The sequence below is a fragment of the Apium graveolens genome, chromosome 10 (assembly GCF_009905375.1).
Source record: "Apium graveolens cultivar Ventura chromosome 10, ASM990537v1, whole genome shotgun sequence".
Classification (NCBI taxonomy): domain Eukaryota; kingdom Viridiplantae; phylum Streptophyta; class Magnoliopsida; order Apiales; family Apiaceae; genus Apium; species Apium graveolens.
In genome coordinates, this window is record NC_133656.1 from 57,713,572 (window position 1) to 57,785,660 (window position 72,089).

Sequence of the window (72,089 nt, forward strand, 5' to 3'; positions counted from 1 at the left end):
CTGATTAGGCAAAGATACCAATAAGTAACCTTTTCTACTAGTAGATGGATGAATCCCCCACCGGTCATCACCCTGGCCACATAAGGACCTTGTGCTGGACCGCCACCCGGCCTCTTACGCGTTGATGGACTGCCACCCAGCCACTTACACTTTGATAGACCGTACCCCGGTCTGTCGCTTATGCCGACTCAATTAGATGGGCTTACTTCCCGAACATTGGGCAAGTAATCAATTCATTTACCAAAACTGCAACCTCGTTGCGAATATAAAATACACCACAGAGCCGGATTCCCCAGGTTTTGAGCGAGTATTTAAATCCCCTAAAAAAAGGAAGATCTTAAATATAAAAATGAGTTTTGGGATCCGCTCTGACTTTAAAAATCATTTTGAAGACTCGAAAACACTTTATAGAGTGTTTGGAGTAAAGCTGATTTAATGAAGTAAATCAGTCCCCGGAATATTTAGAAAATGACTGAATATTATTATTTAAATAATATTCCCATAAAGAATAATCTTTATAAAAATAATTGAAGTAGAAGTATTAAAACTTATACTTGAAACGAGTATTAAATAACCAAAGATATACTTATACGAAAGTACTATCTTTATTTGAATAATCGAAAATAAGTTTGATTATTGACACCTTATTCTTTAATAAAATAAAGAATATATTGCAGTAATAAGCGGAGTCATAATACCTCGAATGAATATTAAAAATAATATTCATAAAATAAAGGAGTCATACATCCTCAAATGAATATCCAAGTAATATCCAATAATAATATAAAAGAGTCATAAGCCCTCGAATGAATATTCAAAATAATATTCAATAATAAAATAAAGGAGTCATAAGTCCTCAGATGAATATTCGAAATAATATTCAATAATAAAATAAAGGAGTCATAAGTCCTCGGATGAATATTCGAAATAATATTCAATAAATAATATAAAAGAGTCATAAGCCTTCGAATGAATATTCAAATAATATTCAGATAAATAAATAAAAGGAGTCATACGCCTTTGAATAATATTCGAAATAATATTCAATAATAAAATAAAGTTAAAGTTATCGAATAAACCTTATTCGATTAATAGTTTGGAAAACTATAACCATATATATATATAAATATATATATATATATCCATATCCATATATACAAAATCTACTCGGGATCCTCGACTCCCGGTTTTAGAAAATATTTTCACCTTTGGGTCCCTATACTAAGGGTATATGCAAGTTACCGCTATCCTCTAGCATATGTATTATCAACTGAACCAACAGATATATATATGGAAAGAATGCGAGCAGTCATGCATATATATATATATACCATAGCAGCATGCTTCAATATATTGCATCATTTGCTAATTAACCAACATGCATCTATCGCAAGATAATGCAAATACATATATTCATCACAACAACAGTTATAACGGGTAGAAAACTTGCCTGAGCGACTTGGGGTGATAAAAGGCTCGGGACGAGTCTGGTAACCTATAAACAACAAGTAAGTTGGAATTAAACCAAAATCACTTGTAAATCTATACTTTAACTAACTTAGACTCTAACGCTTGTTTTGCGCTCACTGATTCGCTTAAGTCACTCGGGTACCCTCGGCTCCACCATTTTTAATAATTTAACCTTTACGAGTTTTAAAGCGATTCCTTCGCGAGTGTCTTACCAACTGCCTAACACACTTACCATAAATGTTTCATACATTAATTAACCCTTTTTGTTCTGTAACCTATGTTTCAAAGTAAGGCGAGGGGAAAAGTTTCGTTCGCGAAACGCCGTTACTTGAAACGGTCGTTTCTCCTAAACCGTGCATCGGAATCGAACGAACTACATATCAAAACGAAGCTCGTAACATGAGCTATCTAAACATGGCAGTGGTCATAATCTAGCAGAGGGTTCTCGGGTCCTAATGCTATGCACAAAAACAGTCCAAAGAAAATCGGACGTTACGACGGCTATGTTTACGCGATTTCCAATATTTTAAACCATTCAAAACCATTCCAAATCAACCTCAAATCCAACATACAACCAACATCCATCCTCATCACATCATAACAACCCCAACTAATTCAATTTAATCATTCATACTTATGCCTAAGCTTAACTTTAATCATACTTAAGTTCTTTTAATCAAAACAACAACATTTACCAATCCAACAACATCCCAAAACTCACTAATCTCTACATACACAACCATCAAGCCTCTCATGAACTAAAATACTCATATTATGCTCTTAACATTCAATAACAAAGCTTGGTTAAGAGATTATACCTTCCTTGAAGCTTTTTAACACAACACAAGAGCTTTGAATGCCTAAAGAACCTTGATTCTTGCTTGTATAACCTTAATCTTTCATAAGAATTCAAGAAAACTAAAGTTATTTCTTGAAGGTTACTATTCACCATCTTCTTCCTTGATTTATAGAAAAAGATTGGCTTGGAATTAGAAGCTTAAACTTATAGGAAGTATGTAACTATCCATGGGGAAGCTTAGATAATTACCTTGCTAAATAGTAAGTGGTGGAGCTTGGATCTTCAAATTTTAAGAAAGAAGCCGAGAGTTAGCTTGGGAAGAAAGAGATTTTTGTGTTTTGTTTGATGAAAATGAAATGATTTGATTGGTTGGTTGATTTTTGTGTTATTTTTGGTTAATGACTTAATTAACCTTGATTTTGTGTGGTTATAATTCAACCACACTTCCTTCCCTTCTATGTCATGCTTGTGTCATCCTCATGATGTCATCCTCCCCTCCTTGTCCTCTTCTCATTGGTTGGGTGACATCATCCTCTCTAATCCCTTTGATTAACTTCCTAATTGTTTGCCTAATGACCGCTGATCTGTTATACGGTTCGCTTAACTTTCGTTTTCGTTTATCGTTTGAGGGATCATACCCGGGATCTTATTACTTAGGTTCCCTTATCCTTTCTCAATACATTATATTCCTTTTTATGATCCTCTCTTATAATCCTTTAATTTAAATCCTTTTTATCCTGTTACCTTTTTTCTCAATTCTTTCCGTATCTAGTGGATTTCCGGGAAAAATCAAAGTGTTCGGATTTGGATTCTGACGATCTTTACATACACTTATATCCCATATAAAGTACTAATAAAATCTCAGAATATCCATATCAGAACCCCTACATAGTGTGTCATGAAAAGTTTTCTCATTCAGCAAAAACACTATTCATAAGGGTTTCAAAAATTACCCAAAAATTGGGGTTATTACATAATCTCTATTGAAGCGAAAGTGAATATAGGGGTTTAGAACTTGCCATGCTAACATAGGTTTATGTCTGGTTATGCATGATTCATAGGTAATTTTAACCATCGCACTTGCCCTATATAATCACGATAGATAACTTGCGCATTAAACCGTTATATTGTCAAATTCTATAGACATATAGGGTCTCAATATAATTGGTGTCTATTCAGCTTCTATCTCTTTTGTGGATGTCTGGTATTAGGGTATTCGTACAACAAAAGTTGGCGTTTACTAGTTTCATGTTATCTGATTAGTTGTCATCACCATTGCATGCTAAGGTTAAGAACAATGACTTTGAATGAAGTAGAAATGAAGTTAGAATCATATGTTTGTCTCATATAAGTAATTCAACCCTTCAATTATCTTAGTTAAAGTTAGTTAGTATAATATCTTAGTTATAAACAACCCAACTTATTATTTGTCTTAGCATTGAACGATAGCCATATCATTGTTGCATAAGTGCATAAGTTGAACTTAACTTAAACAAGTCTTTGTGGGAACGAACTAAAAAGAATTCTATATTACTTGCGAACGCGTATACTTGCGTGTAAATTTAGCGCGTATTTTCGTCCTAACAACAATCTGGCTACGAAAAGCATATATCTGACAAAGATTAAAGAGCGTTTTGGCATACCTAACCTACTTACCAACTTTATGAAAGTGAATTCTGCTTGGTAGAGATATCTTCTTGTGTTGATGTGCTTCATTCTTTACTCTTGAATCAACTTGGCTTGCATTCAATCAACAAAGGTCAAACCAACTTGAGACAAATAGAGTCAAGAAGCTGGTGCCTAGATCAGAAGACAGTTCATTCAAATAAATCAATTGGGCACTCAGAATCAAGGAGAATAAAAATGGCATGACTTCAATGAATAAAGTCCAATCTAGCTGAAGACTATCTGCAGAAAGTAAAGATTAAGAGTAATGTTTTCACTGATAACCGAAATAGAAGCAATCAAGATCTTTCATGTCTGATAAGCTCATGTCAATTTCAAAATCTATCAAACTAGAACATGCAGTACTTTTCTAACTAATGATCTTAATGAAGAAGCTTTTATACCTCAATCTAAGGATCTTGATGATTCAAGAATTACGGAATGTGTGGACTAGCTTCTGAAAGCACTATGTGGATTAATGCATATATCTAGAGCATGGTATTACTATCTTTATCAGTATTTACCTAAGGGATATTTCTTCGGAGGTACAAAAGCCAAATTTCTCCTCTTTTAAAAATACACGTTTCTCTAGAATACGGGTATGTTTATGTGTCAATAATATAACCCTTGACTCTACTATAGATATATATTAAAAAAGACATATCAAAATCAATGGATAATTAAATATCAAATGAGCTTGATGAGTGAACTCATTTATTTTCTTGATGCTCAGGAAAATAAAGTGAGTGATGAAATCCTTATAAGTCAAACACTGGTTATGCATGTTCTTCTTTAAATATTTGACTTAATTGATTATATCTGTAAAACCAATCATGTCTTGATCTATATGAAATAAATACATTTGAAAACATTTCAAGATGCAAGAGTTAAGCTGGTTCTCTTTATATTTAAACTTACAGTAGATCAAAGATTATATTTACCATAAGTTTTGTGCTTACTTCTTAGTTTGTCTCCAGTTTATTCTTACTCAGAAGCTTTAACGTAACTATTCAGATATCCCAAAGGATCATGAATTTTCAAAAATGATAACCTAGAGACTCTAAGTTTACGCTAATTGATTTTCTAGATACAGAGTGTGCATTTTTGCAATAATGACAAGAAGGAATACATAAGGAGCCGTCACTGTCTAGAAGATACACCAAATTCTTGATCGTGCAATAAAGCTAAACTACGTGTCAATCTCTGCTGCTGAGAATGAAGAACTGAAACTGGACTCAAGTCTTATTTTTTTTACATCATTTCAAGTCTTATTTTTCTTTCATTTGTTGTTGTTTTTATGTTACACAAAACTATCTTATTTTATCTTTTCTTTGTCAATATTACAACCTAATGCACAGACTCAAGTTCTCTCTTATACACACCAAGAAAAAATTAATCACGGGTTATCAGAAATTAAAACAAAGTGTACTTTACAACTCTATCTGAGTTCATCAATACCCACAAAATTACGGGTGAATTATCAAATTGACCACTATATAATTAGCAAAATTTCAAATTTACTACCGACCATTTTGTGGTCTCAAATTGGCCATTTTCAAGTAGATGGTCTCAAATTGGCCACTTTTTACGTCGGTTTCACGTCGGTCATAAGCTAATGACATATCAAATTTATCACCGAAAATTAGCATTTTTGTGTAAAAAATGGCCAATTTGAGATTCTGAATTAATCAGTGGTAAATTTGATATTTCGCTGGTCATATAGTAGTAAATTTGATACTTAAGCCACTAAATTACTATATTTGTCTATCTCTGATGATTCATGTTTTTGCATCTATAAATCACATGATCAAGATTCATATTTTTGCATCTATGAATCACGTATTATTACTCGTCAAGGTTTTTACCATTTTAGGTTCGGAAAAGAAGAATAAGAATTGAAAAAATTTAAGGGTGAGAGAAATAGTTGAAATTGGAATCGATTTGTTTGATGCAAATCTGACCGGATTGTCTATGTTCCACCGGAACTCGAATGAAATCTGGAAATTTTCCAGAAATCGGCGAGATTCCGGTGATGGTCATAGTTTTTCCAATAATTAAGTGATTTTCATATATTATTTGTGGTGATTTAGATATATATATGGTGATTTTCACATGATATTGGTGGTTGTAGTTGATGTACAGAGTTACTTCCCGGATCTGGTAAGCAATAATAATGTCCGAATATGGTGATTTTTCGTTTTCTGGGCTGATTTTTAGTTTGATGGTGGCGATTTTATATTTTCAGGTGGTGATTTTATGGTGGTGGCCGGAAATGGTGTTCACCGGAAGTGACCGTTGGAAATGAGGGGGGTGGTGCTATAACAATTGCAATGATAAACAGTTAGATAAATGATATAATTACCGTTTCTCATCTAGTTCTCATTTTAACGGATTCTCGCCAGAACGTGATAAAAGATATATATGATTACAAAATCTAGATAATTCATGCATCATAACTGAGTCATAATTGATATCGGAAAATTTTAAATTTTGTTATTTGTATTATATACCATAAAAAAACTCAACTTTCACAAACCCCCTTTAAATCCATCTCTTCAACCCATTATTGCAATTTACATTGAGCCCCTTAAATTTATTTTATTCTTATGTCCCCCGAAATCTAACTACCCCGAAAAATTAAAATCCCCGTTTCTCTCTCTCTCTCAATCTACTAATTACAACAAGAGACTGAGAGAGAGATGAGTACAATCTCATGAGTACAATCTCTCTCATTCGCACGCACACACAAAACTTAAAGTTTTGATCTTTTTGTGTTCTTCAACCCCAATAATCTATTTTTCTTGAATCTCTATAAAAACACACACATATCTATCTATGTATTTTCTTGATGGGTCTCTCTGACTGTTCCAATGCAAGCACCCCATGATCTTTAAATCAAACCCCACTTTTCGATCTCTTATTGGAAACTATGTCCAAGGCTCAATCCTCTTCTCCGATCCACTCCGATTCGAAAGACACCAAGAACACCATTCCTAACAATTTAATTAGGAGAGAAAGACCCTCCAGGGCTTGCACGATTCGCTCCGCTGCTAGGCTCCACCACGCAGCTGCAGCGGAGGCCAAATTTACAGCAGATTATAGCAAGAGGAAGAAGAAGAAGAGGAAGGAGAGGCCTCGGCCTCGAGATGAGGAGGAAGAAGAGGAGGAGCCCTCTTCGCCGCCTCAGGATGACCAATGTAGCAAGATTGTGACTCTGTTAATTGGGGAGCCACCCCCCTCTCAGTTGCCGCGGTGGAGTATTAGGTCCATGTGGGAGTTGGCTTCAATTCTCGATTTTTTAAATGTGAGCTGGAATTGAGTGTAAAGTTTTCAACTTTTTGCTCAATTTTGATGTTTTGGTGATTTTTTTGTTAAGTGATGATAATGTATGTGTTTGTGGAAATGTGTAGGTTTTTAGGCCTCTGTTGAATATCAAAGCGGAGTTCTCGGTCGAGGAGTTTGAAACGGCCTTGATTACACCGAATAATACTTTGGCTGATATACACATTCCTTTATTGAGGGTTAGTTTTTATCTACTGCAGTAGCCTTTTGAGCTATATTGACTTGCTTGTGCATCACAGTATGGAGCTGCATTGTTTCCTATTTTTCTGTTAGTTAAGTATATGTATAAAGGTTTTAGCTTTATTCTACAACAAAACGCTTTTTCTTTTATGTTATTTGCTTAGAGGTATGGATTCAGTCCTTAAAGTACATGGGCATTTTTTTTTTCTTTAGTACCCCAACTGGATCTTGTTGCAGTAATTAGGGTCATAATGTATCTGGTGGTGTGATTTATCATTTCAAAGTTTTAAAGGGGCAATGTAGTATAAAAAGTTTCAGAAGAGTACGAAATTCTTCCACATTTTAGGATTGGGTTCCTTGTGATGCTGTTTAACTAATGAATTGAATGGTGCAGAAATTCTTTTCTATCTTCTATTAGAATTCTATTAACTATTAAGTAATGCAGCATGTACCATGCCATTTCAGTCTGGAAAAGAGAAGGTTATGGTAGTTTTGCTATGAGCAACATGCCAGTCTGAGTGCTGTGAAAATTGGACATTTAAGTCTGTTTTTTAAAAGTTTGCTATTTTCCACCCTTCCCCTCAAACAATTGACTCTATTTTTGTGATATAGTTTAAAAATATAGCATGATAATAGTATCTGATTAGATAGAATTGAAAAGGCCGGCACTCGTGTTATAAGGTTTATATGCATAACTGTAAATGATGCAAAGGAAATGAGTAAAATTCTTCGTCAATAACTGTGAATTGAATGGTGCAGAAATTCTTTTCTAACTTCTATTAGAATTCTATTAACTATTAAGTAATGTAGCATGTATCATGCCATTTCAGTCTGGAAAAGAGAAGGTTATCGTAGTTTTGGTATGAGCAACATGCCAGTCTGAGTGCTGTAAAAATTGGACATCTAAGTCTGTTTTTTAAAAGTTTGCTGTTTTCCACCCTTCCCCTCAAACAATTGACTCTATTTTTGTGATATAGTTTAAAAATATAGCATGATAATAGTATCTGATCAGATAGAATTGAAAGGGCAGCACTCGTGTTATAAGGTGTATATGCATAACTGTAAATGATGCAAAGGAAATGAGTAAAATTCTTCGTCAATAAGCAATTCTTTCACTGCTAGGTTTCTGGCATAGTAATTGGTCACTTTTGACCACTCTGCGTGAAGTATGGGAACTTCGTTATTCATGCTAATTCAGCTGTTTGCAACCTAATTATGATTGTTAGTTATTATACTTTAGTGTAAGAATAAACGTACGACCGCAACATTAATACTTGTACAATTTATTTATATTTGTAATGCAAAATTTTCTTATATACAGACATATAAATATGAACGTCAGAAGACTACAATATTCTGTCAGGAACTAGGTTTGTAGTGAATTGAGGTGAAGTGTGAAAGATAAAATTACAGAAAATTTCGGAGAAGCAGAGTTTAGAGAAAAAGACAGTTACTGAGAGGGGAAGAAGCTATAGAGAGAGACCTGGTGTAAAAGATATTTCATTTTCAAATATTCATGATGTGCATTACGTAGAAGCTACTAGTATTTTGTTAGGACTTAGGAACTGTAAGTTGCTAAAACAGAATCCAGAAATTGACAACTAAATTGAATGTGATTTTGTGTTTTTATGTGATTAATATGCTAGATAGAAGATTGAATAGTAGAAGAAGCAGAGAATTAGAGATAGAAATCAGAGGTTGAGATAGATTGCAGAGGAAGAAACAGTTTAGAGAGAGAGAGTTTTAGAGAGAGAAAGAGAGAAAGAGAATTGGTGGGAAAGGATTTCCATTTTCTGTTATCATATTATAAACTGAATTCAAATTACAACTGATTGAGTATTTATAATACAGCCCTACTTGGCCTGTTAAATGTCTCAAATACCCTTACCATATTAATACTACTTATACAGACTCTTTTAGTAAGCCTATTCTCTTATTTCCTAACATATTTTTAGAGGTGTAGTTGACTGTCATCCTGATATTGAACTATTACCTTGACTGACCAGTAATAAATCATGTAACTGAAATTATTATATAGTCCTCAGCTTGTAAATGTACCATTGTGACATCCTTACACTTCCTCTTCTGTAAACGGAAACCTCTGTCCTTGTTGGCTAAATAACTTAGGAAACTTAAAGTTACAACAAGTCTTGACCCTCCAAGCAGAGTCATTAATACTGCATTTTGAGATTTATTAGCTTAACAAACATATGAAACAGTAAAAGTTTTGGGAGAACCCTGAATTTTGAAGAACAAACTTATATGCTGCAATACTTTTTTGTGTCAGAATTCTGTAAAAAAGAAAAATTATTGCCATGCACGTGGGATCCCACAGAGGCAGGATATGGGGACGGTCCGATGTACATATGCTTTGCCCTTATTATTTGTATAAAGATGTTTTCAAGGTTTGTGACCTGCAGATATCACGTAGAGTTGAACATCTTGCTCATGACCTTCTTTAAGCTGTGCACGGCCTGTAAGGCTTGAGCTTTAGACATCTTAAAATTCCCACAGAAATTTCTCTCAGCTAAACCCTTATCAGATATTGTTATTGTTTTAGCCCTTAAAAACCAAACATGATGAGCTCTTATACTTTTCCTTCATTTAGTGATTCTTCCGAACTGGAAAAATTAGCTGGTTCCCTTATTATTACGTTTAAGCGTCCAATCCCTACAGAAGACCGGATTGCAATGAAGTATTGACATGGTATTATGCCACTATTCAGCAGTTGCCAACCAAAGAGGTGCGGTGGTTCATTACCCGATGTCTCAAACTCTTTAAGTACTATTCAGTTTGAGGAATTCAAGTAGAAGTGACTCTCAAATTACTACCTACTAACTTGCAAAGAGTTTTATAGTAATTTAGTAAGGAGAGTGATCGACCCTATGGTTGTTGATGGTATCAGGTAAGCTATGCAAGTTGTTGATGTGGTGAAAGGTCTGAGCTATTTTCTTATTTTCTTCGCAAATATAGGGTGACTGAGGGCAATAAAATGAGTTATCTCCTGAACCAATCAAGAATGACACATTACCACGAAATCCCTTAAATTAGGTAAGTCGGTTATGAAATTCATTGTCAATTCTATCTGAGTCTCACTAGGAATAGGTTAGGTCAGAAACAAACCTGGATAATGCACCCTTTCTCCTTGCACTTGTTTTACTGGTTTGCATTTCGAGCATTCTCTTATCCAAATAGTCGTTAATCCCTCTGTAAGTACTGAGTAGCTCTTTAACCAGAATGGCCTCCCACTCCATTGGTATCTACTCCTTCAGATACTTGATTCCTTGGATCATACTTGCTTCCTGTTACCTATTCTCCCTTGTAGTGGAGCAATCCTTTATGCAAGGCATGTTCTTTAGACCCCATTATTTCTAGAGTTGCTTACACAATTGTTTCAGTCACTTAGCACCAATTCGCTCCATCCCTTCAGGAATCGTAGAAGTTAATAGCCAATTGTGATGCCATATTGTACAGTGTACACATTCCTCCTTAGCATGCTTCCAAAACTTAAGTGTCCAGTGGTCCGTAATTCCATAATAAATTTGGCTTATCCCTTTCCTTTCAGAAAAACCACACTGAGAATTGTCTATTTAGTCATATACAACTACCATACAGAGTTTGAAATCTGTGACCTATTATCCTAGAATATTGAGAACATAGAGCTCCTGCTTGCATGTATATATAATTAGGTATGGAATGCTGCCCAAGTGATGTGGAGTTTAGCATCATTATAATGCCTTGGTTGTTGAACTGATGATATTGTTAAGAGTACTATCAGTTTCAGATAGAATCATGAGTGCTCGAGTAGCCACCTTTGTTCAAAATTGAAAATTGGAGTAAGGAATGAGAAGATAAAATTTTCACATTCAAAGTTGCTAGTACTTGGCTTCTGGTGAATTCTTTTTAATCAGCTTTTAGTGGTGTGTCGAATTTAGGTGCACAGATTCTATGGAAGCGTTTCTTTCCTCTGAAACCTCAGAGATAGCAAAATGTAAGTCATAATCCCTCAAACTCAAACCATTCCATTGCATCAATTATCATGGTTGACACGCGAAAGGTGGAGTATCAGATGCCCTAAATCAGGGTTCACTTCTCTGGATAATCTTAAGCTTACTATGATCCCTTTAAAATATATTCAGAATCACCACCAATCTGTCTTTGTAACAGACAATGTTGGTCCGTTTTTCATCTTCAATTTAACATGACAAGGTTTGTGTATACCCTCCCTGAATGGACATATTAGCTGTCATTCTTTTTATCCTGATTCTGACGTCCATCAGGTCCCTTAAAACTTAAATTGCCTCGTGCGAAATGCCTGATAACAGCTCTACTCAATATGTCGTGATGCATTCGTTTTAGCTTACTTGATGAGAACCTAAGAAGTAGGGACACTTGAGTGCATGCCGAGTCCCCGTGTTGGATACTTGGACACACGTATCCCCGTATTGGACACGCGGATTTTTCCATGATACTAATCTGAAATTTTATCTTCAGAAATTGTAGTGAAAAACTATTTTAGCAAACTACATTAACAAAATTAAGATCCTTGTCTATTAGTTACTACAAAAGTATTGATTTTATTTTTGCATAAACTAAAAGATTTTACTTGTATTTTTGTGTTTTAGATTACTAAATGATGCATTTGATTCAATTTTCATGCAATTTCTGGTTTTGTTAGTAGGTTTTATTATGTTTTAACATGAAATATACATGAATTTTTTGTTTATTTTTCCCGTGTCCGCCCGCACCCGTATCCCCCGCACCAGTATCCTCATATTATTATATTTGTCGAATTCCTGTATTGCAAATTGATGTACTAAGAATCTGTCAGGATGATAGATTGTAAACCAGTAGTATAGCAGTATAAAAGATTAGTAGTATTAGTAAGGGTAGAAAGGACATTCTATCATGTGCTGTTAATGTGCAAGCTATGACTAGTATATAAACTGAGGGGTAACTCTTCATTTGGGATATGAATGATAATATGGAAAAGGCATTTGCCACCATCTCCTTCTCTCTCTACTTTCTCTCTCTATAACTGAACTTCTCTCTCTATAACTGAACTTCTCTCTCTCTCTAAACCTATCTTCTTTCTCAAGTCTCTCTACTATCTCTCTGATCTCTCTCTGATCTCCTTCTTCTCTGTCTAAACTCTACATTTCTGCTCTCATTTCACATTATCTAGCTGTTGTACTACTCTATTAATCAGAAAACACCAAAAATAGTAAGAAACTAGGTCAGGAACTTACTAATTCCTGACAAATTGGTATCAGAGCTCATTTTTTCGATCATCCACTGCTTCACCAGTGTTGTGCTGATAAAAACGAGTCGAGCGGTTGAAGAATCATTGCAATCTCAGCTGTACTTAAGAAATGAGTACTAAAACAGGTCAAGTACTCTGTTTCCTTGCTGTTTGATCTAGATTTATGATTTCTGAAGTTGTTAAAGTGATTGTAGAGTGAATTCTAGTTGAAAATAGCTTGTCTTCAATAGATTTAGTTGTTTACTGGTTTTCACAAGTAGAAAATCACAAACGAATTAGTGTAGCTTATATATCTGGTGGATTTAGTCACTATACTGTGGATCAAGTGAACTGAAGGAAGTTGCAGTGATCCATTGACAAGTTGATTCAAAGAGTATAAATTGAGTGCCTATCAGGTGTTTGAGTTTTTGTCTCAGTGAGAAAAGTAAAACATAAGAAAGTATGAAGATAATAGAAAACGAGGAACCACATATGGATGAAATGATGCAGGAATTGGAGCAACAGTTCATATGTTACAAGGAGAAATCTGATAGAAGGTTTAAGGAAATAGAGAAGGTTATTAGCATAGCTGCTCAGAAAATAGAGATGTTGATCAAGAGAAAAGCTGTTAGGAAAGCAAAAAGAATGGGAACTAATGCGGAGAAAACTGAGAATGGAATTGGTGACACATTATCTCATATTAAACTCACATTTCCGAAGTTTGAGGAGAAATCAGGAGTTTCAGAATGGATACAAGACTGTGAGCAGTATTTCTCTATCTTTGGAGTGGGAGAAACCAAGAGAGTAGCAGTGGCTGGAATGCACTTGCAAGGCTCAGCTAGGAAATGGTTTCAGACTTATACAGTTGGAAAATCAAGCATGGAATGGACTGAATTTTGCAAGCACCTTACAACTAGGTTTGGATTCAGGGAACAAGAATTGATTTATGAGAAGTTTAAGCTCCTACAGCAGACATCTACAGTGGAATCATACGTTGATCACTTTGAGAGATATCAAGAGCAATTGAAAGGAAAGATGCCGGAATTGACTGAAAGGTATTTTGTGGAGTGCTTTGTTGGGGGTTTACAAGAAAAAATCAAGGAAACATTGAAACTTTTGGCACCTACTACTGTGGAACAAGCTTACAGGCAAGCTAAGCAATATGAAACTTCTGAAGGAGCGTCCAAGAAGATCAACAAGGAAGTCATGCTGGCTGAAGGTTCTGGAGAGAACCCAAAACCTGCCAAATTGGCCAACATTCAAGAAGTTACTAGTCCTAACCCTTCAACAACATAAGTGATCAAGATGACAGGTCAACAATTGTTGGATAGAATCAATGAAGGTTATTGTCCTTATTGTAAGGATAAAGAGGGGCTGAATCACCAATGTATTCAACCTTGTTACTTCATGATCCGGGAGGGAAGGAAAGATGAGATGAAGTAGCCAGAGACTACCAATAGGAAGTTAAAGGCACCCCTGGGAAGGTCTGCGGAGACTGGGTATAAGGAAGATAAAGATTAGATGGAAGTGTCTATATATGCTATAGAAGGGTTCCATAACAATAAGACAATAACACTAACAGGAAAGAAGGGTAAACAACCATTCTCAATATTGATTGATGGAGGCAGTACACATAGCTTTCTGGATGAACATAGTGCCAGCAAATTAAAGTGTGAATTGGTTAAAAAACCAGCTATGAAGGTACAGGTAGCTAATGGGAACCAGTTATTGAGTTAGTATGAGTGTGGTCATTTTACTTGGAAGGTGGGAAAACATGAGTTCTCATTTGCAGTCAGAACCTTGCCAATGGGAGGCTATGATTTAGTTTTAGGAGTGGATTGGCTGGGTTCTCTATGGCTTGTTACTTTTGATTATAAAAAACTTACTCTGCAGTTTCAGAATAAAGGGAAAGTGATAAAGTTACAGGGGAATTCTCAGCCAGTTAAGCCAAGAATTCAACAAATGACAGCCAAGGCATTTGTTAGAAGCTTCCAAAGGCAAGGCCATGGATTTTTATACCTGGTAAATGAGATAGGGCAGCCACCAGGAAATGTAAGCTCTATAGAAGAATCACAAGTTGACAATGGATGCAATAAGGAGTTACAGGAACTGTTAGCAGAATATGAGGATCTATTCAAGTCTCCAAGTGGGCTACCTCCTCACAGGCAGATAGAACATAGCATTGAGCTGAAAGAAGGCTCTCAACCTTTTTCTATTAGGCCCTACAGAAACTCTTATGATCAAAAAAATGAAATTGAGAAGTTGGTTTCTGAAATGCTGGAATCTGGGGTAATTAGGCCTAGTTGTTCTCCTTTTGCCTCTCCTATTTTGTTGGTTAAGAAAAAAGATGGAACTTGGAGATTCTGCATTGATTATAGGAAGCTGAATTCACTAACAATCAAGAATAAATTCCCAATTCCTCTGATTGATGAACTCCTGGATGAATTAAGTGGATCTAAATTCTTTACAAAATTAGATCTAAGAGCAGGCTATCACCAAGTAAGAATGAAGGAGGGAGATATAGAAAGGACTCATTTGGGACACTATGAATTCACAATCATGCCTTTTGGGCTGACAAATGCTCCTGCAACTTTTCAACATTTGATGAATTAGGTTTTTGCACCATATTTGAGGAAATTTACACTAGTGTTCTTTGATGATATCCTGAGGAGTGCAAAGGAACATTCAACAGCTAAGGCATGTGTTTACATTGACGAGGGAACATCAATTGTTTGCTAAGCAGTCTAAATGTGAGTTTATGAAAACTCAAGTGACCTATCTTGGTCATGTCATTAACCAAGAGGGAGTATCTGTGGACAAAGGTAAGATTGAGGATATGCTTTCTTGGCCTGTTCCTCAGAACATCAAAGCTCTGAGAGGATTCTTGGGTTTAAGTGGATATTACAGGAAGTTTGTTAGAAATTATGGGCTAATTGCTAAGCCTCTGACCAATTTATTACAAAAGGACAACTTTGTGTGGTCTGCAGAAGCAACATGTGCTTTCAATGCTCTCAAAGAAGCCATGACTAGCACTCCTGTACTCAGATTACCAGATTATTCCAAGGAATTCACTGTAGAAACAGATGCTTCTAACTCTGGAATAGGTGCTGTATTAACTCAGGAGGGTCATCCTGTGGCTTACTTTAGTAAAGCTTGGTCCTAGAGGTCAAGCTATGTCCACCTATGAAAAGGAGCTAATGGCAGTTGTCACAGCTGTAAAAAAATGGGTTTCTTATCTCATGGATAAGCACTTTCTGATCAAAACTGATCATTGGGCTCTGAAGTATCTCACAGAACAGAAGGTTAGCAATCTGTTGCAACAAAAATGGATAAGTAAACTGTTGGGGTATCATTATACCATCATTTACAGGAAAGGGGTGGAGAATCAAGTGGCTGATGCTCTCAGCAGGGCACATCAAGAATCAGGTGTTGCAGTCTGGGATTACTATTCTTGAGGACAAGAATGCTGCTAAGGGGGAAAGAATGTCAGGATGATAGATTGTAAACCAGTAGTATAGCAGTATAAAAGATTAGTAGTATTAGTAAGGGTAGAAAGGACATTCTATCATGTAGTTTTAATTTGCAAGCTGTGACTAGTATATAAACTGAGGTGTAACTCTTCATTTGGGATATAAATGATAATATGGAAAAGGCATTTGCCACCATCTCCTTCTCTCTCTACTTTCTCTCTCTATAACTGAATTTCTCTCTCTCTAAACCTATCTTCTTTCTCAAGTCTCTCTACTATCTCTCTGATCTCTCTCTGATCTCCTTCTTCTCTATCTAAACTCTACATTTCTGCTCTCATTTCACATTATCTAGCTGCTGTACTACTCTATTAATCAGAAAACACCAAAAATAGTAAGAAACTAGGTCAGGAACTTACTAATTCCTGACAGAATCTGAACTTTATGTTCTTACGGATTCTAGCAAGTGCAAATAGCTGAGCAGTCTCTAATATAGACTCCTCAAACATAAATTGATTTAAAATTGTTTTAACTTTATCCCTACAGTAGACCAACTGCCTTATAGATGGAATTGCACAAATCACTAGCTGCTAGCAAAATACTAGTACTTCTAGCTTAGATCAGAATTAAAAGTACTAGAATCCTGAAACTTTTGTTGATTTAGATGAGAAACTGAATTGAAAAAGTTACAACCAGGAATGAGTGCCGATAAACAGATCTGGCTAGAATTGATGTAAAATAAACTGAGATAGAGGAAGATTCTTCATATTTTAATTTTACCCATCTCATTAGTATACGCTGCCTTTTCCTTGACACGTTTAGTGTGCTTGTATTTATCATATTCTGTGTGTTTCCAACAATTTTATCAGTTCATATTGAAACATTTTAAGTTTTATGATTACCAAAAGGTTTTTTCTCAACTTTTAAAGCGGAATTGAGAAGCAACAACAATCTCAGAATAATCCAGTATAAAGATCATCTAGACTTGTGTGAGACTCCATAACCTTATATATTTCGGTGCATTTGTTTTTTAAGTATACGGCAACAAGTTGAGTGATGGATCCAACCCGGGACCTGGTCTTGGAAGAAGGTAAGTGGCTAGCCACTAGGCTATTATTAAATCATGGAATCCATAACTTGGAAGATAAAATCTGAAAACGAATACAATAAGAACTCTAATTAGAAGGCAAATGCTAATAATAGACTCTAGTTACCTGAAAAATTAATTTTAAGAAACTAATTTAAATAAAATTACAATCAAGAAGGAAAACATATATCCACAAGGGTCTAAAGGTACCTTTGCGAGAGAAGTTTCTAGGAGTTTCTCAATGAGTTCCAAGATCAATGAGATTATCGGCAAGCACTAGAAAATGGGTTGTTCATGTTCTTTTTCATTCCCATGATGACTCACGTTCTTTGATATAGAAAATGAAGCTTTAAGTTCCATCTTCTTTCGACCCACTGAAAATAAATATATATCTAAGTATATAAATATAAAAACCAACCTCTATTAAATTTTAACAGTGAGATAAATATACGAGTGATGTATTTGTTCATGTATAGAAAAAAATGTAGTATATGAGATGGATATGTGTCTATACTTATAATTTTTAACGATTGCTAACGTAGTAGATGAGTATATGACTAGTTAATGAATTGATATTTTGAAGTGGTTTTTAATATGAGAGATTTGTTTATTGTGTTCTTCGTTATTAGGGGATTGAAACTGGATTTGAACCAAGCAAACCTAGTACTATTAATTTCCAAGTAAATCAAACTTGATTCTGATAAAGTACTAGCTGATTTATCTGATTGTAGCTGTAGAGATGAGTTTTGGAGTTTGAGGAATTGTGGCTGGAGTTGTAGACACTGAGTTGTAAATGTTATTCTACAGCTTAGGATTGTCTTATTTGCTATGCTGTTTAATTAATAAATTGAGAGGTAAAATTAAGATCTGTACTATCTTATCTTAGATTCTTTTAAATGGAGAATGCATGTAGCATGTTGTTAAAGATTGGCAAAGAGAAGCCTATGGTAGTTTTTGTGTGAGCAACACGCAAGTTCAAGTACTGAAAATTTAAAGTGGGTTTTTCCTTGCAAAAAGTACTACCTTATAAAATCTGTATTGACTTGAATGTGTATCATGTAATTATAGATGAGTACATGTCGTAGCGCTTCTAAAAAAGAAGAAATCATGTTTCCTTATCATTCTATAATTAACAATTTGCTAGGTTTGTGGAGTAGTACTTTATTACTTTTAATTGATCTGCATGACATGTCAAATCTGTTTGTCTTTCTTTGGTAGGAAATTCTATCGTTCAATAGATTTGTGAGCTTTATTTGCAGAAATAGCTGATCCGTTTATAAGTTACACTTTGGTGTCATGCATGAATGTATATTTGTCACGCAAAAATCTTTTACAGACTGTCTATTAGCTTCTGTAATTCATCTATTTTATATCTTCTGTTGTTTATTCGTATGCTCATGTTATAGGCAATTCCTCCGATTACTCGAATGGCACTTGGGCAAAATACTTGGATTACTGTTCTCTGTAGAAAGTTAAGGGACTGGTGGCATTGGGTAAACCTCAGATTCTTAACGTTGTTAGCTACTTTTGTTTGGCATATATTTATGTACTGCTCTTATGTTGGTTTTATATTGGATTTTCTCCTGCGCTGCAGGTTGCAGAAGGGGAGCTACCAATAGTTGCTTCTCATGGGTAATTATCTTGTATTTATAAAAAAATGTCCATTCTTTGTAAATATGATGTGTAACAAGTTTTACTCATATTGGTTTGATAGAGCTGAGATTGAAGCTTATAATACACTTGATCCTGGTGTCCGTGTGTTCATTCTAAAAGCCTTGTGCGATATTCGTGTCGAGGTAATAATAGTTTTAAGCTTTGCTTTTATTTTACATAGATTTCTTATGAAATTTTATCTGGCTTATGTATAAATCCTGATTTTTATCAAGGCATATTCACTGTTATGATTTGTATGTACTATGTAGCATTGAATCTGTTTATGGGCCATTACTAAGGTATAAAATATGCTGCACTTTTTAATGCTTTACTCAAATGCAATTTTAGACTGCTTGTGTATGAGCTTAATTAGGTTTAGCTGATATGTTCCGTTATTTGTTGCCTCACAATACGGACAGCTAAATATTTTTCTATATTTTCCAGCAAGAAGACATTCGCAACTATATAGATAATTCAATTAAGCAAGGAGTTCAAATGTCAACATTCCGTAAAGAACGTATTGGTGGTGATTCTCGTGGAATCTTCTACTGGTAATTCTTCATGCCCGTTGCAGTTTCTATAAGTTCATCTTTTTGTCCATCTCTGGGTTATACTTCTGTTGCATATTGAATGTGTACTAGAATATCATAATTATAATAAATGTGATCCGATTAAAGAGAATAGGGTGATATAGATTGTATTATTCCTAGTTTAATCTATCCAGATCTATCTCTATTGGTATAGGTATGAAGATGATTCTGTCATTGGTCAGCGTTTGTACAGAGAAATCAGGAAAGTTGAGGTGAAGAAAGGAAAGGGAAAAAGTGTACAACCTATTCCTAGTTCATGTTATGAATGGGAGACGGTTGCAACAAATTTGGATGAATTCCAAGAAGTTTCTGTAAGTTTTATATGCTTCATTCCCTGCTCTTTGCATGCTTTAAATTCTTGTTTGCCTTTTAGCCTTTCTTGGTGCGTGCACAAATATCACCACGCAGTTGTCTATATATCTTTATACTCATTCAGATCTTGAGGTTTTGAAATCTGGGTACAGTTTGTGGCTGACGAAGGGACTGTACCATGATATTACCTTTAACTGCATGCTTCTTTTTCATGTTTTTGGATTTAGTTTACTTTCTCCAATCATAATTTGACTAAACATTTGAGACAATGCTCAAATAAAGCATTAAAAAACCCAAGCTAGACACTTGGGGCAGATATGAGAAGTTGAGTCACTACTCATACAACATAAAAAATTTAGAGAGAGGGATTTTAATGTAGGAGGAGATCCGGGGTTTAGGATTTGTGAAAACAAATGGGGGATAATTATCTCAAAAGAGAGTTTTTCTATAATAGAATACATTCTCAGATCAATTCGTAAGTCTAATCTGATTAATAATAGTATGACAAGAGTTTATGTAAAGTTTATGACAAGAGTTTATGAAAGAAGTAATCCTTGTCTATATCTCCTTTTCAAAAAATAATTAAATATCATAACTAAACAATGGTAAGAACTTCTTCTATGACTCTGTAATTATAATTCCAGAATATTCTTAATAATAACCTTGCCTAATATAATAAAACAAGTAATTAAATAAATTAATTTAATCCCTGAATATTATTATATAATCTATAAAAATTGAATCTGTTTAAACCTTTGCCTGCATTAGATTTGTTTGGAGTTTGGACTGACACATCATAGTGGTCCGGTAATTGAAAGCGACTACAATATTCAGGGGAAGAATAGCATATAGCTAGAAGAGAATACATAACAATTAACAACTCAACATTTGGTTAGAAGCGATTGATAATAACAAATATTTTAAGGTTTAGATTATTATTCAAGACAGGAGCTAACCTATGTTTAAGTAAACAGAGCCCTCCCAAATTTTTCCCGCCCCGTCATGATTCAGTATTCGAGCAAGTTTTATGCTTGGTGCACGTGGAAAATGTATAATGCGTCTCGTACTTGGGACCACTCAGCATAACTATCATCTTAAAGATTTTGGGTCTTTGGCGTTTCACCTGTTACTTGTAAAACTCTTTAGTTCAAATTTGGTACTTGCTTTATCATGTTCTGATTTGCACAGACCATAGGGCATGCTTTTGACAATATGACTGCGAGTTTCACAATTTGGCTGAAAGATAAATGTGGGTTCTTTTTGGTCTCTGGTTCTTCTGTTCTCCTAACAATCAACCTTATTTCAGGAGAAGCTTTTAGCAAGCAAAAATAGAACTGAAGCTTCAGTTGGAAAAAAGTTATATAATGACATGCTTCCGGAGATTGAGAAGGTCCACAAGGTGATTTTCACTAAATATATATTATTATGTTTGTAGTTCCCGAGTTCAAGTAACATCTAAACTATATTATAAAAACCAAAACATTTAAAGTTTGGTTGGTACGATACCCATACCCTATTTTTTAGTACTCAAATTTTGTTACCTGGGCTTATTTATGTCTATGCACTTGGATCTACCTATTATACATATCTGTAAATACACTAATGTAAAAACATCTAATTAAAACGGGAACAATTATGTTACAAAACGTTAAAATTAAAATACTAGCTCATAACTAGTGCTTCGGGTTACTTTTTTTTATTTGTTTATCAGTATTTTTATATCTTTTTCATATTTAATAGTCATAGACATTTTAATTTTAAGGGCTCGATAAAATAAATTTTAAAATACGGTCCTAGGTCCTAGAGACGTGTGCTTATATTAGATAGTTACATGTGATTTAATTAAAATAGGTTTGTAAAAGAGTTAGGCCCATTGTAATAAGGTCTCAAAGATGCGTTTATATTATATTTTAATTCCATATTGCAGAAATTAGAAGAAAATATTCTGCTTTTCTATCTTTTAATCAGAGTTACAAGGTCCCATACATATAGTGGAAAATAGGGAAGTGCCTATTCTAGCATATCTAATTAGATCTCATAATTGTAGAGATCCCTATAACTAAATGATATCTACTGCTAATACACAATAAGTGACTAATGTACAGAATTTGATTTACAACTGATTCCCATTAATCTCTCCAATACTCCCCCTCAAGCTGGAGAATAGATATCTTCCATTTCCATCTTGGAAACAATATTATGAAAACCAGGATTGTTCAGGCCTTTCGTCAGAACATCAAGTTGTCTGAACATATGACATACACACTAATCCCTCCTCGAGTTTCTCTTTGATGAAATGTCTATCTATCTCAATATGTTTTGTCCTATCATGATGTATAAGATTATGAGCAATGTTGATCGCTGACTTATTATCAGAGTAGAGCTTCATAGGTTCTTCCCATTTGACTCTTAAGTCATCCAGTATGATCTTTACCCATAGTATCTCACACAAACCATGAGCAATTGCTGTGAATTCTGATTCAACAGATGATCTAGGGACAACACTTTGTTTTTTACTTTTCCATGTTATAAGATTGCCTCCGAGGAATGTACAGTACCCTGTTGTTGATCTTCTATCCACTAAAGATCCTCCATAGTCGGCATTGGTGTAAACTTCCAGTGCAAGATTCTGGTTTCTTTTTGAACAAGATCCCTTTTCTTGGATTCCCTTTCAAATAATGCAATACTCTGTAGGCAACCCGTAGATGTGGTTCTCTTGGATCATGCATGAATTGGTTGATTAGACTTACCGAGTATGCAATATTAGGTCTGGTGTGTGCATGGTAGATGAGTCTTCCGACTAGCCTCTGGTACATTTTCTGCCTTTGGTACATTTTCTTGTCCACATGTGGTTCTTCCTTGGCTTCTCCAAGCTTCTGATTAGAGTCAATTGGTGTAGATACTGGTTTACATCCAATCTTCCCTGTTTCCTTTAACAAATCAGTTGCATACTTTTGTTGTGATATAAAGATCCCTTTATTAGAATGTGCCACGTTAATACCTAAGAAGTATTTCAACCTGCCCAATTCCTTTATATCATACTCACTAATAAGCTTTTGTTTAAGCTCTTGACTTTCTTTATCATCATTCCCAGTTACTATGATATCATCCACATATACTTGCACAACAGTTACTCCCCCTTGTATTCGAGTGTTTTATAAAAAGAGTATGATCTCCTTGACTTTGTCGATATCCAGAGGCTTTTATGACTTTAATAAATTTTCTGAACCATGCTCTTGGTGATTGTTTCAACCTATATAATGCCTTTCTCAACCTGCAAACTTTATTTTTTACATGTTTTCCAGATCCTGGAGGGTTGTCCATGTAAATCTCTTCATTTAAGTCTCCATGTAAAAAAGCATTTTTTACATCATACTGTAAAAGTTTCCAACCATAATGAGCAGCCAATGCCAACAGTATTCGAAGAGTATTCATTTTTGCCACAGGAGTAAAAGTCTTGAGATAGTCAACTTCATATGTCTGAGTGTACCCCTTAGCGACCAGCCTAAGCCTTACTTTATACCTTTCGAGGGAACCATATGCATTATATTTAGGTGTAAAGACCCATTTACAACCTACTACATTCTTTCCTTTTGGTCTATCCACAACCTCCCATGTTTTGTTCTTTTCTAAAGCTGTCATTTCCTCGTTCATAGCATTCCTCCACCCTACTTTTGATAATGCCTCAGATAGAGTTTTGGGAACTGAAATGGTGTCAAGACTGCTAATAAATTGTTTATGATTTGATGAAAACTGTTGAATTCCTAAAGAGCTGTAATATTGGGTGAATTCGTGATTAACATATTCAGTTATATTGTCACTATGGAGGAATTTTATGGTGATGCTAAAAAGATTTTGTATTTTTGCAACCAATTTCTTAAAATGAGAGAGAACTTCATTTTTCCGATGCATTGGATAAATCCATGAATAACGAGAAAATTCATCAATACAGAGAACATAATATTTAAATCCACAATTAGATGGAGTAAATGAACACCAAACATCACTATGAATTACATGAAAAGGAGAATCAGCGTAAGACTGATTTGATTCGAAAGGAAATTTGTGTGACTTGCTTAAAGCACATTCACGAAAGGAAATTTTAGAACCAATATTAGAACTTAAACGAGACCAAGACATCAGTTGATGGGTGACCAAGACGATTGTGCCACGTGGAAGAGTGTATAGCAACAGGAGCTTGTGGAGTGGAAGGGATCTGAGAAAACCGAAGTGGATATAACCCGTCTATACAGGGGCCCTCAAATAATAAACGACCAGATTGTAAGCAATAGATTTGATAGAAATCAGGGGCAAAGAGGAAATAGACTTGATTATCTTTAGTAAAGCGAGCAACATACAATAAATTTTTACGAAGAGAAGGAATATGAAAGACATTTTGTAATGAAAATTGAGAAGAACCAATAGAAATTGGCAGGTTACCAGTATGGGAAACAGGCATTGAGTTCCCATTACCCATATAAACATTATGAGGGCCACTGTACTCTTTAGGATTGTTAACAGGCATCGACGTCATATGATGGGTTGCTCCAATATCTGGGTACCAATTTGGATCAGCAGCAAAATGAGCTCCAGCGAAGGGTGCAACTGTAGGTGGGCCTAAAAACTTGTGGGGGCATTGTTGATGTCCATGTTGGTTCGTGGGGCAAGTGGAACACCAATTAGGAGCTGGGCCGAGTATTCCATTAGATGGTTGAGTACGAGGAGCCCAACTTTGTGGGGAGTAAGGTCTAAACACAGGAAATTGTGGTTGATGGAATTGTGGTGATGGAACATTATTTTTCTGTTGTTGCTGGTAGTTACACCCTAAATTGTACCGCTTAGATCGATTAAAGTTTTGACTATTTGAGTTATTGTTTCGTCCATTTTGAGCATAATTGTCACGACGAGTATTGGTACCATGAAAAAGAGCTGTTGCTGTTCTTTCTTCTTGGTGACGTGGTTGTTGGGCATCGAAGGCTAAGATGCGAGTGCGTAGCTCAGTAAAACTGGGGAGAGAAGAGTTTTGGGAGAGAGCCGTTCGGAGCATGCTGATCCAAGTCCATGAAGTGTTGCCAGTACTAAATCTTCATTAGAGACTGGTTTTTTAATGGCTGCTAACTGATCTGCAAGTGACTTAGCATGACGAAGGTAATCATCAATGGTCTGAGAGCCTTTGTTGAACTCAAGTAGTGGAAGCTTGAGACTGGAAGCACTAGCGGCAGAACTTTGTGAGAAGTGGCTAGCTAGGCAGTCCCAAATTTCTTTTGAGGTGTCAAACCCAATTGTGAGTTGTGAGACACTTTATGACAGGAGGTAGTGATAAGACTGACTATTTGTTGATCTACAGTGAACCAATCCTCATATTTTGGGTTGGGAATTTCTGTTGCCGATTCAGTTTGAGTGGTAGCAGTCTCAAGCTTCCACTACTTTGTTGAACTCAAGTAGTGGAAGCTTGAGACTGGAAGCACTAGCGGCAGAACTTTGTGAGAAGTGGCTAGCTAGGCAGTCCCAAATTTCTTTTGAGGTGTCAAACCCAATTGTGAGTTGTGAGACACTTTATGACAGGAGGTAGTGATAAGACTGACTATTTGTTGATCTACAGTGAACCAATCCTCATATTTTGGGTTGGGAATTTCTGTTGCCGATTCAGTTTGAGTGGTAGCAGTCATGATGGTCTGAGATGGTTTTGGTATGGAGCCATCAACGTATCCCCTGAATTTGGCACCATGAAGATAAGGCTTGATTTGTCTTAGTCAAATTAGATAATTTGTTTATGTGAGTTTAGTGAACTGGGAAGTGTTTTTGGAAGGAAAAGAAACTGATGAAGAAAATGCAAAAGCCATGGAAGAGAATTAGAGAGATGATGCCGAGGGAAAAACAAAAAAGAAGATAAGAATGTAGGATCCTAAACCTAGGCTGATACCATGTAGAAAATGTATTTTTGTTATGTCTAATTGATGTATAATCACTACATTATATAGCAGGCTACAGGAATAATTAGAGGCAATATTACAGGAGATATTACAAGGCTATAAACTGGGGTAATTATAGAATCAAAACTGATCCTAAACTATAGTTGTATTTGAATATAACTGAGATCAGATCTGTGATTTAAATGTTGTGCTGATTTTGTGGAATTACTTTAACAAATTCTGATCTTGAGTGAGCTTTTTCACCATTAGTTGAGAGCTTTGGTACATGGAGAACATCTTTTAAAGTCAACGAGGGTGAAATAATGATGCTACCTTTTCCTGCAATTGTTGCTAGAGAGCAATTTGCCACTAAAAGTTTTCTATTACTAGGACATGGTAAATATGTATGGAAAAATTGCGAGTTATTAGTCATACATATGATCAGTAGCTCTAGAATCGACAATTCAAGAATTAGTATATAACTGATCTGAGACATTTAGACATGCAGAAGGAACAGATATACCTGAGAGAGCAAGTGAGCATGTTCCAGAAGTATTTTTGAGAGAGCCCAACAACTTCCTTGGCTTCTCCATCTCATTACTAAAGAACCCACCTTTTTCTGCACTTTTCTTTATCTGCTTTTTCAGCAACTAGTACTTGTGAAGGGTTTCTTTGTTGAAAACATTCTTGCCCGTGTTCATAACGCTGTTGGCCTCGACGATTTCCCCACTCATTACTTGGAGGTTTCCCACTTAATTTCCAACATTGCTCTTTTGTGTGTCTCGGTTTCTTGCAGTAGGTGCGCCATAGGCTATCTTTGCTCTCTTTTCACTGATTCTCTCTCCCAGAAATTTTACCGGTTGTTCCTTTCTCTTGATGATCACCCTTTGTTGCTAATGCAGATCCTTCAGTATTAACAGTATTAAGAGATTCAAGCATTATTTCTTTCCGACTTTCCTCTGCCCTAATTGAAGAGATTGCCTCTTCCAAGGGAGTTCTTCCTTGCCAATAATCTGCACTCGAACCTGATCAAATTCAGAATTTAAACCTGCCAAAAAATCATAGACGCGATCCTTCTCAAGGAACCTTTTTAAAGTTGTAGCATCTTCAGCACACTTCATCTCAAATGTACAATAGTGGTCAAGTTCCTGCCACAGATTTTGTAAAAGATTGGCGTATTCAGTCACTATTTTGTTCCCTTGCTTGGTAGCTGCTGTTTTTATCTTTATTTCGTAAACACTTGCTGCATGTCGATCCTTTGAATAAGTGCAACGCGCAAAATCTTATATTTCTTTTGCAGTGGCCAGGAACATACAAGTGTCACTGATTGTCAGGTCCATCGAATCCCATAACCATGACATAATCATGGAATCTTCTTCATCCCAAGACTTGAATGATGGAGTACTATTTTCTGGAGTTGGTCCAGTTAGGTGGTTTAGTCGTCCCTTGCCCTTAAGGTATTTAAGGTATGTGTGGATGAACTGAGACCACTTCAGAAAGTTTTTTCCATTGAACCTGTAAGAGGCTCGAACATTTTGAAGTTCTCCAATTTTCTGGACAGTTTATCTCTTCAGCTGTTTCCTTATTGAAGATTCGGAGTCTGACATGGTGTAGAAAAATCAACAAATAAAGTTGTTCAAGAAGTAGAAACAAAAACTAGGAAATAAGGAAATGTGGCTGATTTGAAGAGGAAAATACAGCAATGAAGGCTGCAACAATGAATCAGTGAAGTTTATGTGTTATACAGCAACTAAGGCTGCAAACAGGAGTCCCATGAAAAGCCTTAGTGCTCTGATACCATATTGTAGAAATTAGAAGAAACTATATTCTGCTTTTCTATCTTTTAATCAGAGTTACAAGGTCCCATATATATAGTGGAAAATAGGGAAGTGCCTATTGTAGCATATCTAATTAGATCCCATAATTGTAGAGATCTATATAACTAAATGATATCTACAGCTAATACACAATAAGTGACTAATGTACAAAATCTGATTTACAACCGATTCCCATTAATCTCTCCAATATTCCAAGTAGTAAAACCTGATTATAATGGTTATAATCAGGTAATTTATTTGAGCTTCAATGCTTAGTTTTACTTCTTGGATCCAAAATATAATGTAAACACATCTTTGTGACCTTATTACAAAGGGTCTTAGTCTTTTACCTATCTTTTTTAATTAAATCACATATAACTATTTAATATAAACACATCTCCAAGGCCTACGTATTTTTACGGGACCCTTAAAATTAGAATGTTTATAACAAAAATATATATGAAAAAGATGTAAAAATACAGAAAACCAATTATTAAAAGTAACTTGTGCATCACATATATAGAACAAATATAAAAACATATATATAGATGTATCGGTAGAAAGAGGAGGGTGAGAATTGTGTTTCGAGTTGATGGATGGATATAATAGGTTTGTCAAATGGGGAAATAGGCGTCACCTGTTATGCCACGTCGCTTGCCATATCAGCATTCCGTTAGATTCATTTGAAGGGAGTAATGGCATAAACCAGTATGAATTTTTTTATTAGTTTAAGTATTTGACCAAATCATTTTTTAGCTGGTGACCTAAGTAAAAGTTACGATGTAGTTTAGTGATATATTATTATTGTGTTAATATGTATGTGAACAATATATATATATATATACAAGGAAAGTTCTATGGAGACCATGTTTTCATCGAAGACCTTGAAGACCACATATGTTCTGCAATCAAAACACTATAAAATATATTATTTTGTGAAGTATATTTTACGAGTATCACTAATTCATTAAAATTATTGAAGATCATTTAAGTTTAATAAGTAGAATGTGTATGTTCTGCAAGCTGAACAAATGTTCTGCAAACTGACATGTTTTGCAGAATAAAATATTTTTGTAATGTTTTACATGCAGTACATATATGCAGTACATATATGATATTCAAGATTTTGAATAATAAGGATCTTTGTAGAACATGATTCGCAAAATAATATGTTTTGCAATGTTTTTATGCAATATTTAACTTGCAGAACATAAGTGGTCTCCAAGGTCTCCAAAAAAAAGTGGTTTCCATAGAACTTAACCCATATATATATATGATTATCATTTTACTTTGGCGGTTTTCATGTACAGAAAAGAGAGAAGCTGTTGAAGAAACAACATAGACAAGCTCTTCTCCTCGATAATATGATGGGTGTTGATGGGCTTGGTCTCGGACGTTCCCTTCGTGGTAGAAAACCTGTATCATATACTTTTGGTAAGGCATATAAGATAAAATCTTAGGACAAGTTTGTTTTGTGGTATTTAATAATCCCAGGGAGGGCACCATTTTTACATTTTGCAAATTGCAATCATTTTATCATATTTATTCTCTTAATATAGTCCCATAATGTCTAGCTCACTTGAAGGAATTATTTAACCCACCATTTTTCATGGTATTACACATCCCAATATCCCAATATAATGAATTAAAACCCTTCTGAAATCTAGTCCATGGGATAACTCGAGCATTAATTAAAATTTAAAAATTAGAACAATTTGCACAATAGTCTGGGGATTGCTAGTCCTATGCTACAAGCATAGCAGTAGTGCATTTCTTATTTTCTGTGAAGCTAGACAAATTCTGGTTACTTGTGGTCAGTGGTTGGTTTATGGAGTGTTCTAACCTTATGTTGAATGATTCTCCTGTGAAAACATATAGCAGCACTATCTTGCATCTCCAGTACATGTATGAAAATATTTCACTAATATATTTTATGTTTTGCAGATGATTATGACCGATCAATAAATGAAGCTATCAAGATAACGAAGTATGCATCTTATTTATTATTACTTCCACTGAGAAGCACACCTTTTTGGATAAAGGAATCCTATAGGCTGGTTATCGTTCCTAGTGTATGTATGAAAAATTATTCATTGGTCTTGTGCAGAACAAAGCAGCCATCTCCTGAACATATTGTCAGAAGAGAAGGTTTAAGACATGATACATCTTTGAATGGAAGTAGAATGGCCGGCCCTTCACAAAATCCTCAACCAGAGTCATTCAGTCCTTTATCGCCAAAATCTCCTGATTACGAGGAAAGCGACAATGAAGATAATTCTGAGCCAGTGGATCGCAGGTACAGTACATCTATTTCTTCTTACTCATATAATTGTATGATTCTTTAATAACTGAATTTCTCGTTTGCAGTAATCGAATTAGGCAGAAGCCTCAACGATATTCAGAAAGAAAGTTTGTTGAAGCAGACTCAGATCGCGAGGCAGACTTTCACAGTGACGATGATATAGTTGGGGAGGTTGTATATGACGAAGAATATTTGAAGAAACGAAAAGAAATGAAGATATCTGGTAGCAGCTCTGAAGGAGACGAGGAGTATCACTGGGAAGGAGAACGTGCTGACGAGGAAGAGGAAGAGGAAGAGGAAGAAGAGGATAATGAGTCCTTCAGTATTAGTGAGGATAGTGACGACCGTCCACAATTTAAGAAATTACGAGGCAGAACTAGGAGGGAAACAAAGTCGAGGTCAGTTCGTGACATGCAGTCAGGTCTAAGACGTAGTAAAAGGGCTTCCAGAAACCGTATTGATTATAGACAATTGGAGGGGTCAGATTCAGAAAATGAGTCACTAAAACGCGATGAATATAGTTCACAAGACAAACAAGATTTATCAGATTCAGAAAACGAGTCCATTAAATGCGAAGAATCAAATTTGCAAGATAAAAGGCACACTAATGCAAATGAAACTGCAGAATTTTCATTGGGTACGCAAAGCGAAGATTCAGAACCAAATAAAAATGACCAGGAGATGAAAACTGAACCAACTGCCTATAAGAAGCCGGAGTCAGTAGAAACAGAACAGCCTCAAATGCCTTTAAAACCTCATAGACCCGATCAAGATGGGTTGGAAGGTGTACAAAAAAGGCAATTTCTGGACCTAAATGAACTTGCCCCGGGGCCTGGCTTCGACGATGGTCCCAGTTCATCCATGAAAGGTGAAGATATAAATAACTTGTAAGGCTTCTTCACTGAGTGCAGGTGCTCCTTGAGAAGCTCGTTGTATGATAAATTATAAATTTTGGTTCACTATAGTAGAAGTAAAAAATAGGTTCCTCCATTGCGAAAGTTAACAATTTGCATGCCTTCCTGCATATGTCGTCGATCTATGACAGGCAATGTGAAAGTGAGAAATTACTTGCATAAAAAATGTTGAGAAATTATATAGATTTAGTTGGTGTCATTTTTTTAGGTTTACCACAACCAACAAGCCAGTTACTAGAGTCTTGGGTTGTGTGTTCACTCTGTTCAGTGTAAAATAACCCTGTTAACTGTAATTTTATTTAGAACTTTTCACTGTGGGATGTTCCTTGGTTTGCCTTACACACGTATAAGGGGTAGTACTACATGTAGAACTATTTTATATACAGAATTGTGAAAAATTATTATTTTAAAAATATAAAATATAAAATTTTATTTCATTTTTTTATAAATTTTAATTATAAAGTTAAAAGGCGAAGTTATACAATTTTATTTATTTAAAAAATCATTCAAATATAATGTAAAAGTTTAAAATGATTTCATATTAAAATCACAGTATTTTTCTAAAGTAGAATCAAATTTAAAATCAATTTTTTTAAAAAAAATTAATTCTCAAAGTTTTTATAATATTCAAGTATAATTATTATTCTAAATTAGTATCGAATTTTATATTTTTTAAAAATAAAATTTTATAATTTATGATCAGATTTTATAATAAAATCTTGACGGTTATTTTTATAATATATTTTTTGCTAATAAATTACACCCGCACACGTCAGGGAACGAACTCCCGACCTCCTGTAAAAGAGTACAAGAGTTCAACAACTATATCAACACTTTGTTGATGGTTCATATAATGGGTTTCTCCATTTAGTAATGCTTAGAGTATCTCCAAGGGAATTAACTATTTTAATTAGCAAAATTATGGTAAAATAGATATTATCTAAAATTTGTTGAATTTGCAAGAAATTTTGCTTTAATGATATTAGTTATAATGGTTAGCCATATTTGAAAAACATCATTGATTGTTATTTTTAAATTTTAATAGTTTTATTCATATTTTATATCTATCTTTTGAAAAAAGAGAGGTTGTAAATGAATTATCAATACTTTTTATTTTTTTATTTAATCCAAGTAAAAAAAAATATACAATTAATAAATTTTTTTAATATGATTGTTACAATCTATACATCTGAAAAAAACTAGTTAATAAACATTACATATATATTATAAAATATTTACTAGTTTTATTTATTGTTTATAAGTAATTTTTATAAATACATAATTTACATTAAAATAATTATAAAAGTAATTAATAAATTTAGTTAACAGTGAGTTTTTTTTTTATCGTAGATAACCCGCAGCCGTTACCCTTCGGGTGCGCACTGGGTAAACCCTACGGGCTCACGCAATAGTCTGCAAACCACGTGAACCAAGGTAAACCGCATTTAAGCGAGAGGCTCTGACTCAGGACGCATAATCATAAATTCTCCTCCCGTGGGATTCGAACCTGTGACCAAGAGGGTAGTTTTCCTCTCTTTAATCAAGTGAGCTAACCCTTGCGGGCAAAAGTTAACAGTGAGTTTTTTTGAACAATCAATGAATTTTTTTATAATTTTATAATAAAATAATTTTACACTTAACATTAAATAAAATTAAAATATAATATTTAAAAGTAATATATATATATATATTATAACTATTACATTATGAATATGTATACATATATACCTTAGACATGTCTTTTTTACGTATATTTTCAAAATTTTGGTTGCCAGCTAGATTTTATAGCTAACAGGTACATGAGATGCTCTTATATATATACAGGGCTACTCTAATATAAATCAATTTTAGAATAGAAATTAAAAATTAATTTTTTTAAAAAAAATCACTTTGAATATAATACATATGATATGCAAATCGATTGTTGATAGATGGAGAAAAATACAGTAAAGTTGGATTTTAAAAAAAAAACTTACTGTTTGACGGGAAAACTTTAATTAAAAACGGAGGGGAAAACTCAGAATGTGTGGGAAGGTGCTCGGTGTGATATTTTTAGGGAACAATTAAATTAAATTAATGTAATGACTTAAATTATTTTCTAATTCCAATTTAAATTTAATTCGATCATTTGCCTTATTTTGAAATGCTAAAAATTTACAAACTTTTAAACTTTATGGTTTACAAATGTTTAATTTGCAAGGTGTTTGTGTTTAAAAAAAATGGGAAAATTTAGCGTTGAAAACTACATCGAAACAACAGATTAAACAAAACAGCACCCAAAACCATGAACAGGGAATTATTATGGGCCTGTTTGGTTTGTTAAAAAATATAACTTATGATTTAAAATTAAAAATTGTCGTATAAGTGATATGAATATCATAACTTATAAATTATTTAGGCGTTTAAATAATTTTATGTATAACTTGGCTATAAGCCGTTGGAATCTTTATTTTTAAATTTTTTAAGGTGATATTTATATAATAATTTATAATTTACAAAAAATAATTTAAAACAAAATTTTAATTTTAATCTACTTTGATTTTTAGTGTCCGAAAATGTTGGTGAGATAAAATCATTTGATGTTGTATATATGTGATGACTCTAGTATTTAAATTTTAGATTCGATCGGTTAATTAAAGTGTAACCTATAGTTGTAGCTGAACTTATTAACTTTTTGATTCCGCTAATCAGCAGAAATATAGTGTTTAGTGGATATTTTGAGCTAGTTGAAATATCAATAGGTATTTTGGGCCATACTTATCAATATAAACAAAAAAAATATATTTATAGCTTAAAAAATAAACAAATAAATTAATAATAATATTAGTACACTAATATAACAAGATAAAATTACAAAATATACGCCTTCCGTCCCATTAATTGTACACAGTTTTTTTAAATGTTTGATATGCATTTTAATGTGAATATAAAATATACTTTGATAATTTATTTTTGAATTTTTCTTTTTTTGTATTAAAATTTAAACACCAAATTTTTATTTGAAAGAAAAGAGTTTAAAATTTTACGAAATAAATTTTAAAGGAGCGTTAAAATGTGTGTCGAGCCCGTACATAATATATACTACGTAACACGACAGTGGGAGTACTTTTTTTGTCACAAAGAAAGCATTTTTATTGAACTTTGAAGTCAGACACAATTACATGTAAAAATTCAGGGTGTACTTCTCCCTTTTTCCACGTACAATCAGCTATAGAACTAGAATGTCTCGCCAAATAGTGAGCCACCTGGTTCGCAGATCGTTTTACAAAATGTAGGACTATATTTGTGACCTTTAACTGGCTCAAGAGCATCTTACATTCTTCCAGAATGCGACCGAGGTATGATAGGGTAGCACTAGAGCACCGAATTGCTGGTACGACAACTAGACAATCCATTTCCACTTCTGCTCCATGCCACCCTTTATCTTTTACCCAGCTGAGGGCTTCTCTCACTCCCATGGCTTCTGCCAGAACTGGATCAATGGTACCCTGTTTGCAGCTGGATTTTGCTTCCACCAAAGCTCCTTCATGGTCTCGAACAACCAGAAAATAACTATATCTGTTAGGATCCGAGAAAATTGCAGCGTCAGTATTGACTTTCAGTCTACCAATTTCTGGGCATTTCCAGTGCTCCTTACCATCCGCTTGAGTCATAAACCCAAGAAAGTTGTCGAATGATTTGTCCTGAGCACTCCACCATTGACTGAGAGTAAGTTTTGCTGAGACTACAACTCTATCGAATTCTTCTCCTTTCTGATTCCACACTATTCCATTTCTGTTCTTCCAGATTTCCCAGCATATCATACATGCTATTTGAAAGAAGGTTTGTACATTCTCGATCATCCACCTTTATTCCAGCATAGTTCCAGCATATCCTCGCAAATTGGCATGCAATTAGAACGTGTAGAACTGTTTCATTCTCCATGTTACACACGGGGCATATGCTTAAGACTACAACTCTCATATTGAGAAGATTGTCCTTTGTTGGTAAACAGCTTGCTAGTGATCGTCACATGAAGTTCTTTACTTTTGGAGGGAGTTTTAACGACCAAACCTTTTTCCATACACCTGTGTCAGTCTGGGTGATATTCCGTTCGTTGGTTAACTGAAGAGTAGCATATGCGCTTTTTGCCAAGTAATTTCCAAATTTTTCCTGATTCCAGAACCATGAGTCGTTTTCGTTTGGCTTCAATGGTATTGTTAAGATCAAATTTGCGTCTCTCTCCTCGAAGATATCATTGATCAAATCTGTATCCCATTCCAGCCTTCCATTAACCATTAGAGATGAAACTGTCTTTCCTGTAAGTGCTTCACTTCGAGTGTGTATATATGGGTCGTCAGTATCAGGTAACCACGGATAATTATTAATACCTACTGACATTCCTGATCCAACTCTGTAAACTGCACCTTTCTTTAACAGTATCTGTGCTTCCATAATGATTCGCCAAACGTAACTTGGGTTCTTGCCAATGGTTGCTGTTAAGAACGAGTTATTAGGAAAATAACGAGCTTTGTAAATCTTACTTACCAGACTTGTTTCATTAGCGATCAGCCTCCATCCTTGTTTTCCAACCAATGCTATATTGAAGTCTCTAAGTTTTCGAAAACCTATTCCTCCTTGTGATTTCCTTCGACACATTCTGTCCCAGCTCATCCATGAAATGCTTCTATCTTTTTTACTAGATGATTTCCACCAAAACTTTGTCATTAGCCTTTCCATGTCCGTGCATGTCTGCGTTGGAAGAACCAAAATACTCATGGCATGGCTCGGTAAGGACTGGGCAACCATCTTCAGCAGAATTTCCTTGCCTCCTTTACATAACCAACTTTTATCCCATCCTTGTATACGATCGGCCAGTCTGTCTTTTAAGAAACCAAACATTACATTTTTATTTCTTCCCACAATATTTGGTAGCCCCAAATATTTGGTGTTTATGTCAGCCTCTCTAAATCTCAGTCTTTGACAGATGCTATGCTTCTCCTCCATTGCAGTGTTTAGACTGAAGAATACCGAATATTTCTCTACATTTATCCGTTGCTAACTCAAAGGTGTTAAACATGCTTAGTACTTGGGAAGCACTATCCTCCTTTGCTTGGAAATAAATGTATGTATCATCTGCAAAAAACATATGAGATAACACTGGTGCTCCTCTTGCCACCTGAATTCCTTTTAATAATTTCCTTTGTTCATAATCTCGGATAAGTGCAGTAAATCCCTCCATGCATATTAGAAATAAGTAAGAGGAAAGAGGGTCACCTTGACGGATTCCTCTAGTTGGTAATATTTCTCCAAACTCTTTTCCAGCGATTGATTTTATACTTGGCTGATGTTACACATTCCATGAACAAATTTATTAGTTTTGTGTCAAAGCCCAATTTTCTAAGCATTGCCCTTAAAAACCCCCACTCAACTCTATCATACGCTTTACTCATGTCGAGTTTAAGCGCCATCCACCCCATTTTTCCTTTTATTTTTCTCTTCATATAATGCATAACTTCGTAGCTTATCATCAGGTTATCCGTAATCAATCTCCCCGGTACGAATGCACTTTGAGTTTCAGATATGATCCCATTCAAGACTTTCTTCAACCTATCTGAAAAAAATTTTGACGTAACTTTATAAATCACATTACACAATGAAATGGGTCTTAATTCTGCCATATTCACTGGTTTCGGCTTCTTTGGAATCAGAACAATGGTGGTGTCTGTAGTGCTTTCCTCGAACTTCCCTCTACGAAAAAATGACATACTGACTGGTATATGTTGTGCATATGTTGTGTACTTGATGATTTCATGAACAAAACACCTAAGTAGATTTTACTTAGTGAAATAATGTAGCACTCGAAGGATAAGAATTATAGTCCCGACGGATAACTCATTATAATCCCGACGGATGATGACTTATTATCCATCGAGTGAGTAGCTTATGTAATAATAAGTCTGTAGCTCATTTCTACATACACCTTTGTATAGATTCTGTAGTAGCATATAAGTCATGTTGACTTTAACTAGATATGCAGAATAGGTTGATTAATTGTACATAGATGATGTCTTGTAATTCTGTATAAATGAATTGAAGTCAAGTGCCAAAATAGCTACCGACGGATGATTAACAAAGCCATCGACGAATGATCAAATGCCTATCAACGGATGTTTAATATAGCAGTCGACGGATGATCAATGAAGCCATCAACGGATGATCATAAAGTCGACGGATGATCATGTACTCAACGGATAAAGAATTCAAATATCAGTTGACAGTGACAACTGGTCATATGCGTCGAAGTGTATGCAAATGGAATGAGAAAGCCTATTAACTAGGTAATAGAGAACAAAGTAGCAAAGCATTAGACCCGATAGTTTTTATAATTATCTTGTCTTTTGACTTTATAATCTTGGTAATATATAAACCAAGAAGTAGCAAATAGAAAATAAGAACTGAGATACAAAAAGTGAGAAACATTTGTAAACATAATTATTAGCATTTCTCTGTATTCTCAGTAGTTCATATTTGTAAGCAGCTGTGAGCATTCTTACATACAGAGTTCTCTCAATATAATATATATCTCTGGTGGAATTGTTTAAATCCACCAGAAAGTTTTTAAAGACTCTTGTTTTTAATTACTCGTGTTTTGGTTTACTTAAGTTTTTATTCCGCATTGTGCTAATCAATACACACATATATATATTCGAGTTTGAACATTTTTATTTTAAGAAAAAGGTTCAAGAATTCCATTCAACCCCCTTCTGTAATTCTTGCTATATTGTTAAATGACTAACAATTGGTATCAGAGCAAGCTCTTAACTTATAAAGAGTTTAAAGATCAAAACAATTTTGCAAGATAAACAAGAAGGATGTTGGAGTCAAGATTCCTTTTCTAGATAAAGATAATTACCATCATTGGAAGGTAAAGATGTATCTTTATATGCTTTCTCAAGATGAGGCCTATGTGGACTGCATCGAAAGAGGTCCTCATGTTCCAATGAGAGCTGCAACAGGAAACTTGCCATCAGTCCCCAAGCCAAGGCATGAATGGTTTGATCCTGACATTGAACAAGTCAGGAAGGATAAAAAGGTCATGAATATTCTGTTTAATGGAGTTGATGCAGACATGTTTGACAACATTATCAACTGCAAAACTGCCAAGGAAGTTTGGGATACTATACCGATAATCTGTGATGGCACTGAGCAAGTTAGAGAAAATAAGATGCAGCTCTTGATTCAGCAATATGAGCATTTTCACAATGAGGAAAGTGAGTCACTCACTGACATTTTTAGTAGGTTTCAAAAACTACTAAATGCTCTCAAGTTGCATGGAAGGGTCTATCAGACTAAAGACTCTAATCTGAAATTCCTTAGATCTCTTCCAAAGGAATGGAAACCAATGACAGTCTCATTAAGAAACTCACAAGATTATAAGGAGTTTACTTTGGAGAGACTGTATGGCATCCTAAAAACTTATGAGCTTGAAATAGAGCAGGATGAAAGGATGGAGAAAGGAAAGAATAAAGGAGGATCCATTGCACTAGTTGCTGAGTTGAAAAAGGAGAAGGAAGTAAAGATGGAAGTTGTTGAATCAACTTCAAAGGTCTGTGAGAACAAGGGCAATGGGATTGCAGTAGAAAGTGAAGATTCATTGATACAAGATGACATGGAGGACATTGATGAGCACCTAGCATTTCTTTCCAGGAGATTTTCCAAGCTCAAGTTCAAGAAGAACTTTGGAGCAGCCAAGCCAAATAGAAATATGGTGGATAAGTCAAAATTCAAATGTTTCAAATGTGGCTTGGCATGGCATTTTGCCAGTGAGTGTAGGAAGTCAGATTCCAGTAAGAAAAAGTTTGAGTCTATGGATTATAAGCAAAAATATTTTGATCTACTCAAGCAAAAGGAAAGGGCTTTTATTACACAAGAGAATGACTGGGCAACAGATGGTCTGGATGAAGATGAAGATGTCAGTTATGTCAATCTAGCCCTAATGGCTAAGTCTGATGAGACAGAGACAAGTTCCTCAAGCAATCAGGTAATTACCACAAACCTTGCACATTTATCTAAAGCTGAGTGTAATGATGCCATAAATGACATGTCTACAGAATTATATCATCTGCGTGTTACACTTAAGTCTCTTACTAAAGAAAATGCTAAAATCAAAGAAAACAATTTGTTTTTAAGTGAGAGGAATAATGTGCTTGAGTCTCGGTTTATTGATTTCGAGAAATTAAGAATTGCATGTAAGATTGCTAAGGAGGAATTAACTGAGTCCTTGAAAAAGGAAGTAATTTTAAAGAAGCAGCTCGAGTGTGAACAAGAGGTGATTAAAGCATGGAAAACATCCAGGGATGTCCATGCTCAAATCACCAAAGTTCAAGGAATCGAGTCCTTCTGTGATAAGCCTGGAAAAAGAACAAAGAGAAACTTGAACCTAATTTGGTAGATGGACTGCTAACAGATATAGACTCGACGGATGATGAGGACTATCCGTCGGATAACAAAAAGTGTTATTCGTCGAATGATGAAAATCCTCATCCGTCGGCTGTGAGCAAGCCCATTAGCAAAGCCAAACTAGTTAAGCTGAATGAGAAGTATGGGTCTGTTTCCAAGAACTTTGTTTCAGGAGAGTCAAGTCAAGTTAAGAAAGGGAAAAAGGCTAATGTTGGTCACATGACTGTCAAACAGTTAAGTGATAGACTTGAAAAGATTGAGGTAAAAACACAGACTAAAAGGAAAAACAATAGGAATGGTAAAGTAGGGATTAACAAACACAATAACTACACACCTGATAAATATGCTCCTAGAAAAATCCGTGTCAAGTGTGGTAGTGTAAATCATTTGTCTGTTAATTGCAAATCTGTCATGCCCACTTCCATATCTGTGCAACCTCAATTTCCTATCATGAATGCCATGCCTCCCATGCCTGTTAATGATATGTCTACACAGAACATGAATGCACAATTTGCTAATATGTCATTTGCACCTAATCCTTATTATGCTGCATATAGTATGCCACAAATGTCATTTAGCATGCCTTACTGGAATAACATGTTTACCCATAGCATGCCATTCCCTGTTAGTCATAATATGCATGATAATTCTGTTGCAATGAATGGTTTCAAAGGCCCAACTCAAATGACTAAGGATGATTTTGAAATTCCTTAGTCAAATGAAGTAAGACCTAAGAAACAGAAAAAGAAAGCTAACAAGGCAGGACCCAAGGAAACTTGGGTACCAAAATCAACTTGATTTGATTTTGATGTGTGCAGGGAAACAGAAAGAATCTTTAGTACTTGGATAGTGGTTGTTCAAGACACATGACTGGTGATTCTACCCTGCTCACAGAGTTTAAGGAGAGAGCTGGCCCAACTATTACTTTTGGAGATGACAGTAAGGGTTATACTGTGGGATATGGCTTGATTTCAAAGGACAATGTCATCATTGAAGAGGTTGCCTTGGTGGATGGTCTCAAACACAATCTGTTGAGTATCAGTCAGCTTTGTGATAAAGGCAATTCAGTAACCTTCAATTTAGAAGCCTGTGTTGTGACTAATAAAAGAAGCAACAAAGTGGTTCTCACTGGTGTGAGAAAAGGAAATGTGTACCTAGGTGATTTCAACTCATCTAATGCAGATTATGTAACTTGTCTTCTTAGTAAAGCAAGTCAAGATGAAAGTTGGCTATGGCACAAGAAGCTATCCCACTTAAACTTCAAGACCATGAATGAGCTGGTAAAGAAAGAACTGGTAAGAGGCATTCCTCTAGTGGAGTTTTCAAAGGATGGACTGTGTGATGCCTGCCAAAAAGGGAAGCAGATTAAAGCATCATTCAGGAAGAAACTTGATTCAACAATTGAAGAGCCTTTGCAACTGCTTCACATGGATTTGTTTGGACCAGTCAATGTATTGCCCATCTCAAGGAAAAGATTTTGCCTAGTAATTGTATATGATTTCTCAAAGTTCTCTTGGACATATTTCCTAAAGTCTAAAGATAAGGCTAGTGAAATCATCATCAATCACATAAGGCAAGTCAATAATCATCCTGATTTTAAGGTTAGAAGAATCAGGAGTGATAATGGAACTGAGTTCAAGAATTCTGTCATGAGAGCATTTTGTGAGGAAAATGGGATTCTGCATGAGTTTTCAGCAGCAAGGACTCTACAACAGAATGGAGTAGTGGAAAGGAAGAACATATCACTTATTGAAGCTGCAAGGGCAATGCTTGAAGAATCTAAACTGCCAACATATTTCTGGGCTGAAGCTGTAAATACTGCATGCTACACTCAGAATATTTCTCTGGTTAATCAAGCAAGATGCATGACTCCCTATTAATTATTCAAGAACAAGAAGCCAACTCTAAACTTTCTTCATGTCTTTGGCTGCAAATGCTATATTCTGAGAAATCAAACTGATCAAAATAGGAAGTTTGATGCTAAAGCAGATGAAGGAATTTTTGTTGGATATGTTGTTGGTAAAGCATATAGAGTCTACAATCTAAGAACCAACATTGTTGTGGAATCAATACATGTTGTGTTTGATGACAAAAATATTGAAGGACTGAAAGATGGAGATTACCATGAGAGCCTCAAATTTGACAATGTGGAGATGGTTAGTGATGACAGTGATGATGAAAGTGATCAAGAGAATGTATCTAAGGATAATGCAGATACATCTACCACCAATGAAGCACAAAACTCAACATCTGTCGAGTTGCACCATGCTTCATTTGTCGGAAGACAATCTGCGTTAAGACAACTTACTTCATCCGTCGGTACTCAAAATTCATCATCCGTCGGGTTATCAAAAGGAGCAGGAAGTCAAAATAGATCACCTTTAGAAAATTCCCCTTTCTCAAATCAAAGATCCATAAACTCAGGGGGAGTTTCAAATAGTCAAAACTCAATCACACATCAAGACAACAATGAGGTTTCTTCATCTAGAGCTTATCTACCTCAACAAAGGAAATGGACAGAAGATCACCCCTTTGAGCTTATCATTGGTGATCTTACTTCTAGAGTTCAAATAAGAAGAGCAACTCAGGAAGAATGTCTCTATAGCAGCTTTCTTTCCAAGAAAGAACCAAAGAAGGTAGAAGAAGCTTTGTTGGATCCTGATTGGATCTTAGCTATGCAGGAGGAGCTATACCAATTTGAAAGGAATAATATGTGGAAGCTGGTACCCAAGCCTAAAGGAAAGAATCCAATAGACACCAAGTGGGTATTCAGAAACAAGATGGATGAAAATGGCATAGTAGTCAGGAACAAAGCTAGATTGGTTTCTAAGGGCCATTGTCAACAAGAAGGAATAGATTTTGATGAAACATTTGCTCCTGTTGCAAGACTTGAAGCCATCAGAATCTTCTTAGCCTATGCAGCCCATGCCAATTTCAAGGTCTATCAAATGGATGTCAAAAGTGCCTTTCTGAATGGAGATTTAGAGGAAGAAGTATATGTCAGTCAACCTCCTGGTTTTGAAGATCCAAATTTTCCAGAACATATCTATTATCTTTTGAAAGCACTTTATGGACTGAAGCAAGCACCTAGAGCCTGGTATGACACTTTATCAAAGTTCCTTTTGGAAAATCACTTCACAAGAGGTACTGTAGATAAAACTTTATTTTTCAGGAATGTTAATGGCTCTAGTATACTTGTTCAAATTTATGTAGATGATATTATTTTTGGCTCTACAGATTAGAAACTTTGCAAAAAGTTTGCCAAATTGATGCAAAGTAAGTATGAAATGAGCATGATAGGAGAACTAACTTACTTTCTTGGTTTACAATTAAGAAAGTTAGTAATGGAATATTTATTAGTCAAACTAAATATATTTTTGATCTTTTAAAGAAGTTTGATCTAATGGATTGCACATCTGCAAAAACTCCCATGGCCAGTGCAACTAAGCTTGAATTAAACACTACTGAAAAGTCTATGGATATTTCAAGTTATTGAGGCATGGTGGGCTCACTTCTGTACTTAACTGCTTGTAGGCCAGATATAATGTTTGCTACTTGTTTATGTGCTAGATTTCAGGCTGATCCTAGAGAATCTCACTTAATAGCTATTAAGAGAATTTTCAGATATCTCAAGGGAACACCAAACCTTGGTATTTGGTACCCTAGAGATTTTGGTTTTGATCTAACTGGTTATTCAGATGCAGATTATGCAGGTTGTAGAATTGATAGAAAGAGTACAACATGAACCTGTCAATTTCTAGGAAACAAGCTTGTGTCCTGGTTCAGTAAAAAGCAAAATTCAGTCTCTACTTCTACAGCTGAAGCTGAATATATTGCTGCTGGAAGTTGCTGTGCACATATTTTATGGATGAGAAATCAATTGCTGGACTATGGTTTGCAAGTTGAGAGTATTCCAATTTTCTATGATAATACAAGTGCAATTGCCATCACTGAAAATCCAGTGCAACATTCAAGGACAAAGCACATAGATATCAAGTACCATTTCATAAGGGAACATGTAATGAATGGTACTGTGGAGCTACATTTTATTCCAAGTGAGAAGCAACTTGCAGATATCTTTACCAAGCCACTGGATGAATCCACCTTTTCAAGGTTAGTAAGTGAGTTAGGTATGCTTAATTACTCTTAAATCTATCTGAGTTATTTTGCAAGTTGATATGCAGCCATAAATTTAACTGATTTTTCAGTCTTGGATGAAATTTTGGCTAAGTCAAAATTTACATCTCGACGGATGACTCTTATTCCATCGAGTTTGGTAATCCGTCGATATACAGTTTGCTAATAAAAATCAATTACTTTTCTGGAATATTTTATGTCTTGACAGATAACGGTTTATCCTCATTCATCGAATTGTCTTAATCTCAGCCGTTAATTCCCTGTACATTATCCATCGAGTATAATTACAGTTTGTAAGCATTACACGATGGATAATGGGTGGAATTTTTACAGTTTATTTTTAAACGGCTATTTAAGGCAATTTATATTGGTTAATTTATTTTACTTTATTATTTTTATCAGTTATTTTTGAGATAGTATAAAAGCTTATTTCATTGCAATTGCTTTTCTTTTATCATTCTCAAATTCAACTGCTCTAATTTCATTCTCTCTCAAGCACTTACTCTTCTTCTCTTCAAGCTTTTATTCTCTAACAATGGCACCTGTTGTAAAGATTATGTCTCAAACTGGGTTCATTTATGAGAAGAACAATTTCACTGCATTAGTTAACAAGGGTATTCAGCAATCGGATGACTATCACAAGATGATGGACTTTGTGAAGAATTGCAAGCTCAATTATGCCATGCTGGAATCACCCACAATCTTCTGTGAAGTTGTTGAAGAGATGTGGACCACTACTACCTACAACTATACTGACAAGACCATCACTCTAACCATCGAAGGTAAAGAATTATGTATCAATAGTGATGTGATAAAAGCATGTTTCAAAATTCCTGATAACAATGTGACTTCACCACACAATGACACTGATATTATAAATATGCTTAATTCCATGCACTATGCACTTCCTACTTCTAAACTGAGTGATATTAGGAGAATGGGTCTTATGAAGGAGTGGAGTTTCTTGTGTGATGTAGTTACAAAGGTTTTCTCAGGAAAGATCAGTAATTTTGATTCAGTGAATATTTCCATGCTTAACATGCTATATATGCTAGTTACAGATAAATTTTATAATTTCAGTGACCTTGTCTTGTTTGAGTTAGGTTTTAAATTAGGTGAGTTAGCTAAAAGAGGTAAGAATGTGTATTATGCTAGATTTCTTATGTTATTGGCTAACCACCTCTGTGAAGAGATTGTACTTGAGAACCCTAACAACAAACTGGATTGTTGGGTTCAAGAGAGAAGACTCATTGCAGATTTGAACAGGGCCAATCATCACAAGGATGTGCCAATGTTCTACTTTCCTGTAATGCAGGCACCTCAGGTAAGTGAGGTAAGTTCATCCATCCCTACAACTATTCCAACCTCCACAATTTCTTTGAGTTCAGGAGTAGCTATGGCAACTGTGCCAATGACCAAACCGTTGCCTACCAAAGCTGCCAAATCTACTACTATTTCCAAATCCAAATCAAAGAAAACCCCCTCTGGTATCTCTCAAAAGATGCCAGTTGAAAAATCCACAAAAGCCAAGAAGGGGAGTGTGAAGGAGGGAAAGTCAGGTGAGGGAATGGGTGAACATCAAAGAAACCCCAAGGATAAGGTTGGAGAGTTGAGTGAATCCCAGCCTAGCCACACTGCAGTTTCCCAACAAACTGCAGTGATTAAATAGGATAAAAGCTCACTTCTAACTGCATCCTCCCAAAATGATGTATTTTTTGAACAAAGCTCTCAACCAAGAGAACATGCCAAGAGGGTTAGGGACACAAGCTCACCCCAAACTTATACAAGAAAGAAGAAATCTAAAACCTCTGGAGATGCACAGGATACACACACAGTGCAAACTGGTGCTAAAGACACAGTCATTGCACCTTCTCAAGTTCAGTTTGATGTGGCTCCAATAAATGTGGAGTCACAGCCAAAATCTCTAGTTATAGAAGCACCTCAAACACCATACTCACCAACAAATTCTCTGGATGTGGATATGATAAATACATCAATTCCTGATTCCCCTTCTTTAACTCTGTTGGGGAAGCCAAAATCCAGTGCAAGTGAGCATCATCTTTTAGATGATTTGTTGGCTCACTTGCCAATTCTTTCAGAAACTGTTGTGTCATCTGTGCCTAAAATTTCTTCAATCAGCACAGAGTCAACAATAGTTTCTCTTCCTACCTCATTCATTTCTACTTTCTCGACGGATATTGCTCATCCGTCGAGTAGTGATTGTATCCCGAAGGATAAGCCTAACAGCAGTTATCCGTCGGACAGCAAAACCACTCACTCGATGGATATCACTCATCCATCGAGTATCTCTGCACAACTTCAAACTTCAATTATTTCAAGTGCAGAAGATTTAGTGGTTGTACAGTCACTCTTAGGATTGAGAGAGCAGAGTGTCTTGAGTGAGAGGCTGGGTTGCTCCCAGGCAAAAGGAGAGGAAATGAGTGAAAATCTGCAATCCATTTCTTCAGGATTGGCAAAAGAGAGTGAGAGGAGTCCCACCTTAGTAAGTGATGGTGAAGGTGTGAGGGTGGGAAGCCAGGGTGAGATACTGATACAACAAAAGAGAGAACATGAGAGAAAAGCAGGTACAGAGGGTATAAAGGTGGATCCAGCCATTGCTCATGAGTCAATGATTATGGATGATGGAGAAAAGGAAAGACGATTTCAGCAATATTACAAAGCTGTAATTGATAACATTTCCTTGGATGCTGACACTTTTACTCATCCTGTGTCAGCCTATCAACTGTTGGCTGCTCAGGGCAATGAGGAGGCAGAGAAGACTTTAAATCTAGTACATACTTCAGAATCTCTACAAAGGGATAAAGCTGCTGTTAATTTAATGCCTTCTACAGCTGGTGAGCCATTTGAAGAATTTGGAGTAAATTCTAATGATGATGACTCTGTTTTATTTGATGGAAGCATGAACTTAGGGGGAGATGAAGGCCCAAGTTCTATTCCAGATCTACCTGAATGGGCATTGACAAAGGAGTCTACACCAGGATAATTCAATATATCCTTAGTCAAACAAATCATGTATATCCAAAAGGCCATTCAGAACACCTCAAATGCGGGTACCAAGGCTATTCTTCAAGCGCACGTAGATTCTCTACATCTCATGAAGGTACAACAGTGTGGATGAACTCAAAAAGGATATAGCTGACTTAAAGACCTACAATTCTGAGAAGCTGGATTTAATAATGCCCTATGGTACCATGCAAGATCTGCTCCTGAGACTGAGAAGAGAATCAGATGCTGAAAAGAAGCTGGCCAAATTGGAGGACAGAGTTCAAGTTATTCAAAACTCTGTGGTCACCATTCTTCAAAATCAACAGTCTCAGACTAGTCTTCTAATGCAACTGGCTATAGCACAAGGCTTGACTCCTCAACTTGATGATAACAAAAAGGGGGAGAAAGGACCAAGTGAGGGGGAGAAACTTCAGATACAAATTAGTAAAGTAATTGTGCCTTCAATTACTGTCTCAAAGCCACCAGTTGCAGAGGGTATAGATCTGATTCAAGCAGCAGTAGCTAACTTGAAAGTTGCTGAGAAGGAAAAGTTGAGTTTGGTCAACTGGAAGAAAATTGATGAGGAGATACAGAAAAAGTTTGAACTTGTCAAGGAGCCAGTTAAGTCAGCCATCCATCACTCTCAAGTTAAGCAAATTAGTGTGCATGAGATGAGCATGAATTATCTGGAAATAGGACAATCTTTCTGCATAAAGTCTCCAAAGGCTGAAATGATTCTTAAACCAAGGGCAAACTACTCAAAATCATCTTTGAAGAACCCCTTGGACACTGTGTATGCGACACCCAAGCCTGATGAAAAGTAGCTTCTGTCTAGATCAATTGTCTTCTATAAAGATCCAGCTGATTCAGTTTCTAAAAGAAGGATTGCTAAAATTGTCAGAAATGGGAAAGAAATTTGTGTGGTGGCTGGACACCCTCAATTTGCTCAAGCAAAGAGAGAAGAAAAAGCTAGATTGAAGCAGGAAAAGAAGCAGGCTGCTTTAGATGCTAAAAAGGCTAAACAAAGGAGAGAGCAGATTGCTATATTGGCCAAGCTACATGCTGTAAACAAATCACAACAAATTCCCTCTCAACCATCTGAAGCTACTGAATCAAGGAAGCAAGTTGAAGAATAGAAGAAATCTCCAAGAAAGAAAGAATTGGCTAAAAGAACTAAAAGGAAACTGGATATTGTTGACAAGGAATTGGAAGATCAATTTCCTAAGAAATCCACACCAATTACAACTCAAGCAACAAAGCCTTCTGTGGTATTTGAAGACATAAAGGTGGTGGATCCCTACAGGAATATTCATGGTGAACCTATTGTGCCCAAGGATGAGCCAATAGATTGGGATAACATACTAATTCAAGACTTCAGTCTACCAATCCTCAGCAAGCCAAAAAGGACAAAGTCAAGAGCAGTCAAGAAAGTGAAGTTGTCACCTCTCAAATCCAAGTCTGTAGTTAAAACTCAGCCCAAAGTCAATAAGGGAGACTACATGTACTTGTGTGACATCAAAGAATTTTCTGATCTAAACCTCTATCTGGATGAACTAGATGAGGTGAGAGGAATTGATGCATACAGAAACCTACCTGAAAGGTTAGTGTTCAAGTACAAAGGAGGAAAGGAGATTCAGTGGCCACTTCATAGGATTCTTCAAGAGAGCCAAGTTGTACTGATTAAAGTTTATTCATCCTTCAAGAAGAACTTTGGGTTCAATATCACTGCAAGAAGACTAGTATTAAAGAAGATTGAAGAACTAAGGAGTGTTAGAGCAAAAGATGCACTCCCAAAGACTCTAATCATCCCATACACAGGGAGAAGAGTGCATCTAAGGCCCTACTGGCTGATGGAGTTCATAGATGACAAAGGTGTGAGAAGATTCTTCAGATTAGAAGACCAATTGAGCATCTCCAGCAATGAGACTCTCTTAGAAATGCAAGGAAAGCTAAATCTCTCAGAATCTGATGAATTGGAATTCCACAGGCAGCTCCAAAATCAGATTGATGAAAACAACATAAAGCTTGGAAGAAGACCCAGACCTTCAAGAAACTAGAAAAATCTGCTCAGGCTAGATGAACATCTTGAAAATGACTGTGAGCTGAACTTTGAACATTTTGTTATTTGAAGCATTTTCAGTATTATCTACTTTTTTTTAAAGCTGTATGTTTAGGGTGTTTTGTTATCATCAAGTATCTCTTAATTTATGGCTACAATTCCAGTAGACATAAATTGGGGGAGATTGTTGTGCATATGTTGTGTACTTGATAATTTCATGAACAAAACACCTAAGTAGATTTTACTTAGTGAAATAATGTAGCACTCGACGGATAAGAATTATAGTCCCAACGGATAACTCATTATAGTCCCGACGGATGATGACTTATTATCCATCGAGTGAGTAGCTTATGTAATAATAAGTCTGTAGCTCATTTCTACATACACCTTTATATAGATTCTGTAGTAGCATATAAGTCATGTTGACTTTAACTAGATATGCAGAATAGATTGATTAATTGTACATAGATGATGTCTTGTAATTTTGTATAAATGAATTGAAGTCAAGTGCCAAAATAGCTACCGACGGATGATTAACAAAGCCATCGACGGATGATCAAATGCCTATCAAAGGATGTTTAATATAGCTGTCAACGGATGATCAATGAAGCCATCAACGGATGATCATAAAGTCGACGGATGATCATGTACTCAACGGATAAAGAATTCAAATATCAGTTGACTGTGACAACTGGTCACATGCGTCGAAGTGTATGCAAATGGAATGAGGAAGCCTATTAACTGGGTAATAGAGAACAAAGTAGCAAAGCATTAGACCCGATAGTTTTTATAATGATCCTTTCTTTTGACTTTGTAATCTTGGTAATATATAAACCAAGAAGTAGCTAATGAAAACAAGAACTGAGATACAAAAAGTGAGAAACATTTGTAAGCATAATTATTAGCATTTTTCTGTATTCTCAGTAGTTCATATTTGTAAGCAGCTGTGAGCATTCTTGCACACAGAGTTCTCTCGATATAATATATATCTCTGGTGGAATTGTTTAAATCCACCAAAAAGGTTTTAAAGACTCTTGTTTTTAATTACTCGTGTTTTGGTTTACTTAAGTTTTTATTCCGTATTGTGCTAATCAATACACACACACATATATATATATATATATATTCGAGTTTGAACATTTTTATTTTAAGAAAAAGGTTCAAGAATTCCATTCAACCCCCCTTTTGTAATTCTTGCTATATTGTTAAAGGACTAAAAGTATACATCCTCTCCAACGATATGCCAGAACTTTTGGTAGAAACCAGGGCTCATACCATCGGGGCCTGGGGACTTGTCCGGATGCATGCTAAACAGTGCTTGTTTCACTTCTTGATTTCGATATCCTCCAACAGTTGCTGATTTTGCTCATCAGTTATACGCTCTGAGATACAACTTATTACTTCTGACCAGTCCGTGTTCGTTGCAGTGAAAAGCTCAGAGAAATAGCTCTCCATCATCTCCTCTAGCCCATCACCCCATCTTACTTCCTGACCATCACTATTTAATAAAGACGTAATAAAGTTCTTTTTTCGTCGATACTTTGTTGATGAGTGAATGAACTTTCTATTATTATCACCCTCTCTTAACCAGAGCTGTTTCCCACGCTGCCTCCAGAATACTTCTTGTTGATTATAAACTTTTGTTAACTACTTCACTGCTTCACTGTATTGCTGTACTGAATTTGAATCCCTTCTCCCTTTCAAAACTTTCATCGTTTTCTTATGTAAATTGATCCGGGTTTTGAAACTCCCGGTTATTTCCTTCCCCCACTCTGATAGAATTTCTGAACACAAACTTATTTTCTCGCTGAAAGATTTTTCTGCAAATTTCAGCCATGTTTCTTTCACAATCTCCTGACACATTGGTTCCCTCAACCAAGCATTTTCAAAGTGAAATCGTTTTACATGCTTTGATTTGATTACCACAGCTGGTTCAAAAAATATAGGTGTATGATCTGATGTAGACACTTCGAGATTGGTCAGTTTCATCTCGCTAAAATGTTGAATAAATTTACTTGATACCAATGCCCTGTCAAATCTCACTTCAATCCAGTTCTCATTACCATGCCCACGTTCCCAGGTGAACTGGTAGCCTTCTAAACACACATCGTGAAGGTCACACGCATCTAGTGCCGACTGAAAACCATTAAGAAGTCTTTGAGGATATGGGTTGCCACCTCTCTTATCTGTTTGCTTTAGCATATTATTCATGTCGCCTATCCGAACCCACGGTATGTCCTCCATAGTATTTAACCTGCAAATCAGCTCCCATGTTTCCTCTCTTTTTGCTCGGTTTGGTTCCCCATATATTCCGGTCAAACGAAATTTGTGCAAGCCTCTTATATCCACCATAACATCCACATGGTTCCTGTTGTATGAAAGCAGCTGTGCCTCCTCCTTATTCTTCCGTAGTAGGGCTATACCTCCACTATGACCCTGTGCATCGACTGTAAAAGAACTTTCAAAGCCTAACTTGCTCTTCACTTTCTGTACTCTATCTGATTTGCATAAAATTTCACTCAAAAAAATGAAGCTGGGAGACTTTTGAAGACTAATCTCCATTAGGAACTGAACATCCCATGGGGTTCCCAGCCCATGTCAGTTCCAACTTAATGTGCTCATTTTGATAGGCGGACTCCGTTTACGAAGCCCGCCTCTATTACGTTTTTTGGATCCACCTGCATGTTTGGGTTATTCAGATCTACCACTTTTTCCATTGGGCTATTTTGGTTCTCTGTCTCATTACCCAATTCTATATGTTGCTCAGGCCCAATACCCATTCTCCTTTTTTTTTTCTCGATAATTTTTATCTCCTCAATTATAGGACTTAATTTACTCGCCTGGTGCTCCCCTCCTTTCTGATTTAAATTTGTACTATTCCCGCCCCTGTTAACATGCAGTTGATTGACACTCCCTTGATTGTCGTCTTGCTCATCCAATCCCTGATTTTTCGTAACTGCCTCATCTCTATCTTCCACCACCATGTTTTCCTCCCTACCGGCGAAATTCCGATCACCTTCGCCGCTACCTTCCCTTAGCCATTTTGCTCCTATTAACTTTGTTTGTCTTCTGAAGGGAGCTTTCATCCAAACCCCGTATGGTTTAACTATTTCATCCTCCGGTTTCTCGAACAAGACACTGCAAAACTTTTCTGAATGCCCAAGTAAGCCGTATATGAAACAGAAGGTAGGAACATTTTTATATTTGAAATTTATCCATTCCCATCCATCACCCGTCTTCCTGATCTTCATTCTTCTTTTTAAAGGCTTTATTAAATCAATGGTTACACGCACGCGTAAATATTCTTTCCATACTCCTGTAAAGTTCCGTGGACATGATTCTACATAACATCCAATATAATTACCCACCTCATTCACTATTATTTCAGTCATGAAGCTGGTCCTTAAGTCGTGTATCTGTACCCATAAATCCAATGAGTTAAGTCGGACACTTCTTGGAACGTCTCATTCATTCATCCTTGCAATGACTAATGCCTTCCGGTTAAATGACCAAGGGCTTCCATCTACGACCCTTTTAATGTCAACAGCATGGTAAAACTGGAAGAGGTACAGATTAACATCTATCTCTCTAATATGTACTCCCCTTCCGGGTCTCCATAAGGCTGCGAGGGTTTGTTTCATTGCTAAAAAATCGACTACTCCTTATGTAATAAATCTTCCTATTAGACAAAGCCTAGCATCAAAGTTATGAAAAGTATCTTGATTGTCTTCTTCATCATTGATTTCCAGATCTAAACCACCTTCTTCCTCATCATCCAAAGTTACGTTATTCATCATTCTGGAGATTTCGTTAGTTGTAGCCATGAACAATATCAAAGAGAATAAGGAACTTGACAGAGATTGTAAACAAAACTGATAAACGAACGAGAGTAAAACTGCTCACAAACTTGACGTACTACACCATGTCAAAAGACAAGACTTCTTAAGTTTAGAGTGTGGGAGTACTTAAATAAATATGTAATAGGTATTTTTTATCAAGAAACGAAAGAAACTGCAGAATTAAAATGAGAAAGTAGTGTTGGTTGTACTTTAAAGTTCCAACACATATGAAGTCAAAAATGATCATTTGCTTTTTTTATCCAAACATGCACTATGCTTGCTGTCAGGGGGTCAGATTTTCAATCCTGAATTTTCTGATCCGTGCGGCCTACTCGATCACCCCAACGCCCAAGTAGTCAGCCTTCTCGAGAGGTTGTCTCCCAACAACCCCCAACAATCCCAATACAGTGTATATAACTATGAAATACACGCACAACCAAGATCCAATCGTGTGTACTCGCGTGTCTAATTACCAAGCAAATGTAAAGACACAACAGATTTCCGAGCCTGAATGCCCAACCTTTTATTGCCCAACAATATAAGGATACAACCCCAAGATATGCTTACAGACTTTGCCTACTACCTAGCATATAGTACAAGTGCAGAATACAATGTGAACTTGTACAGAATTCTACTTAGATTACATTCAGAAAATGCCTATCTGTATATATAAGAGCCTGGTCTCGGCCCCCAGCAGCCACAACATCACCAACAGTCCCAACTGCTGGCAGTTATCAACAGTTCCAGAAATCAAATGGTTTCAAATTCAAATTTTCCACCAAGTCTTGAGCCCCAACTGCAAGTTAGTTATCTCAACAACCCACTAGTGCATATTCCAGCATATATACACATATATATCACATATATAAATCAGCCCCCATGTGCCACACATGTGCCCATATTTTGACTAGCCCCTTAGTCATTTTTGGACTCCAAGCTAAACTCTCAGCTCATTGTTGCCCACACATAAATCAGTCAACCAGATCCAACTCGAGTCGCCATAGTTCCCAACCTGAGTCCCCGCCTGACGACTAGTCCGTGTCGCCACCTGGAGCCTGATCAGAGTTGTCGCCTGGAGACTAGTCCGTGTCGCCTCCTGGTGACGCTCGGTCCCAATTTCACTTGGCTGCCTAGTGAACCCGAACCCAGAATTCTAATTCAGTCTAAGGGTCTTACAAACACTCCCACAGCTCTTGAGTTTGATGTCCTCATCAAATCCTCAACGTCCATTTCTCCATGCAGCGAAACCAATGCCCATAAACCAAGGCTGCAAATCTGTTTGCGGTTTCTGCCACTGCCAAACCCAACCAGCTACCATAAGTTGATCAGATTAACCTCCATAATTTCCCCACTTTCGTCACCAAAAATTGATGACCATGTGTAGACGCCCAATCGTCCACACATCAAATTCCATTATGACTTAAGTTCCAGCAGCGCCTCCAACCCTTGGAGACATTGACTTAGGCCCAACCATAAAATTTCCAAGTTCGCTGCCTTGTAGAGATGAGTCGCCAACCTGGTGATCCAATTTCACAAACCATGTCGCCGACCGAAATCTGAACAACCCTCAACTTTTGCATTTCCCTCTTACCCTTGTCAAACCAATAGGAACAAAGCCATCACAATACATGAACATATTTCAACCATGATCATATTTCCCCCAAGTCACTTCAATCCATATGAGCGACCATAGGCTAAACATAGCCAAACAACGCTAACTATCCAAAAGCCAACATAACCCATAACCAATTTTGTGAGAGATTACATACCTTAATCCTCACTAACCTTGAACAAATCAGATCCGTCCTCATCTATCCAACCCTTGTCACCAACCTGCAACATAGTTCAGCCCCCGTCGCTGAACCTTGATGTCAACACTCCCACGTTGCGCCACAGTCGCCATGACTGCCTCAAAAATCAGATGCGTCTCCAACAAAGAGAGACGACTTTTTGTGCAATCCTTGCACTTTCCCCATCTTGAACAGAAGTTTCAAGCCCAGAGTGATCTCCATCATCACCCAACGAAATGTCTCCAGCATCTCGCCTTGATAACTCCAAGTAAAACTCAACTCGTTCTACTTCACTTAACCAACGATCAGCCAACATTCCAACTCGAAAAGAGATCTCCTCGAACCGTCTCTCTATGGTGTCAAACTGATCTCCAAGAGAATTATTAAAGTCACCAAGATCATACTTCATAGCCCTACATTTCCTTATCAATGGCACCAGATTTCTGGCCATGGACTCGCCCAAAACTTTTTGAAACCCAGCAAAATCAACTTTGCTCCCACATGATCCAACCATCATGTCAAATCCCGAACTGATTAACACAAATCTGATACCACTTGTCACGGTCAAATTTTCAACCATGAATTTTCTGATCCGTGCGGCCTACTCGATCGCCCCAACGCCCAAGTAGTCAGCCTTCTCGGGAGGTTGTCGCCCAGCAACCCCCAATAATCCCAACACAATGTATATAACTATGAAACCCACACACAACCAAGATCCTATCGTGTGTGCTAGTGTGTCTAATTACCAAGCAAATACAAAAACACAACATATTTACGAGCCTGAATGCCCAACCTTTTATTGCCCAACAATATAGGGATATAACCCCAAGATATACTTACAGACTTTGCCTACTGCCTAACATATAGTACAAGTGCAGAATACAATGTGAATTTGTACAAAATTCTACTTAGATTACATTCAGAAAATTCCTATCTATATATATAAGAGCCTGGTCCCGACCCCCAGCAGCCCCAACAGCCACAATAGCCCCAACAGCCCCAACTGCTGACAGTTACTAGCAGTTCCAGAATTCAAATGATTTCAAATTCGAATTTTCCACCAAGTCTTGAGCCCCAACTGCAACTTAGTTATCTCAGCAACCCACCAGTGCATATTCCAGCATATATACACATATATATCACATATATAAATCAGCCCCCATGTGCCACACATATGCCCAATTTTGACTAGACCCTTAGTCATTTTTGGACTCCAAGCTAAGCTCTCAGCTCATTGTTGCCCACACATAAATCAGCCAACCCGCTTGGCGACTAGTCTGTGTCGCAGCCGGGCGCCTGATCAGAGTCGCCGCCTAGCGACTAGTTCGTGTCGCCGCCTGGTGACGCTCGGTCCCAATTTTACTTGGCTGCCTAGTGAATCCGAACCCAGAATTCCAATCAAGTCTAATGGTCTTACACTTGCCCTGATCATTTTTCTTCCCTTTTTTGACCGGAGTATTTTAAGCCTTTCACTTAAATTTGTAATTGTTATGCTTGTTATTCTAATTTTTATGTAATTAATTTATATATTTATATTTGCTAAAGTTAAATATGAAAAAATGATTTATATCATTCCAACAATATTATCAAATTATTTTTTTATAGGAAATGAATTTAAACCCTTACCACTACCAGTAGTTATCACTCATGTCATGTCCCTTGTAATCGTTTAAAATGTCTATTTCAACCTGGTCAATTAAATTCAGTGTTCTAAAAATTTCTGATTTTTAAAAAAATCCCCGATTAATCCCCTACAAAATATCCGACCGATTCGATCTTTGAAATTTGATTTATTTTTATGAATTTTTCTTTATTGTAGTATATATAATTATTTATTAAAATTAAAATACTATATTAATTTAAAAATGAATAATTATAAAAAAATTATGATATAATAAATATATATATATATATTTGTTAATAAATAACTAATATAATCATAATAATATATTAAATATAATTTAATATTATAATACATCGGATTTTTACTCCAATTAATCCTTCCGATTAATCCTAAATCGGGAGCTCGACCGATTTTCTCCGATTCCCGATTTTTACAACACTGATTAAATCACGTTAACCTTATGCCATAATTACATGAACAATTAACAAAATGTAACCCGATATATTTTATGAAAATAATTATCTAAACAACCGTCCGGCATATCTTGTGATGTGAAAAGAATATTGATATACACAATTTTATCATCATTCAAAAAAATAAAAATAAAGAGACTATCTACAAATATATTTCCGGTACCATTATTTGAAATTTGAAATAATAAAGAAGCTATATATAAACATACTCCCGTGCAATAATCAAATTTATGGTAATGAATTAAAGCAAATAAAACGATAAATCATAAAGATCTCAATTCTACAATGACATTTGGAATAATGGACTTAAATGTCACTAAATAAGAGAATAATGCCCAAATTGTCACTTTTGAGGGAAAAGGCCCAAAATGTCACTTGACCACGCTACATAATCTACCGTTTTTCTAACATCCAAAACGGAGGATCGTCTCCCGTTTTGCCTTTAATTTTTTTAAAAAAAAATTACAAATAACACAAACACAACAGAGCGGGATATTCAGATAACACAAACACCGGGCACATTCTATCGACAAGCCGGAGAAGACGGGAAAAACCACGACCATAAAACACTACAACAATCATTCCTCCTTACAACAATTATGAATATTGAGGTAATTATCTGTATTTTTATAATTTTTGAGCTTTTATATTTTTATGATTTGATTGCACACGAAGTGTTTGATTAAATTCCCCATTGGATTACCTGATCTACAGTTTTAGATTGCCGATTTATACTTTTAATTGCTGCTTATATGTTGCATACTTTGCTTTCAGTACTCTGTAGTGTTAGAATTATATTAGTGTTTGACTTTGATCTCCACATTGTCACCTTCGTAAAATGTTATGGTTGGCCCCGGATACTCTCTGTTCACTGTTAGTACATTCACCTTCTTACAATAGCTACTCGATCCCGACTGTGTAAATTCTTTTTACAGCAGATTTTATATCATAATGCAATCACGATGACGATAGCTAATATCAAGAACATCAGAAAATAGTCTGTTTATGTGTCATATAAACGACTAAAAGCTGCCCAGACGCATGCCTATTATAAATCACGCGTCTTCTGTCAGCCGGCTAACCAACTTATTATTCTTTGTACAATCCATTTCGAATCTTAATAATATTTTTAAGGCCCAAGGACTTCACTGTTTCTTTGTTTAAATACAGAGTTGTTTAAAGAAACATGCTGTAATATAATAGTATTAAGTATGGAATTAAGGAATGGAACATTTGCATGGGGGAATACTGAATGGAGAAAGAAAGTGACAGTAGCATAATGAATAATTTTTACAACTTGATTATGAGCTGTAGTATTAATACAAGGTATTAAGATATTTTAAACTCCAAAACTTGGGGGATTCTAGCTAAACTATGACTAACATGTATATTTTGATTGATTGATGTTGTCCATTGTTCTATGCCTTCTTGGAGATGTACAAGTCTCAATATCATTGCACTTTGTTAAATAAAAATTTAATTTTCATTGACCCCATTAGGAAGCATAGATATCACCTCCCCTTGTACAAGAAGAAGCATATATAAGTACCGATTTTGGAGCAAATAATGTTCAGACCATTATTTTCTCATACTAAGAGAGATCTCTTTGCATGTGGTAGGATGGCTCCTGGATTCTATCTGCAATCAAAGTTCTGTTATAATGATGATAAAAACATCCATTCAAGGTTTCTTGATAACAAACTATCTGGTGCAAAACGCTATTAAGGTTTCTTGCTCTGGAAACATATTATATTTGTAGTTTTAGTGACATGTTTGATGCAATGTGGAAATGAATTAAAGTAAAGAATGCAGACTGATTCATTTAATGTACTTTAACTTCCGTTCAAAAAGATGAAAAAACTTATGTTCAAATAGATGCAAATTGCAATGTACTTTTGCCTTAACTAGGTAGTAGTTTTACAATTTCATTTATGATAATGTTAATGTGGAAATGTTAATTGACAGGTTTTGATCGTACTTGTTTATTATCTATTTTTTAACTCGTACTTCTATATATTTGCAGGATGTGCATCAGGGTCCTGTTAACCCTAGCATTCTTCATCTTCAGCATACACATAGATCTTTAGATATTTGGAGGTTAGATGGTGGTGATATGTTGAAGTGTCGCCGAAAAAACCCTAATAATGAAGATGATCTTCCACCGCTAGATCTGCGTATGGTCCCTTTACTTCAGTCTACTGGTTTCTATGGCGTTGCTCGAGTGGCATCTTTACAGCTGGATTGGAGTCTTATATCAGCTCTTGTTGAGAGATGGCGGCCAGAGACTCATACCTTTCACTTGCCTATGGGAGAGGTTACTATTACTCTACAGGATGTAGGTGTTCTTTTAGGGCTTCCTGTTGATGGTGATGCTATTATTTCTGATATCACCCCTGGCCCTGATATGAGTTGGCGTTCTTATGTTGCTGAGCTTTTTGGTAGAGATCCCGATCCGAAGAGAGACATGAATGGATCCAGAGTTCGGTTGTCCTTTATTATTTCATGTGCTCCAGCACGTTTACCGCAGGATGCATCAGCAGATGATATTCGCTTTCAGGTCTTGTGTTATCTTGTTCATCTATTTGGTGGTGCACTCTTCACTGATCATTTGGGAGGTCTCTTCCATCCCATGTTTCTACATTTCATTCGTGATTTAGACAAATACGGAGATTATGCTTGGGGTGCTGCAGTTCTTGCATATTTGTATAGGGAGTTATGCAAGACAAGCAAGAAGGACGTTGATAAGCTAGCTGGTTGTCTGCTATTGTTGCAGTTATGGGAGTGGGAGAGATTGCCCATTCTTGCTCCCATTCGCACCTCTTTTATCTTGTTTGATGCTCGTTTCTGGGAGGGTCAGGTTGCAGCTCCACGTGGACTGAGGTACTTAGCATTTATTAATTTATTTATGTTTTAGAATCGTTTAAAAGGACTTTATATGTAACGGAACGGTTAGGGTTTAGGGTTATACTTTATTTTCATGTTAGATTAGAATTTTACACTTTTTAATGTTTTAGGATTCATTAATCCCTAAATTGGGTTTTAGAAGCGCTTAAATGAACTTGATATGATATGGAACGATTTAGCGTTTAAATGTAGTTGATATGATATTTAACTGGTTAGGGTTTATGGTTCGTGGTTTAGGGCCTTTAGGCCCTAAACCATGGAGCATAAACCCTAATTGTTGCTAGGGTTTAGGGCTGTTAGGCCCTAAACCCTAGGAACCAGAATATATTTTCATGTTAGATTAGAATTTTACACTTTTTAATGTTTTAGGGTTCATTAATCCCCAAATTGGGTTTTAGAAGCGCTTAAATGAACTTTATATGATATGGAACGATTTAGCGTTTACATGTAGTTAATATGATATTTAAATGGTTAGGGTTTATGGTTCGTGGTTTAGGGCCTTTAGGCCCTAAACCATGGAGCATAAACCCTAATTGTTGCTAGGGTTATATTTTCATATTAGATTAGAATTTTACACTTTTTAATGTTTTAGGGTTCATTAATCCCCAAATTGGGTTTTAGAAGCGCTTAAATGAACTTGATATGATATGGAACGATATAGCGTTTAAATATAGTTGATATTATATTTAACTGACTTTTTATAGTAATGTCATTATAGGTGGCTTCATGGTCATTCCTACACTAGCACGGGTGGTCGTACCCTTTCAGCTATTCGGACGCTATTGGATGGGCTTGGACCATCTCAGTTTATATGGTAGCCTTACTCTTCTGATGTCATTTCTGAGCTTCCTGCATATTATTTTACTGGTGAGCGTATTTGGCGCTACTGCGGGCCTTTGATTTGTATTTTCATAGTCGAGCTTCATTGCCCTGATAGAGTTGCTAGACAGTTTGGGCTCGTGCAGACTATCCCAGTTGATGTTGTTTACTCGGAGGCAGAGCATAGTACAAACTTGAGGGGCAATGACAAAATCAGATGGATTCAGAAACATGCAGCTAACACATCTATATGGGCGCATCGTTTAGATCATTTGTTTGTTGGAGATGCGATTGTTGTCGAGAGTTCAGTGCCTGAGTACCATCCTTGGTATTTGGAGAGGACTATTAGATTCATTTCACGTGTTGGTGCATTTAATCATCGCATTGTAAGTTTTCTTCTTGTATGTTTAATTTATAGAATAAGTTGTTTTGCTTATCATAGCTTCATCACAAATGCTTTAGTAGTTTCTTTATTTCATACAACAATCTTGTAACATGTGTGTCATTTCTTTGTTTGTTTATTCAGGATCTTATGTTCAGGCACATATCTGAGTGGACACAAGATGTTCTTCCTGATGTTTCTCGTTATGCTGACTAGTGTTGTGATTTTGTCAGAGCCTACAGATTACATGGTTTTGATGAGATGCCCGTGGAGGTTCGTAGAGCTAGGCAGTTGGAGGAGAGGCAGCAACCGACCCATCGAGGTAGACGCGGCGGTGGACGAGCTGCTGGTGGTAGGCGAGCTAGGGTTTTGGTTGACGAAGACCCTGTTGCTGCAGAGCTTGGAGCTGATGGTATTCCATTACATTCTGATTCTCATGATGTGCCCGAGTCATCTACTCATGATCGTACTGATCCTATGGCTACGGATCTTGGTGATGATCGGGATCCTCCTGTACGTGATTCTGTTGCTCATACTGTTTCTGTTCATGTTCCGGGATCATCTACTCGCATCCTGCATGATTCTCAGATTCCGGATAGGTATGTATATGTTCCTCCTTTTGATCTTGGATTGACTCCTACTCCCGAGCATCCTCGTACCAAGGACCCTTCCACGGAGCAGCGTCGTACCGAGGACCCTTCCACTGATCAGCCTCCTCCTCTGCATCATTCTCATAGGCCTACTGGGCATGTATCTATGGATTTCTCCATTCCATCATTCAGTCTCCATGTAACACCTACACCTCTTACTGATCCTAATGCCGGTACGGATTTCACTTCTTCACAGAGTACCCAGGACCAGAGTTCCCAGGACCGTCCCGAGAAGTATGTTCATTTCTACACTTCCCAGGGTAAACGACGTTCAAAGAGAACTACCAATCCTCCAAACTGTGGAACAGATGGGCATAAGTGCGCGAAGAAATGAGGGTAAGCTTAACTTTAAGTTCTTAAGTGTGTGTGTTTAATTGTGTATGTTTAGAATGCATTTTAATTGTAAATTTAAGTGTTGAATTGTGTGTTACTTTTCAAATGTATTTCCTAAATTTATACTGTATATTTAAAAAATTCATTTTTTATGCAGATGATGAAGTGGATTATGGATTATAGGCATTGATGATGGAGTCGCTTGTGATTATTATCTATATTTTTAGGATTTTACTTTTGGAATCTTGTAAAAAATAGTATTGGAGATATTTTGTTGTTTATTATGATTCAAACCTTTTAATTATTTGTATTTGTTTTTTTAATTGTTCATATTTTTTGTGTTTATTTTGTTTGTGTTAGAAATAATGTTATTTATTTATTAGTCTTTTTATTTTACATTTTAAGTAGTATTAGAAATAAATATTGAACATGTTATTATATAACTGTTAAAATGAATAAGGAAATATTTAGCAAAATTAAAAAAAAAGAACAGGGAAATGAAAGAAAACGACAGATAAAACAACGTTTTGGTAAAAAAAATGGAATTTCGTGTTCCGTTTTATATATTTTACATTATTTACATATGAAACGGATGTTCGTGTACCGTTTTGATTATTTAAAAAATATATATATATATTTTAACGGCAGTTCGTGTTTCGTTTTGGTTGCTTTTAAACAACCACATATAACGGTTCTTCGTGTTCTGTTTTACTTGTTTTACCAATAACGCCGGATGAAGTTCCGTTTTGTTTTATTATTGCAAATGTAACAGACGCACACAACTGTCTGCTGTGTCTCTCACTTTGCAAACACAAGTGTCTTCTGCTTCTTACTTTGCAAACCTAAAATTCGAATATCAAATAAAATTATATATATATATATTTAATAAAATTCTTACAGATTTTTTAATGGCTTCGGGTTCGGGATCTGGAGCACAATCAGTGACGGTGATTGCGTGGATATATACCGATGGTAATATACGACAAACTCAATTAGAGGGTTACGTATATGATAAACCGGTTTCAAAGCAAGTAAGGCTCGATTCTAGTATGAATTTTAATAATTTGCGCGACGTATTGTTTTTGAAATTGAAAATTGATAGGAGTTTGTATGATTTTAAGTTGTGTTATCGATGGAAAAATTTCAATGATATGAAATTTGGTATTATTCCGGTTGATGATGATGATGATGTTGAGTGTTTGGAATTATTGTTTCGAATGGACCTCCTTTCTTTGTTGAAATTTATTTACAAAAAAATTCAACTTGTCCATTAATTGAAACAAGTACGAGAGTTGTGGAAACTAGTTCGAGAGTTTCCGAGAGGAGTGGTAGTAGGGGTTTTGATTGTCAAACTACTAGTAGTATGTATGTTGGTGGTGATACGGTTAGTAGTAGAAGTTTGGATGCTTATGATGTTGTTGATTCGGCTTTGATTACACGGGAGGAGACATTGGAGCCAATGGAGTTGAGGGAGGGGATGATATTTGACTCAAAAAAAGTGTTGATGCATACGGTTAGAGACTTTCATATCCGGAATCATCAAGAGATTAAGGTGGTTAGATCAAGTGATGTGTATTGGATTGTTGTTTGTAAGAATAAGGATAGTGGTTGTGAATGAAGTTTAAAAGCTAGGTTGCGGAAATCACTTGGAAAATTTCAAATTATGGAAACTTCGGGACCACACACATGTTTGCGAACCACCGTTTCTCAAGACCATCCTAATTTGACATCTTATGATATTCTTGAACTAGTTAAGGATCAAATTGTTGTGGATCCCATGGTTAAGGAAAAAGTTTTGATGGCCACGGTGAAAAGCATTTTTGGTTACCCACCGGGAAGAAAGAAGATTAGAGATGCGAAAAGGCTAGCAATGGATGAAGAACATGGTTCTTGGGAAGGTTCATATGAGGATCTCCCCTTTTTGATGGAAGTGTTCCAATGTTTTAATGTGGGAACCAAGGTTGATTGGTTTTTTAAGGAGGATGAGATGGAAGATCGGGGGAGCTTAGAGGTATTCTATCTCTTTATACTAGTATCGCATAGATTTTTAAATAATTTTCCATATTTTATGTAATGTTTTTGTAGTTAACGAGTATATTATGTTTTATTTTGAACAGGAAGTGACATTCAAGAGACTCTTCTGGGCTTTCAAACCATGCATTGATGGATTTGAGCATTGTATGCCTGTCATACATATAGATGGGACTCACCTATACGGTCCATATTCGGGTGTACTATTGAGTGTTGTGGCAGTGGATGGGTTTAGTCATATTCTTCCACTTGCATTTGCTATTGTCGAATCCGAGAATGTTTCTAGTTGGGGGTGGTTCATGGATAGATTGAGGAGGTTTGTGGCAGGTAGAAGACATGAGATTTGTGTAGTTTCTGATAGACATGCTGGTATTATTGCTGCTATGCAACAGATAGGATGGTGCGAGCCCGTTGACCATCATAGGTTTTGCATTAGACACTTGGCTGCAAATTTTTGTACTGCACATAGGAGAAAGGGTTTGAAAAATAGGTTAGTTGAGTTGGCTTCTCAGGTGCAAGAGAAGAAGTTTGAATATTTATGGGAACAATTGTTGATTGTGGAGCCTAGGACGGCAGAATGGTTTGAGGATAAACCATTAAGTAAATGGTCTTTAGCATATGATGGAGGGAAGCGTTATGGCATGATGACCACTAACCATGCAGAAAGTTGGAACAATGCGATCCTTGATGCTAGAAAACTCCCGATTAGTTCATTGGTTAGAGCATTATTTTTGGAGACGGTTGAGTATTTTGATGAAAGGCGTTTGAAAATTGCAACCGAATTATCTAAAGGTCGATTGTTTACTAATCATGCAAGCAAGAGGTTGAGTCGGTCCATTGTGCGTTCTAGGGGTCATAGTGTTAAAGTTTATGATCGAAATTCATTGTTGTTTGAAGTAGTAACTAGAAAGGTTGACCAAAAGGGGGGGAATAAGCATACCGTTAGGATTCCCGAGTACTTGTGTTCTTGTGGGAAATGGCAAACATATCGTATTTCATGTTCTCATGTTATAGCATGTTGCGCACATTTGAAATTGAGTCATGAATCGCTGGTTGACGAAATCTATAGGTTAGACAATGCATAAATGGTTTACAATGGTGTTTTCGAACCCATTCCTAGCAAAGGAGATTCTCGTTGGCCGACGGGTATTAATTTCCCAACCGTGATACATGACAAAGATGTTGAGAAAAAGAAAGGAAGAAGGAAGTCAATGAGATATCAAAATGCGATGGATTTTCAAGCACCCAAGGGAAAAAAATGAGTTATATTAGTGATTTGTTTAGTAACAATGTTTCCTAAAAAATTGTATTGACTTTGAAGAATTTTATTACTTATTTTAATGTATTCGTGTGTTTTTTTATTATCAATCTAATTTTAAGTTTTAATTACATGAAATAGCAAGTTTTTATAATGTTTTGATGCATTTTAGTAAAAATTAAAAAAAAAATCCAGTAGCTGCTGAAAATAACTGAAGCTACTGAAGCTCAACATGCAAAACGGTTTTTTATATAACGTTTTGAGTAAAACATCACATCGTGTTCCGTTTTGATATAAAAAAATTTCACAAAAACGTTTCTTTAAACCACGTTTTACTTAACAAGGAAACGGTTTATTAACCTCCGTCTTAGTCTAAACGGTTTAATAATATTTTTTTAAAAAAACCCAAAATGGCGGACGAAACCCCGTTTTACTTAATTCTAACGGTTCACGAAGTTCCGTTTTAACCTTTTTTTAAAAAATGTCAAAACGGAAGACGAACTTCCGTTATGAAGTGACAATTTGGGCCATCTTTTTCAAAACCGATAATTTGGGCCATTTTCTATGTCAAAGTGACATATAAGGCCACCACCCTGACATTTGAGAGAGAAAAAAAAGGTTTACATGTTACGCATAATCACCGATTTGAAAAATGAATTAAGCTAACATTGTTGATTAGGGCGTTGTTTTTCAATTTTATCCCAACATCCTACACTCCATATATTTCTTCAAACATTTTTTAAAACGAATTACTACTCTATTTTCAGCAAATGAAGAGCGATGCCAGGATTGTCAAATTTGATCCAAATTACACATGACATAATTTAGTTGATGGGTCTTATATTGATCCCATGAGCAATAGTTAGTTGACGTGATGAAAATTGTTTTGGGAACGGATTCGAGAGCGCTATCATTTCTCCAAATTAAATCTAAGCAATATGGCATATCATAATAACCTACTCATATGATAAAAAGGGAAAGGAGCCAAAAAAAAACCCATTTTGTTTTTAACTCTATTCAAATTTCATTCTCCTTTCATGCTTGCATGGTTTTTCACAGATCTTGGGAGATACGTATAGAGCTTACTAATTCTTTCTTTGTTTTGAAATCTCAGCCAAGAGAGCCTAGAAGAAAAAAGGCTACAAGACGTTTTAACTAACAAACGAATTTTTTTTCTATGAGGGGTGAATCCCCCTATCTAATTCAGAAATTATATTGCTGCACAGAAACCCCCATCTAATCCAGAAACTATGGTGCTGCAGAGAAAAAATCGGTCCCTGTTCTCCCGCATATAGTGCCCGAATACCAGATGCTCTAAATGTGTCATCTCATGTTACAGCACAGCGGTTTTCCATGTTGTTGCAATTTCTTCCACATGCACATCATCTGCCTAGGGGATTGGTAGTGTGCTGTATAATAGTCGTCAATGCACCCATGTTGGCAATATTTTAAACTGTGCATGTACTCCACTGGCCTTGAGCTATTGAACTGCTCAACCCACATACCCATACTGACATCTTCCATCTTAAACAGCTGCACAAGGGTACAAACTTTTACTCTGTCTGCGGCTAAAATCTTAAATCAACTAAGTAATGTGTTTATGTGTGCATTGTGTGTTAAGAAAGAGGAGAGTTGGTAGCAGGTACCCTCAATTTATTCATTTCAAATTCGGACACAATAAATTTTGCAATATCTGATGAAAGAATGTATCCTGGACCGTTGGCATAAGGTGGATAATCTTCTTCCGGCCATTCCTGACAACCAAAAAGAACATTAATATAAGACTTTTGACTGAAAAATGGCTTCACATTTAGTCACAGGGTGGCAATGAAATACTAAATTATAGCCATACTAATACAATATGTAAGGTAGTGAACATTGGGCGAAAATAGATCTGAGAACACCTTTAAACCTATTGTGCATGTTTCTGTGACAAAAAGAACATGACTCTAGGCAGATTTTTTTATTACATAAAATATATATATATATATATATATTATAAATTAATTTATTTTACACAAAGAATCAAAACTAAAAGCAAAAAGTAGGTTCAAACGTTCACTACCTCATATGTCACAGCCCATTTACCATATCGTAGGGGCTTGTGATAATAATTGATATTTCCAACATACAAACTCCTATCTCTGGCTACTTTACTTGCTTCGTTGATAACTGCATCAACTCGAACAAATGTGTCATCGTCACATTTCATAATATACTTGGCAGCTGCTGTATGAACCTGAAAAGAAGAAACTTCCTAACATAAGTACTCTCAATGCAGTAATAGTTACCTACTTTCTTAGCCGCGCAATCCATTACTTACCCCATACTCACAAATCGCAACAGTCTTTAAGACAACAAGATCGTAATTATCCATGTAAGGTACAATGACAATGTCACCAAAGAACTCTGCTTCCTTCTTTAGCTCAACGTTTACATCCTTTCTTCCATTCTGTCAAGGCATCATTGATAAATGGATTCAACAACCCTATGTAAAAAGCCTAGAGGTATGTAGCAGGAAAAAAGTAACAAATTATATCTACTAACCAGTGCTACAAAAAAAAGAGCAACGACATTAGATGATTTGATAAGCTTATGCTGCATCCAAGACTTCCTCACAGCCATCCTTTCCGCAAAATGGTTTCCAGCTGAAAGAATTCCAATAAACATTTCGACAGGCCCATCTGAAACAGCGGGAGCTTTCCACCTATTGGACATATCAAGAAGCCTTTGAGGAGCAAAGCTAGGATGTGACGTGGGCAATGATGCGGCAAATATTGAATCAACATCAATATCTCCATTTAAAGATACCCCAGTTGCATCTTCAAGTGCAAAACCCTACCAAATTAAGCGAAATATATTAGAAAATTATTTATGGTGATAATGGCGTTGAAGGTTGCAGAATGTCACTCACAGTGCGATATGGAAATGAGGTGATATGTCTCCCATCAACGTTGACATGATATCCCTCCAAGCCTGCAGTGAGAGTGAGGACAAATAACTTCTCTTCTGCAAAAGGGTATGGCCAGTCGACTGTCACCTTCTTTGTTCGGCCTATAAGCCTGTTCAACCACCATGTCGTCTTCGATTCTTCAGAGTGATTGTCATCATCACGGATCCACTTTTCGCATTTCACTTGACCATCCACTAAAGTAAGTCAAAAATTGACTGAACTTGTCAGAGTCACAACAATTTTTAAGGCTAAAAATCAGATTTATAAAAAAGATTATAAAAATCGACCAAGGTTTTGTTAAACTAGGTCATCTAGCACAATACAAAGCTTGGTTTGCCCAGAAATTCCCAAGTTAGAGTCACAAAATTTTCTATATTTACGAAATTTAATATGAACATTGGACACATATCCACTACTATGAAAAAAATTACATCAGAAAACAAGAGTGACAAAAACGTAGCCACCAATATAACAGAAAACTAAAATGATATGACCAAATGATGTCCATTCTTAAAACCAGTGTTATATAAGGCAAGACTAAGCGAACAGGGGTAAAAATAGATTTTAAAGTATTTTAAACACATGTTTACTGTTTAAAAATCGCATGTAGCAATATTTCAAATGTTTACCACAATTAAATAAGTACGACAACCATATGACTGTAATCATTAATCAAAAATTTACAAGTGCTTTTATATTGTAGCAGGATGAGCATCTCACAACGACCATCAAATATGAAAACAAACATTGGAATCACATATATATATATATATGTGTGTGTGTGTGTGTACAATTCAGAGATATTGTTAATAATTTAGAACATAAAACACATCAACTGCAAGCGAAGGCAATTAACAGTCAAATAAATGAAGTGAGAACATATTGAGTGGTAAATTTTTAAAGGTTAAGTCAAATCTTCTAGAGCATCCGAATGAGTTTAATTGGTAACAAAAGTAGTGGACATCTATTTAAATTTTATCAGTATCTAGACAAATTTTAATTCATTGAGATGTTTTATTTTGATTATAATAATTTTTTACTTAAGTGCGATTTATAGATCACCTCGCTATATCGCCTAATCGAGGAGAGGATACAAAAGTGACCGCCTAATTAAAATTGCCTTGTCCAAGTGACGCGATATTGCCTCAAATTGCTTCCCAATCAATTGACTTTTTATCTCGCTTTTGCTAATACTGTTTAAAAACTCGTTATCCCATGAGTATGAACACCAGCTTTGTACAGAAATAGTGATATTTCAACTTACAGCTCGAAAAGCTACTTGCCAGATCAAACAATCCTGTATCGATTCCTCTAACTTCAACAGTGACAATTTACAGACAGCATAAGAAAATGATATATATTCCTTGCACCCTGGTATATGATAGTTAAGGGTTTATCAACAATTTGACCCGAATCATAGTACCAAATGTACACATAAATCCTTGCACTTTATTTTATATATCCTGGCCTTTTTTGCTTAACGTATATCCCCCGTCTTTTAAGATATTCAAATATATATCCTATGACACTTGCTACCAAATTTCGAGTAGAACTAATGCGTCTCTTGTGGGTTTAAGATATTTGTTTTGAACCGTACCAGCAGAAAACCAAACTCCTGTAAAATGAATAATGTGTCTCATTTGGGTTTGAAATATTTTTAATTAATATATGTATTAAATGAAAAAGAAACATTAAATTTAGAAACAAAATATCCTTTAAAATGGTAACGCCGACAAATTAAGGTTTACACGTAATATGATCTCAGATCTTCCATGAAAAAGTTCGAATTTAATATATTTAAAAAATACTTTTCAGGTCAAATTGGCCAGCATAAGGATCTTAATATACATTTGACAAACATAAAGGGACATAATATACGAAAATTCGTTCAAGTGTTTATGTTTACATTTACTATTTTTTGGTCAAATTTTTTTAAACCCAATATTTAAACCAGTTGATTACCCTTTTTGGATAATTTACACGTTTTTGAATGCTTTAGATTTTTAAGTATTCGAGGAGTGAGGACTTGCAGTCAAGACCTTAGCCATGGGAAGGAGCCCTAACACTAGACTATCAATAAAACCTAGTAAATTACCCTTTAGTACAACAAACTTACGTGGTAAGAAACCACTCACCAGTTTCTTCATCAGCCCTTGATTTCCACCCTTCACACCGAGAGCCCGTTCCCCATTGCATCCTATAACAAGTATTCTGCTCAATAACAGGCTTTCCACTCCAATCCCCCTTCAACCTAGGATTATAATGCAATATCCTCGGTGGGTCCTCCCCATCAACAGTCTTTAAACCTTGTAACTCCATCATAAACTGTGAAACCATCACATACTGCCCTTCCTTCACCAAAGCAATTTGCGGGTTTCGCTCAGGATGAGCCTCTCTAGGCTTTCCCACAAGAGTTATATGTGATCCCAATGCCAAACCACAAGGAATCACCATAATTCTCCCTTTCTCCTTAAACTCAGAACCAGGCAACAAAATCGAATGTGGACAAGATTCAGTCCTATTCAACACCTTCTTTTCACTAAAAATCTCAACTTTACCTGAATTCAACTCAACCCAAAACTTCTTTCCCACTTGTAAAGCCTCAACTGCAGACTTTTGAATCCCCAAAAACCCACCCTGACTACTAGTATTTACAACAATGCCATCAAAATTCAATCTTGATAAAATCGCAAATTCTTTAAAATGTAAAGATTGATTCAATACCTTTCTGGGCTGATTAAAGGGTCTTAAGGGAGCTACTTTTTCTTCCAATTCCTCTTCACTTTCAAGCACAAAAGGCCTTGAAACAACATCATTAAAACCCTCTTGACTCACAACACTCAACCCATTTTTGAATACAAAAGGCACTTCTAAACTCACCATCACTACATACAAAAACCCAACAAAAACAAGAACTTGAAAAGGTGTTTTAGTCTTCATTTCTCAAAAAGATCCAAACTTTATAACCCTAATCAAAAATTAGACTACTTCTGATCATCAAAAAACAACCAATTGGTGATGGGGTGGTGAAGCTTGTATATATATGTGTATCTATAGGTGTATGTATATGTTGTAAGCTTTGTTCAAGCTGGGGTGGTAGAGTTGATTCTCTGTACTTTCAATTTGAATTGAAAAAAAGGACTTTGAAAAAGTAAGCCATCATCACAACACACTTTATTTTCTTAAACCAAGCCATTTTTGTAAAATAATACTCTAGAGATTTTTTACTATCTGAGTATCTGTGAGTGTGGACCCAGATTTCACTGCATGAACCATGATATGTAGGGACATAAATATTGTTCCCAGTAAATAATTTATTCCGGACATATTGGCATATTATTAAAAAGATAAATTTCTGTCATTTTTTAAAGTATCATAGTCAAAAATATATTTTTTAGAAATTCTAACAAAAATACCACCTTTTAAAATTTATAATAAAAAAATACTCACTTAGTAGCATTTGAGAAATGGTTAAGTTTATTACGCATTTGAGAAATGAGTATTATATAAAAATTAAAAAAATTAAAAAATAAGAAGTAAAACACGAGACACTCATATCACAAATGCATAACACGTGAATGTGTATCTCAATTTAATTTTTTTAAAAACCTTTTTAACACAAATTATCTATTTATAAAACACATATTAGTAATATTCAATTTATAATTACGTATTATACTGGTATTTTTGCCAAAATTAAAAAATATAATATTCTTGTCACAAACTCTAGAAAAGAGGCATTTTTGTCATTTTTCAAAATTTATGTTCTCCCGATTTGTTATATAATCTTCTTATATTTTAAATTTAACTTTTCTACGCATATTTCCGATATGTTTGACTTGTTAGTTGAAATAATAATTTTTAAAATTATCTTTTTTCAACAAAAATATATAAGTTATACTAAAATTTACAAAAAAAGTTAAATAAATATTTTAACTATAAGATCAAAATACTTTAAATTATGTGTCGAATGAAAAATATTAAAAAATAGAGGAAATAATTTATTTTATTTTTATATTAGGTGCCTTCCATTTATATTATCTTCTGTGCTTTTTTGTTATTTAGTCGTTTTTATAAATTTATGTTAATTATGACGAAGTTGCCACTTTAACCTATTCACTTTTATTAGACTATACCTAATTGTTGTGAATATGTTGTGAAAATTGATGATTTCATTAACAAAATGCCTTAGTAGAGTTTACTTAGTGAAAAATGTAGCACTCGACGGATAAGGAATATAGTCCCGACGGATGACTCAATATAGTCCCGACGTATGATGATCAATTATCCATCGAGTGAGTAGCTTGTGTAATAATGAGTCTGTAGCACATTTTTGCATACACCTTGTTTAGTTTCTGTAGTAGCACTCAAGTCATGTTGACTTTAATTAGATATGCAGAATAGGTTGATTAATTGTACATAGATGATGTCTTGTAATTCTGCAAAAATGAAATGAAGTCAAGTGCTAGATAGCAACCCGACGGATAAACAACAATGCCACTCGACGGATGATCAACAAGGCAACCCGACGGATGATCATGTACCCGACGGATAATCAATTCAAACATCAGTTGACAGTGACAACACAGTCACATGCGTCGAGTGTATGCAAAAAGAATGTGGAAGCCTATTCAACT

At 35.7% G+C, this 72,089-nt stretch overlaps 4 protein-coding genes across 5 annotated transcripts; 3 read left to right on the plus strand and 1 right to left on the minus strand.

The window, feature by feature from the left end:
• Positions 1-6,536: 6,536 nt before the first annotated feature.
• On the plus strand, positions 6,537-31,065 carry LOC141689674 (DDT domain-containing protein DDR4-like). Of its 2 annotated transcripts, XM_074494029.1 has the most exons (12): positions 6,537-7,238; positions 7,345-7,455; positions 18,659-18,745; positions 18,847-18,884; positions 18,967-19,048; positions 19,350-19,456; positions 19,650-19,806; positions 21,114-21,206; positions 28,847-28,970; positions 29,481-29,523; positions 29,644-29,832; positions 29,904-31,065. In XM_074494029.1, exons 1-12 carry the CDS (start codon positions 6,864-6,866, stop codon positions 30,727-30,729), a joined length of 2,232 nt encoding a protein of 743 aa, XP_074350130.1. In that variant the 5' UTR covers positions 6,537-6,863; the 3' UTR covers positions 30,730-31,065. The 2 variants fall into 2 exon arrangements, with proteins under 2 accessions (XP_074350130.1, XP_074350131.1); XM_074494030.1 differs by lacking the exon at positions 21,114-21,206.
• Positions 31,066-57,928: 26,863 nt separating this feature from the next.
• LOC141690595 (serine/threonine-protein phosphatase 7 long form homolog) lies at positions 57,929-60,443 on the plus strand. The gene is made up of 6 exons (XM_074495382.1): positions 57,929-57,949; positions 58,088-58,096; positions 58,146-59,002; positions 59,745-59,831; positions 59,964-60,231; positions 60,372-60,443. The coding sequence occupies exons 1-6, from the start codon at positions 57,929-57,931 to the stop codon at positions 60,441-60,443; spliced, it is 1,314 nt and encodes a 437-aa protein (XP_074351483.1).
• Positions 60,444-62,573: 2,130 nt separating this feature from the next.
• Positions 62,574-64,326, plus strand: LOC141690596 (uncharacterized). Its single transcript, XM_074495383.1, has 3 exons — positions 62,574-62,799; positions 62,962-63,221; positions 63,328-64,326. Exons 1-3 carry the CDS (start codon positions 62,574-62,576, stop codon positions 64,324-64,326), a joined length of 1,485 nt encoding a protein of 494 aa, XP_074351484.1.
• Positions 64,327-65,494: 1,168 nt separating this feature from the next.
• LOC141688820 (hydroxyproline O-galactosyltransferase GALT6-like) lies at positions 65,495-70,637 on the minus strand. Its single transcript, XM_074492929.1, has 7 exons — positions 69,588-70,637; positions 67,414-67,646; positions 67,047-67,337; positions 66,823-66,951; positions 66,565-66,738; positions 66,146-66,253; positions 65,495-66,032 (listed from the first exon to the last, which is right to left on the minus strand). The coding sequence occupies exons 1-7, from the start codon at positions 70,390-70,392 to the stop codon at positions 65,823-65,825; spliced, it is 1,950 nt and encodes a 649-aa protein (XP_074349030.1). The 5' UTR covers positions 70,393-70,637; the 3' UTR covers positions 65,495-65,822.
• Positions 70,638-72,089: the final 1,452 nt, after the last annotated feature.

Coding starts and splice junctions, on each gene's coding strand:
- LOC141690595 (XM_074495382.1), top strand. CDS start 57,929: ATGCAGACTGATTCATTTAAT. Junction 59,003..59,744: donor GCAGCTCCACGTGGACTGAG/GTACTTAGCATT, acceptor ATGTCATTATAG/GTGGCTTCATGGTCATTCCT. Junction 59,832..59,963: donor GATGGGCTTGGACCATCTCA/GTTTATATGGTA, acceptor TTGCCCTGATAG/AGTTGCTAGACAGTTTGGGC.
- LOC141689674 (XM_074494029.1), top strand. CDS start 6,864: ATGTCCAAGGCTCAATCCTCTTCTCCGATCCACTCCGATTCGAAAGAC. Junction 18,746..18,846: donor TAAGGGACTGGTGGCATTGG/GTAAACCTCAGA, acceptor CCTGCGCTGCAG/GTTGCAGAAGGGGAGCTACC. Junction 28,971..29,480: donor ACCTGTATCATATACTTTTG/GTAAGGCATATA, acceptor TATGTTTTGCAG/ATGATTATGACCGATCAATA.
- LOC141690596 (XM_074495383.1), top strand. CDS start 62,574: ATGTATGTTGGTGGTGATACGGTTAGTAGTAGAAGTTTGGATGCTTAT. Junction 62,800..62,961: donor TGTGTATTGGATTGTTGTTT/GTAAGAATAAGG, acceptor TTCTTGAACTAG/TTAAGGATCAAATTGTTGTG. Junction 63,222..63,327: donor AAGATCGGGGGAGCTTAGAG/GTATTCTATCTC, acceptor TATTTTGAACAG/GAAGTGACATTCAAGAGACT.
- LOC141688820 (XM_074492929.1), bottom strand. CDS start 70,392: ATGAAGACTAAAACACCTTTTCAAGTTCTTGTTTTTGTTGGGTTTTTG. Junction 66,739..66,822: donor TTGCGATTTGTGAGTATGGG/GTAAGTAATGGA, acceptor TCTTCTTTTCAG/GTTCATACAGCAGCTGCCAA. Junction 66,254..66,564: donor AATGGGCTGTGACATATGAG/GTAGTGAACGTT, acceptor TTTGGTTGTCAG/GAATGGCCGGAAGAAGATTA.